Source organism: Leopardus geoffroyi, chromosome D1, assembly GCF_018350155.1.
Source record: "Leopardus geoffroyi isolate Oge1 chromosome D1, O.geoffroyi_Oge1_pat1.0, whole genome shotgun sequence".
Classification (NCBI taxonomy): Eukaryota; Metazoa; Chordata; class Mammalia; order Carnivora; family Felidae; genus Leopardus; species Leopardus geoffroyi.
The window spans coordinates 98,063,013-98,132,833 of record NC_059329.1 but is presented as its reverse complement, the minus strand read 5'-3'; the positions used below and the strand labels follow the sequence as shown (position 1 = coordinate 98,132,833).

Genomic DNA, 69,821 nt, shown 5'->3' with positions numbered 1-69,821 from the left:
AAGGGTGATGATCTCTAAACTATATTAGAACTACGTCCACAACTTACTGCACAAATTCCACCCCACCCCGTTACTATTATGAAGAAAATTCAGTAGTGACCGCCTGAATCCAATCCCAGTGAGCCTCAAGGATTGCTCCTTTGAGACTACCACCAGTCTGAAAGGATTTACCCTGCACACTTGTGTTAAGGGATAAAGGGAAATATCAGGTATGATCCTCTTCTTTCTCTTCTGTCAACACTCAGAGTGTTTTGCTGGGGACACTAAATGCCATTGGGCAGCTGGCAGTCTGTCTCTTGCAAGTCTTATGTGCCAGACTTGAAGCCTCTTAGAAGTTGAATAGAATACAAGTTCAATAACCCTTAGGTTGTGTCGCAGCCTATGTTTAAAGATCTGCTGATCTGCACATGAAACAGAAGGGTTCCCACTATTGTGTTTAGCTTTAACTTTCTTTGTCAGTTGATCTGTGTTCTGCTTTTTTTTTTTTTTTTCCTTTCCATACTCTTCTAATCTCAGCCAGACTCGTGATTTTGGATTATATGCCAACGACTCCCCAAGTTTGTATCTCATGAGGTCCAGATTGAACTTTAAACTGTTTGGGTATCTAGCAGGAGTTTCATACACATCATGTCTGAAACAAAACGCTTGATTTTCTTTTCCAATCCCACCCTCAAATTGTTCTTACTATATCTCCTCTGTAGTAATAATGGGACCTGTGTTTGTTCAGAGGGCTAAGACTGGGTTTATGGTTGATTTGTCTGCTTTCTTTATACCTCCACGTCCAAGTCATTATCAAGTCCTGTTAATGCTTCCTCTAAAATAATGTTCCCAGCTCGCCTGCTTCTTCATTAGCTCCACTGTGACCACCCTCAGGCAAGGCCACCATCATTGCCAACCTAGATGATTGGTCAGGACAGCCTCCTAACTGCTTTTGCTCTGCTCCTAGTTCTACTCTGTGTACAACAGCGGAGTGATCATTTACAAACGTAAATCACTTCTGCCTTACTTAAAAAACCTTTCTCTGGTTGTCCTTTGCGCCTGGAATAAAACCCAACCTCCTTGCCATTGCCTGCAAGATGCAGAGTTCACTCACCCCAGCCTACCTCTTGGGCCTCACCATCTGCCGCTATCTCTGCTCCTTGCATTCTAGCCTCTAAAAACTCCAAATGTATCATTGGTCTGTCAGAATCTTTGCCTAACTGTTGCTTCTGTCTGGAACGTTCTTTCCTCTGATCTTCGGTAGGTCTTAGTTCCAATGTTGCCTCTTCAGAGAGGTTTCCCTGGGTCATGTACCTAATACTGCCTCTGCTGCAGGACTCTCTGTCGTGGCCCTCCACCTTGTTTTCATAGCACACATCACTATCTGAAATTATCTTACTTACTTCCTTGATTACTGTCCATGTTCCCCACTGACAAGCAGGTTACCTGAAAGCAGGAACATGGTCTTTCAAATATTCCATTGTATCCCCAGCATCTGGCACCTGGTAGTTAGTTGCTCAGTCAGTAGCTGGATGAATTCGTTGAATTGTTGAGTGTTGGTTGAGTGAATGTTGAATGCATTGGCGATGCCTCTGCAAACAGTGCCTTTGTAGAGTTCCAATTGTCTTCTTTCACAACCCATGGTCATGTAACATCTACGGATTCTCAGTAACAAAGTCTCAATCAAGGTGACCACCATCTCTCCTTTCCGGGTGGAATTAACTTACCCTCACTAAATAAAAAGGCCAGCTATGAATTGACCCACGCTCATGAGCTGAACCTGCTAAGTGGTTAATAGCCTCCCAGGAGTTTTACTTCTTACTCCAATGCCTTTAATGATTTTTACATGTTAACCATATCATAACAGTCTCAGGAGGCAGAAAAGCCAAAAATTAAGTATCCTTTAGAGTTTGTTTTTGGGTCTGGCTTGGTAGGAGGTGAAAAATGTGCAGAAAGATATGCAAATCAATGTCCTCAGTGTTGCTATAAAGATCATAGGGCTCAAAATGTGCTAATAACATATAAATGAAACTGACTGGGATTGCACGTTTATTAGGCAATTTACCCCACTTGTGGCTCCTGGCTCCATTCAAACCGTTTCACTTCAGGTCAGACTTAACTTGGAGAACCTAAATTTTCCCGTCAGCTATGGCGTTTTCCTCACTCATGCATGTCACTTTACCCAAGTGTGTCCTTACTTGTATCCTTACCTTTCCAGGCGACCCTCTGCCCACAGACATACCTGCACTTGGCACAGATGGGAAAGATCTTAAATCTCCACAGAAAACTTTATTTAAATTGTGTTTTGTGTGTTCTGTAAGAAGAAGAAGAGGAAGGATTTATCAAGTACCCTTTATATCTTAAGCAATGTTTCCACACGATGTTATCTCACGTAAGGGATCTAGAACCGTTAATAAAATAATTCTGAAAAAAAATCTTTCTCTCCCCTATGTCTGATGGCATTGCTGGTAGTAACAGGCCACCAGAGAAGGGGACTGGCACTGCACACAGATAGCATTGCCTCTTTAGTCCTAACTAAAGAAATTGCATAGCAGATAAAAAAGGGGCTGGCTATATTAGTCAATGAAGAAGGCTTATCAGAAATCTGATCCCAATTACAGGGGGATAGGAGATCCTAGAGGAGAAGCACTGACATGGAGGTTGAGGGTGATGAGTCATCTTAGGAAATCCCAATCTGGAGACCTTATTTGTGAAACACAGAGTTACTGGGAGCCCGCTCTGAAGGAGGCTCTCTGCTAGTGGCTGGAGATGTCTGTGAATAAGATGCAAGGGTCCTTGTCCTCATGAGGTTCATTCCCAGTGAATATCCTTCTTTGGGGGATGCTCAATGTTGATTATGGGACACCTGAAAAAGATAAAGGGCTGATACTGTTAACATTGAGCCTGGAGAGCATATCTGAATTTCCTCCAGCGTAGACTTAGGTCTTACCCTTAAGGAACCTATAGTCTGGAAGGAAGGACAGACGATAGCTACTTGTACTGCAAGGCAAAAGTGCTAACAGGCTCTGCTAATGCCACAGTAATTCAGGGAAGAGAGGTTCTTCGGACTTGAGGTGGAGGCAGTGGGAAGATCCAGGAAGACGTTTTGGACAAGGTGGCATTCAGTTAAGCTCAGTCTTGCACTAGGGGTGACATTTCAGGGTGTGGAGATTTGTGGAGTGGGAAGGCCCTGCCTGGAACAGGCCAAGACTAAGTCAGCTGTCTCCAGACAGCTAAATAGAGACAGCCTCACAGAGGAACCTTCATGGCTGGAGGGTCAGGTATAGACTGCTCCACACTCCTGCTGTCTCCTGCTCTGCGAGGGGAAAGAATTCAGGAGTTCTGGAAATCTGAAGGTTTCAGGACACATTAAGACTTTCCCTCTAATTGACTAACTGACAGCCTCAGCATGGGGGACTAAATAGTTGGGGACAGAGAGGGGTCACTGAGAGAGGAGCAGCCTGGAGGAGGAGCAGGGGTGGGTGGGGTGGGTGGCTTTATGAAGGTCAGGATCAAGACAATGGCATCATCACCTTCTGTCTCCAAACAAAAATTCAGGGTGAGCTGATGAAGAGTTTAGGATTCTTGAGAACGGTACTGAATTTTGTAACCTAGGCATTTAAATGCGTAAAACATCTGTTTATATAGTTTTAAAAATAAGGGTTATGTGATGTCTACCCTTGCATTTAAGTATTTTGATAAGAACATGTCTTTTTAACAAGAAGTGGGACATTCCTGGATACATGACAAGGGCTAAAGAAGAGAGGAACCAACATCTGGAACAGAAGGGGAAAAGCCACCACACTGGGTCACATAGCTGTGGAGTTTTTCCTTACAGGTGTCAGAGTATCTAAATGTCAGAGCTGGTATGGTTGCCTTGTTCAAAAGATAACGGAAAAAAGAAAAAAGGTTAATGGAGTAAGTTACGCGGTGGCTCACATCTCCCGAGTCTCATCTGTGAAATGGTGAGATGGTGACAAAAGTTGTCACCCTGACAAGGACAATGTGAAGATTAGATGAGGTAATATCTGTAAAACACCTAGCACCCAGGGGCGCCTGGGTGGCTCAGTTGGTTCAGCACCAAGTTTAACTCAGGTCATGATCTTACAGTTTGTGGGTTCAAGCCCTGCATCAGGCTCTGTGCTGAAATTTCAGAGTCTGGAGCCTGTTTCATGTTCTGTGTCTCTGTTTCTCTCTACCCCTCCCCAATTCGTGCTCTCTCTCTCTCTCTCTCAAAAATAAATGAACTTTAAAAAAAAATTAAAAAGAAACACACCTAGCACCCAGGATACAGCAGGTGCTTAAGAAATGTTGTTGCCCGTCTTTTCCTGTCTGCCTTTATGCATGCAATCAGGAACTCAGCTACCTTTCAGTTCTGATACCCATTGGAATTTTTCCTCTTACGGTCCCTTTTTTCTTCAGGCTTCCCCATCTGCTAAAACTGTTGTCAATCGATGCCAACCTTTCCCCCTTCCCTTCCTTCTTCCTTGTCAAGTTCCTTGAGACCCTCCTTATTACTACTACTCCCTAGCTGTCCCACTGAGATGGACACTCCAGATCATGGTGACCATCTTTTAGGATTACTGGAGGCAACTATTCCCATTCATTGAAACCTAGAATCCGGGATCGTAATGCTTCTGGTTTTGGAAATGGCCAAGCCGGAGTATCTTGAGCATTTCATCCTGGGCTGGAAAGGAGTGCCTGATGGGCTTACAGAATGTGCCTGCAGGGACATGGCCAGGTGCAAGCCATTGGCTTTTGGGGCCTGAGCATTAGCTTGTCTGCTGCCCTTCCTCTCTCCACCTGCTTTTCTGAACTGCCATCCCCACCATCAACATGGGAAGCCCACAGATATCCTTTCTTTCCTAGTTAGAGCCTCATTAACATTCAAGTAGACACATAAATATTCTTGCTCAATTTCATGCTTAGTGAGCTTGTTGAGGGCCCACTGGTTGCCTATTGTAAGGTGGATTGTGGATTTCTCATTAATAGCCATTCAGTGCTTCCTCCTTACCTTTAGGGATGAGGCAGCAGCAAAGGGGGAATTATTATTAACTACCATTTATGCCAAGCACTTTACATAAGTTATTTAACATAATCCTTACAAATTGGCAATAACCCTATGAGTGAGGTATCTTGTCCCCATTTTACATACAAGGAGACAGAGACTCAGAGAAGTCGAAAAGGTAAGGAAGGGCCATAGCTAAGACTTTAAGTCTTTGTCTTCAGAGCTTATGCTCTTTCAAGTCCTACCGCTTATTCTTCCGGTAGTATTGAGGGGTGGGCTGGCCCTGTTTGCATATAACCCCACCAGTGTCAAAGAATGCAGTCTGGAACACCACTTCCCCATGCTGGCCCTCTGCTCTAAGGCACAGCCACTACCCTATCCATTTTCAGAAGGAATACCACCCGGCAGGATTGGAGGGGCACCACGTGGTCTTGCCTGAGCTCAAATATGGCCTCTATTGATTTATATATCCTACTGCTTTCCTCCTTCCCATCTTCCTCTCCCAACGTCCAAAGCATTTTTGTATCTTAAGATCTCACTGGATCCTCAAAATAACTCTGTAAGGTAGGCAGGGCTGAGATTATTATTTTGAGTGTAGGGATGAGGAATTTAAGGCTCAGTCGACCTAAATGAGCTGCCCCATTTTACACACAGCAGCATTTTGGGTATAGTGTCTCTTTCTGGTTGCTAAGCCAAGTCATTCATTCTCCAAGGGGGCTGACTGGCTTGAGGTTTTCAGTTGGGAGCCAGCTTTTTACAGGAAAGGTTCTTTTGTACTTAATTGACTCAACAGGTCCTGGGGAGGGGGTTCCTGACTATTTGGGAGGACTTCTAGACCAGTTAACCCTCTGGCCTTCCCTCTCTTGGTCACACTCCCTCTATTGGCTTCTTTTCTTTGTGTGTGTGTGTGTGTGTGTGTGTGTGTGTGTGTGTTGGGGGTGGAGTTTGTACATATGTGATTTCATTCTGTCTTGTGTCACTGGCTGGGTGACGGTGTTCCTCTCCATTGCCGGGGTAATGAATAGTGTTAATTCTTTTTTTTTTTTTTTTTTTTTTTAATTTTTTTTTCAACGTTTATTTATTTTTGGGACAGAGAGAGACAGAGCATGAACGGGGGAGGGGCAGAGAGAGAGGGAGACACAGAATCGGAAACAGGCTCCAGGCTCTGAGCCATCAGCCCAGAGCCTGACGCGGGGCTCGAACTCACGGACCGCGAGATCGTGACCTGGCTGAAGTCGGACGCTTAACCGACTGCGCCACCCAGGTGCCCCGAATAGTGTTAATTCTTAAGAGAAAATCGTAGACAGGAGAACAAGCCAGGACCCCTTGTGGGAGCACCAGTGTAAGAGGAGGTCGGTATCTTGCTGGGACTCATTGTATAGCTCATCTTGGGCCTGGAATAGAGGCTGCTGTAGGAGCACATGGAGTCATTCTTTTCTTTGTAGCTGAAGGTGCAGCTGGGAGTGGCAGGTGGGGAGGTGGTTCTCAGGGACAGCTCCAGATCGGTCTGGTTGGAGGAACAGAGTGGATCTGAGAAAACAGACTTTCATGAGTCTTGGAGGGGAAGATGGGGGAAGGATGGACTTGGGTCCAAAATGGGCTGGACCCAAAGGCTGAGAGGCATGCAGAATGCAGAGACTTAACACAAAACAAAGCATACTGAAAGGCAATGTTTTGGCATGTGGGAGTAACTCAAGAAAAGCTAATATCCTTTTTGGTGGGGCAAAACCATAGCCGATCCAAAATCGACCATGCACTTTTCATTCACAATAGAGTTTGTGCTGTCGTTGCTCCTTACATCCCGACTAAGGTAGACAGGACCAGACAAAGGCATCCGGTGTCAGAACTTGGGGAGTCAGTCAGATTGGGGTTTGAGCCCTTTGTGCTGCTATGTGACCCCTGGACAGAGTCATTTCACTTCTCTGAGCTTGCTTCTTCATTTGGAAAATGGGGATCATACTTTTCTTTCAGGGTTAGAGCTATGTATCTGTGAAATAAGGTCTTAGATGCTCACTAATGGAATGATACAGTAGTTAAGCTGCACTCAAATGGACTGGCCTAAGTTGCTGTTGAGACTGGAGGCAGACCAGTTTATGAACCGCCCCAACTCTGACTCCAGGGTCTGTGTTGAAGGCTGCATCTCAGGCTGGGTATCCTGGGGTGGCAATCCCATGGCGGCTTAGTGTCAGGAATCCTCATAATCAAGTCTGGCATACGACCTTAAGGGGTTGACATCCGCCACGAGGAAGATTTCTGAGTCCTTTGTCCTGAGTCGCTGGGGATATAATGAGCCTCCAAGCTGGGAGGAAGCTGTTTGGACCCGTAGAGTTTTGGCTGCTAAGACATCAGAATCTTCTGATGTAGCGGCCACGCCGATGTTATGACGTCAGGCTTCTGGGGCATCTGCCCCATCAACCCATAGTCCTTATTAGGCCCTGATGCTACCCTTCAGGTTTGTCACACACTTCCTCATTCTCAGGACACTCCTTCACCCGAGTCCAGGGGCCCGAAGCCAGCTTGCTGGATTATGCTTCTTAACTCGGCCACGACTGGGATTAAGGGAATCGAAAAACTGCATTCTCCCCCGGAAGGCGATTGTGCTGGCCCTTGGGGAAGCAACTCTCCTGTTGGTACTTTTCTGAGACAAAGCAGCAGGGGTGAGGACTCTGGACATTTGGGAGCTTTCTGATTTGTTTTCTGGGGCTTTCTGCTGCTGATTCTTCTTCCAGATTCTTCCCCAAATCCTTTCCTCCCCAGGAAGGACCCAGGCATCCTCTCTGTAATCAAGGTCAGGGGTCTCTGCTTGGGTCTTCCTCCTACCTTTGTCTCATCTGCCTGTGGAAATATTCCTCAGGGGTGCTCCTTCCACCAGTCCGTCTGCTGCGATGCATTCTCCACGTTGCTGCCCGAATTTGTTTATTCCAGCAAATATCCATCATCAAATAACCATCGAGTGCACACTGAGTCCGCCAGCTTTGGTCTCCTGGAGCTTACAGGCTAATTAACGACCTTCTCTTGATTCTGATTCCGTTTTTCTTCTTGCGCTCAGGTGCAATATCCCCAACCGTCGCTCCTGTGGTCAGGAGCCTCGTGGGTGCCCTTGAGCCTCCGGAGGCAGGAGTATTGGAGGCAAAACCACTGCCATGTCTGCGGCCACTTCAGACCCGAGTGTCTTGGCATGTCGCCCCCCCGCCCCCCCCCCCCACTCATGCTCTTGGACTTGTCTTCATCTTTCCTGATCCCCAGACATTTGCCCCTGGGGCTCACCTCCTGGGGCTGCTTGGGAATATGATCATCTCACTGCCTGTTCCCCCTTTCACACCGTTTGCTCTCTGACCACTTTCTCTTGTGTCTTCGAGCTGCTTCTGGAATGCCTTTGCCCCTGCTTGCTCACCTTGCAAACGGCTGCCGCTCCTTCCAGGCCCAGCTCAAATGTTACCTCCTCTGGAAGCCCTCGTTGGCTCTCTCGGGCAGAGCTCCGCGCTCCTTCTCCTGGGCTCACATTTACTCCCATTGCTGCAACTGCCTGAGCTTTGTGGCTTTCACTAGACTGTAGGCTCCCTGAGCACAGGAGCTGTGGTGACGCTCGTCTCCCTGCGACCTAACTCAGAGCTCAGAACGCACTTAGGGAATGAGTTCTCCTGTTTAGCTGAATTCTTCCTCTTCTCCACCTGGGTCTGAGACACCGGGAGGGAGCAGGAGACGTGGGAGGTGGGCTGGGGGAGCAGAGCGTACAATGAAAATAAATAGCTAATTCCTCCTAATAATGCCTGATTTCCTGATTTGATATTCTGCATTAATTATAATTACTTGCTAGGAGATAGGGTATTAATCACCGTGTGTGGCACTTCTGCAGAGTTGCAATACGGCGCCCGGCTGCCCTGGCGGCTGGTATGTCCAAAACACACCGATGAAGGCGGAGCAGGGGTCAGTCAAAATTCCCCAGAGGTCCCCTTACGCCTGGGCTAGGCGCCATGAGAGTACCAAGACCGGTAGGAAGTGGACTTCTGCCCCAGAGAGCCTCCCCGGGGTAGCTGGCTTGTACATATTCTGAACAATAAGGTCAAGTGTGGTGATAAAGCCCTTGACCAGGAGTCAAGAGGACAGGTTCTTGTTCTGACTTCACTACTAACCGGTGGTGTCACTTCTGCAAGCCCGTCTGTGGGCTTCGGTTTCCTTTCCTGTGAACACCAGGGCAGGGGATGGAGCTAGACTCCCAAAACATGAAAGGTGGAAGTTCTCTGCTTGGAAATCTCTCCTTCTCCCATCTGTGGCTGTCAAAATACCAGCCATGCTTGAAGGTCAATCTCCATGCCTTGGTCTCCGGGAACCTGTCATTGTTTTGCCCGGTAGATAGAGGTGCTCCTTCTTCCGAACTAATTCCATTAGGAGTTGGTGTGTGCTTCCCTTAACCTGGATATGCTACTGCCCCAGGGCCTTTGTACTCACTGTTCCCCCTGCCCCCACCACCCCATGGAGTGCTTCTCTCCCAGGTAGCCACACAACTGGCCATTTCACTTCTTCAGATGCCTATAGATGTCTCAGTGGAGTGTGATGCCTTCCCTAACCATTCTACGTAAACCAGCCATTCTCTCTCTCCACGCTGTGCTTTATTTTATTTTATTTTATTTTATTTTTTTAATGTTTATTTATTTCTGAGAGAGAGAGAGGCAGAGCACAAGTTGGGGAGGGGCAGAGAGAGAGGGAGGCACAGAATCCGAAACAGGCTCCAGGCTCTGAGCTATCAGCCCAGAGCCCGACCCGTGAGCTTGAACTCACGAACCGTTGAGATCATGACTTGAGCTGAAATAGGATGCTTAACCAACTGAGGCACCCAGGAGCCTCTATTATTATTATTATTATTATTATTTATTTTAATAGCACTTATCCCTGCTTAGTGTTTCCACCTGTTTGTTGTCTCTTCTCTGCTCCCCTCTGCAGTGAGAATGAAAGCAGTTACCTCCTTTTGTTCACCGTTATTCCATGTCATGACACGTAGGGGGCACTCAGGAATAATTGTTGAATAAACGGACTGACTGAGTGAGTGAACTGTCCTCATAACCCCTTTGTCTGTAAGAATGATTATTTGAAATAAAGGGAACCAAGATCTGTGGTCCGAGAAGATCCTGTATTTTTATGCAATTTAAGGAGACCTAACTACTTTTTTTTTGAAATAAAGATTTAAAAAAAAATTTTTTTTCAACGTTTATTTATTTTTGGGACAGAGAGAGACAGAGCATGAACGGGGAAGGGGCAGAGAGAGAGGGAGACACAGAATCGGAAACAGGCTCCAGGCTCTGAGCCATCAGCCCAGAGCCCGACGCGGGGCTCGAACTCCCGGACCGCGAGATCGTGACCTGGCTGAAGTCGGACGCTTAACCGACTGCGCCACCCAGGCGCCCCGCAATAAAGATATTTTTTAATGTTGATATATTTTTGAGAGACAGAGATTGACAGAACGTGAGTAGGGGAGGGTCAGAGAGAGAGGGAGACACAGAATCCGAAGCAGGCTCCAGGCTCTGAGCTATCAGCACAGAGCCCGATGCGGGGCTTGAACCCACGGACTGTGAGATCATGACCTGAGCTGAAGTCGGATGCTTAACTGACTGAGCCACCCAGGCGCCCCAGAACTAACTACTTTGTACTAGACATCCGCTACAAGCCAGAAAGCGTTTCAGGGTTCGACTTACATCTTCTCTCTTTTAGCTTTCACTTAATGCTTTCAGGTGTCAATCCCTCCCGTTTACAGATGGCAAAATGGAGGCTTAGAGAATGTCAGTAATTTGCTCAAGATCACACAGCTAGGAAGCAATGGAATCGGGACCGGAGTCCAGGATGTCCAGACCTAAAGCTCTTTCCGTTTTCCACGCCGCTGCATCCCTGAGGGTGGGGAGAGAGGAAGCTGCCCTCTGAGCCCCGGGACGCACACTGCCAGCAGATGTGACATTACGGACGGCGACCTTGCTCTGGGAACCCACGGCCCTATTTTCCATCTTGCCCATCTTCCTTCTCTTTATCCTCTCCTCCTAATTTTTACCAGGCCTGGGGGGACTTGAGAGTAGGTTAGGCATTTCAAATTCCAGGCAATCCACTGGAGTTTGGTAAGCCTGTTCTTCTCAGTCATTAATCTTAAACTGCTGGGTCGTCAGTGAGGGATGGCGGGGCCTGGGTTTAACTATAGTGACAGCTTGTCTCAGTGATGCCAGGGCTGTCACTCCTGCAGCCACACCCAGGCCGGAGAGCCCAGGAAACAGAGCTTCGTCTTCTCATTGGGTTCACTGCGCCACTTGGACTAAGGTCCCATCAGTGATGTGGCTCCTCTGGGGCCAACTGAAGACAAAGCAGAGGAAAGGTGGGGAGGAACCAGTGTCCGCATGGGGGTGGAGGGGTGGAAGGATGGAATGGGTGCTGATAGGAAGACCCTTGAGCCCCTCTCCTCTCTGGGACATCTCTCCTTCCTTGGGACTCCTACTCCTATTGAGGGATGCTAGGTGGTCTCCTGAGCAAGAGGATGCAAAGGCCAGGCAGCAGCAACCCTGCCTTAAAGTAGGTGCACTTATGCCATTTGTGATTGTTTGGAGTTTGGGGGATTTTCTAGGACACTCAAACATTTGTAGTGCGACTATCCTTTAGTGCCAGCCAAGAGAGTTAAGTTAGAATTGGAGTTAAGCTTTCTTATTCCTTTGGGAAGGGGGATGGACTTCAAAGGGAAGTAATGGGAGAGGATGAGAGCTTCAGGTGGCCCTGGTTGACTTGGGGATGGAGGCATGTCCAGAGGGGGCTGGCTTATGGGTCAGGTTGGCAACTTGAGTCTCATCCTGGGCTCTAGGACTATTTAACCCTCTGTGGCCATCCTTGTGACTTACCTGCGCAGAGTGGACGGTCCTGTGTGCCCTCCCGGAGCACTCTGGACCTTGGATCTTGTGTAGAAAGAGCAGGCTGGATCCTGTGGGGGCAGGAGGAGGGCTGTGGTTGCTATCTCTGCCCCAGGATCTTGGTGGGGGGGGGGGGGGAGCAGGGCTGGAGGTGGGGGGCAGGCAAAGGGGGCTGGCCTAGATGTCTACTGGGGTTTCTTCTGACTGTAACTGTTTTGGGGTTTTTAGAAAAAGGCTAGAGAGAAGGGCAAAGTCTATACACTGTCTCTTCAGTTCCTCCTTTCCAAAGACAGGCACTGGATGCACACAGCATGATAAGGAGTCAGGCCCTGGAGACTCTAGAAATTGAAAGGGGACACTGGTGGAGGCCAGAATGGGCAGCAGGTGGTGCTGAGAGATAGCAGATCCACTAGACCAGGAACGGTCCGCTGGGAACTGGACCCAGGGCAGGAAAAAAAAAAAGAAACCAGACCCAAGGACCTGTGGGTGGAGACTCGGGCGGAGGAAGAGAGAGGGAGAGACGAGGTTGCGAGCTTTCTGGACCAGAAGCTGCTTACTTCCCAGACAGCAAGCTGCCTTAACTGCCCAGCCAATTCCCCCTTTTGCAGCCTGAGGAGGAGGGGCTAGAGATGAGACCACCGGGCTGTAAAACGGCTGCGTGTGCACGTGTGTGTGTGTATGAGTGTGTGAAGAGCTTCTCCTCAGGGATGTGCTCTGCGCAGCTGGGCACTGGGTCTTGGTGACGGATGGCATTCTTGTCCTAGCATGTCACAAAGGGGAATAGATGCTGGGGCACAAATGCTGCAGAAGTGGGGTCCGAATCTTCTCCTGTTGCCCTCTCCTTTCAGCTTCCCTCTAGACTTGGGAATAGGCCCTGGCTACCGTCTTCCCGCCCTCACCTGTGATTCAGCACATCCTTGCGCTCAGCTTGGTAGTCTAGTCCCGCCCCCACCTCCACCTCCACCTCCACCAGCTGAGTGGGGTCATGAAGGCACCCTGGTTATTTTTCTCATCACGGCACTCCGTTCGGCCTCCCTCTGCCCATTCTTCCCTCTAACCAGGACCCTCCCTTCCCTACTTCTCTCCTTTGCTTCCTTTTTATATGATTTCTATGTTATAAAAGGAATGTAAAGTGGTTACAGGAAACTTGGGAAAGCTCTCACACAAAAAAATGCCTAAGAGAACAAATGCAGAAGCTCCCTGTGCAGAGACAACACCGCACTTTGATCTGGTTTCCTTTCCCTGATCTGGTGTTTTACACCGTGAAGCTTGTCTATACTGCGTATATGGTAGTGCATCAAGCCTTTTCTCTTAATAGCGTGTGCATTTCCCTCTGCCATTAAAGGTTCCTCAAATAGATTATCAATAATAACCTATCCTAAGGAGTTGCCACGGTTTATTCGATCATCCAACTTTTAGCAGGCAGTTAGTACATTTTGACAGTTTTTCATCACGGTAAATTACACTGTGATGAGCCTCATAGTACATGACTCTCTGTATTTTGGATAATTATTCCCTCCATTCATTTTTGCCTGGGAAGTGTTTCTACCTAACTGAGGGTAAATGCTAATCTGGACAGCCACCTACAAGTCTAGCTCTGGACAAAACTGCCAAGAGTATCTAGTGCTTTCCTGTGACCTGTCCTTCCTTCGGCAAGGAGCCAAGGAGACCCTTTGGAGAGGGGGTTCTTAAAGCACCAACTATGGCCCCCCCCACCCCTCACCCCCACCCCCAAAAAAACCCAACCCAACAAAATCAAAAGCTTTTTGACTTTTGGTTGAGGTCGGTTCTCTTGGCTCTCATTCTGTTTAAGGTGGGTTGGTTATATTAACTATGACCCATCTGCCTCGGGCCCTGACCAGGCCCAAAAGTCTTCTGTGTAGCTGAACTGATGGACCACAGTGAGGCAAAGGCCACAGTCTTCACTCGCATCCCATGCTGCAGGGGGAGGCTCTTTCCCGGTCCTCCTGAGGAGCTGCCGATGGAGCAAAGCCCCATAGTTGCCTCTAGCGGACCCTGGGTTACAGGTCAACCGGGAGGGGCTTATTGTCTACTGGGGAGAGAGATATATACATTGTTAGCAAGAGGCTTGGGGTCCAGATCTAAAGGGCAGGACGGACACCGCCCTGTCCCAGGGCACCATCTGGGAGTCTGGAGTCCTCGGTGCAGAGAAACGCTCGGTCCGGGTTCATCAGGGAAATAAGACGTTGCTGTTTTCCTATCTCTGTGCCTATTCTTTTGCTCTTTCCCATTCATTCATCAAACATATATGGAGTGACTACTCTGCATCCAGGCCCCGGGCTAGATTATGAGCAGGTTTAGGAAAAGCGTATGACCTGGTTTCTCTTGAAGAAGCAGACAGTTGGATGGGGGAGTGGGAGGCACACAGATTCCTCAGGTAGAACCACGAGATAACCATGGGGGTTCGTGGGAGCGGGCGGTTCTTTCCAGCTTGATGGGGGATGGGGGGAGTTTCTTCTGTTGAGAAAGCATCTGGATTACAGTAGGGCCTGAAACAGGAGCAGGGGTTTGAGTTGAAGAGGTATGAGAACAGGCATTCCAGGTGGTATGGGCCAAGGCACGAGCCAAGGGGCTCTGGCGGGGGTGGGGGGGCCCCGGGGGCTTTCTGGGTGTCATCTTGAGTCCTTCCGGCGACCCACCCGAGCCCCGCTTCACACGTGGGGAAGCCAGGGCTTGAGGGACACGGTCTCACAGGTGAACCCAGCTGGCTTCTCAGGCCCACACGCAGGTCATTCCACAGTAGTGCCTCTCGATCCGGTTGGGAAAAACACGCTCGGAGAAGCCAGGAGAATTAAGGTCACCGCAGGTGACTTTCTGAACGCAGTGCTCTTTACACCCAGGGCAGGTGGGTGGGAGAGAGGAGGTGAGAGCAGGGGTCCACGAAGAGAGAGGAAGGGAGGAAAGGGGAGGACACCAAAAAAGCTTTTTCCGCACGTGACGATGTTGCCAAGGGCTGAGGCCCTACGGTATCTGTCCTGGAAACATGCGCCAGTCCACGTTCAGTCTCATCGAACAAAGGCCACACCACTTGATTCTGGACCTCGGAGAAATGACAGTCTCGATGTGCCTTCCATAGAAGTAGTATTGCTTGCCCGGTGAGAGGGCAGGGTGGGGTGAACCGCACGGTCTGGGAGGGTGTCTTCTCCGAGAGGACGGGGTTGAGACCACTGCGGCCGAGAGCGTGGTTTTGTGCACTTGGCTAGAGTTTGAATCCTGGCTCCGCCACCCTGCCAGCTCTGTGGGCAAATTATTTCGCCTCCCTGCATCTGTTTCCTTATCTGTAAAATGGGGATAATAGTACCTACCTATTGGATGCGTGCAAAGATTAAACGAGCTAATGTGTGCAGGGCGCTCAGAACGGTGTTGCCTGCCCCGGAGTAAATGTGTGAGCGTTTGCTGTGACTTCCCTACTCTGGCTGAGTGCTTGCTTCTTGTGGAAATACCCTCAGGTTTTTCCAGATCTATGTGAAACTGAGACCCAATAGCCACCGTCAAGGTGATTGATTCCCCCGGGGCCTTGCCCTTGCCCTTGTGGCTGGAGCTCCTTTCACCCTGCAGCCCTCTGTCCTGAACTGCTGCATCAGAGCGTGAAGTTCTCCTAATTCCAGACTCTTAGACCCTAAGGTTATCTGTCCAAATTCTGTGGTCTTCAGAGAAGAAGATGGGAACATGACTTCCCCAGAGATGCCCAGTCAGCCCTGGGGCTTTTGCTGCTCTAGGCCTTTGGGTTCTTAGTCCCTTGATGGTGCCCTCCTCCCACAACCGCAGACCCTTGGCATCAGAGGTGCCATGGGGCACTGCGGGTCGGAGGCCTCGGGTTGGAAGGAGGCTGCCTGGGTAACAAGCAGAGGTTTAATTAGGTAAAGTGGGCCACTGAAAATGCTCCTCACGTCGGTTTTATAAGGCACCTTAGCATGAGAATAGGCAGGAGGAGACGCCAAAAGGGAAGTGCCAGGTTGTGGGGGTGGGGCCAGGATGGACCATGGCTCCTCTGGCATCGTGATGTACTCACAGGAAGTTGGAGATGAGTGCCAAGGACTGGCAGGGAAGGTTAGCACGTATTGTTATGGCTCCCCACGCCCCCACCCGTCTTTACCCCAGGCTGCTCAGGGGAGCCGCCGCAATATTCTTTGTTGCAAAAGGGCCCCTGCTCCAGAGTCTGTGGAGTTCGAGGCCAGAACATGGGAGCCCCCTGGAATTAGAGCTGCCCAGGGGTTCTGATTCCACAGGTCTGGGGTGGAGTCTGGAAACCTGCATCTTTAACGAGCTTGCTGGGTATTTCTGCGGCCAGTGGTCCATGGGCCACATTTGAGAAGCCTGCTTCTGGAATCTGTAGTGTCGGACAGACTCTTTGGGGGAGGGCAGCAGGCAGCTGATTGGAAGGAATGATGGGTGTTTATTCAACATCTCATGGACGATCTAACGTTTGTTGACCCTGGGTTTCCTGCTCTGCCCCCAAGGAGTTTGGAGATACACTGTGAGGGCAGACCAGGACCAAGTGACTTGAGTGTGACTTAGAATGGGGTAAGTGCTGTCAGAGATGGGCTGACAATGACGGGGCTTAGGGCAGAGTGTTGGGGAGGGGGGGCAGTGTGGAGGCACCAGAGGGACCTGCTCGGGGAAGCCCGGGCTGCGGGGGTGAGGAGTTGAGGTTTTGTTCTGTGGGAGGCTCAGAGAGGTCAGACTAAGTCCCATGGAGGTCAAGTGACTTGCCCAAGGTCACACAGCTAGTTACTAGACTCCAAACCCACTCCTGAGAAATCTCTCAAGGAATTTCGGTAGGGAAAAGATAGGATTAAAAGGGCTTCGAGACCTTCGTCTTGCGTGTAAGATGGATCAAGTGTGAGCGTTTTTTAAATTATCATGGAGGACAGGCCAGGGGGGTGATGGCTACTTTAGGGACCGATTGTAGACGCCCACACGCTGGGGCATTGGGCTATAGCGGAGGGATTCCAGCGATGTTAGACTTCTTTGAACCGCCTGGTAGTACCTGGTATAGGACGAGTGCCACCCAGCCTTTGCTGAATGACTTTTTAATAGAATCTGAAGAGAGATCTTGGTCTCTCTTGTTTATTGGTGGTGACGAGAACAGATGGCCTGGAACAGGTGTTGCCCCCACCCCCACCCCCACCCCGCGCTGCTTGTGACTCTGAGATTGAAAGCAGCTTTCTTCTCTGCCTGAGACATCCACCCCTCCCCCACTGCTTCTCGCCCCAATTCATCCTCAGTGGTTCACTGGGAACTCTAGAAAATTCATGCCTCATGCTTCACACCCTGGGAATCCACAGTCTCTAGGTGGAATATGCATGAGCGAGGGAGAGTGGGCCTCAGTGGTAAAGAGCTGGGCTGCTCACTTCCTCCCTCCTGTCCGCGGTCCCAGGCAGCTGTGCAGATGTCTGTGGAGAAGGGGGCAGTGACATTTTCCTCTTGGCTATCTGGAGCCTCTTGCTCACCTTCCAGAAGAGCCTTGGTCACTCAGTCAGTACCTTATTAGGGCAACAAGGAGGTAACAAACGCCCTGCTCCTACTATCCCTAGGGGCAGGAGAACTTGTTAGGGGTGGCTGGGGCCAGGCAGGGGGCGGGGGGAGCCTGGGCCTGGAGTGGACCCCACAGCAACCAGAGAAGTCAGCTCATCCTCCCGTTCTGAGTTGAGTTCCGACAAAGAGCCCTAACAGGTGATTTGGGTTTGAAGACTGCTCTTGGCTACTAACTAGCCGTGTGACCTTGGGCAGGTCGTTTGACCTCTATGGGGCTTCGTTTCTTCCACTGAAAACATTTGAACAAAACAAGTAGTACTAAGAGGGAAGCTCGGGCCCCCTTTCTCCTTCCCGAAGAAGACGGGCCCCACACGCAAGCTTGGAGGTAGGCTTTGGGAGCTCGGGTGTGAGGGGCTCCGGCGACTGGCTCGGGAGGGTTGGAAAGGTGAGATGCTTTCTCCCAGGAGTCTCACCTCCTGATCAGGGGCCTAAAGAGGAAAAAGAAAAGGAAAAAAAAAAGGACTTGGAGATTTTCCTTCTGACATGCCAGTCTTGAGCCAAGGCCTCCAGCTTTAGCCTTGTGCCACACTCTCCCTACCTCTGTTAAGGCTCGTGCCTTGGGGCTCTGGTGGGGAGGCATGCGGAGGGGATAAGGGGAAGATGGGAAGGAGGTCAAGGTGTGGCGTGAGGGTGGGGTCAGGAGCCCAGTGCCCGCGAGACCCTCAAAAGCTTTTTCTCACCCGGGACGTGTGTTGGTGCAATAAGGGACCTTCCGACTGCTTCTGAGTTTACTCTGCAAATCTATCCTGTGCACCAGGTTCGTCTCAAAGCCCTGCTTTTATGATGAACCTCCCCCCACTCCCCCACGTACACCAAGACGTTTTCGATTCCTTGCGAAAGCAAAACAAAAAAATAACCTGTTCTGGTTCACGGTGCCTGACACTGAACTTCTGAAACACTTACTGTCTGTTTCACTGGTTTGGCACCTTTCTACTCTGTAATCTATAATTGTCTCTTCGAGGTTGCGGAGGAAGTTGGGAACCTATTGATTCATTTTCTTATTCGTTGCCTTGACAAACACGTATCGAGTCTTTCCTGGGTGCCAGGCAGGGTGCTCTGCGAAAAATGCCTCCTCGTGCTCGAGGAGTAGGTCTCATCTCGAAACGATGACAGGCACGCAGCGAATTAGAAAGTAGCGTGTTGACCGGTGCCCTGCAAGGGGGCGCGCGGGACGGGAAGGGTGGCGGAGGCTGAGGCGTGTGGTGGTGTTGACGGAAGTCTCGAAGGGGAGATGTTGGAGCAGGGCTCACCTGGAAAAATGCATGGGGACTGCCCAGGTGGGGCAGCAGGCAAGGGGCGGGGGCTTGGTAGCCCAATGGAATATTCAGAGGCATGGGGGGAGGGTGTGAGAGAGAGAGGGAGGGCGTCAAAAAGGAATGGCAGATGTCTGGAGCATGGCTTCTAAATGACCGTGGCAAACAATGAACCCAAAGAGGCGAGGAGGGACCACATTCTTAAGGGCGCATCTTCCTTCCCCAGAGCTCAGGTTCTGAAGGCAGTGGGAGCTCGTGAAGGGGCGTCTTCAGTTGGGTGTCGGGTGGGGGTTCTGGAAGTTCATCCAGTCCAGGCTTCTTAGTGGCCCACTCTAGCCATCGAGGCCAGACATGATGAGGGCTTGAACCACCTTCAGCTGGGGGCAGGGAGGGGCCAGGAGGGACCCGATGGCAGGAGTCAGTCTGACAGAAAGGCTCTGCAGAGCTGCCTCCTCTTTGGAGCCTCTCGTCCTACCTCCTAATCCAAGTCGTAGTATCATAGAGACAGAAGGGAAGCTGGGGGCCCTGTGGACCAATTCCTCTCCCATTACACAGATGGGGAAAATGGAGGTTCGGTCAAAGGACATGCTTCAGCCAAGGTTAAGAAGAGAAATGGCTGCTGGCATCGCACGGGGCCCACAACTGTCCTCTGGCTGGATCTGGAGGTTGAATCTACCCACTGGTGACTTTGCATCTGAGGGCCACCTCCTCTCTGGTTCTTGAAAAAGAGAGAGGCCTCATCCTCTTAAGTGGGTAGGAGTCCGTGTTAGGCAGGGTCACAGGAAGCAGGGGGTTGGATAACACTGACGTTGCTCACCTGGTGATGCCATGAAGGTACCATCCTATCTTCCTTCTTCGAAGAGTGAGGCCCAAACTCAACTTTAAAAGGTGACTTTAACAGAAAGTCCCCACAGCCCTTTAGCTCTGTCTGGCCCTAGGCACAGCAATAAAAAGGCCAAGTTTGAGCTTTTGAAACAACCATGTAGAAATGCAACCTGAGGTCGGTCAGATACCCCCCGAAAGACAATCTGGGGACGAAAAACACAATGGTTCCCCGACCATCCACCGCCACAAGAGTCGGGAATTTCAAAGGGATGCCTCAGCACCCTGCGGTAGTCTGAGCACGTTGGAAAAGACATTCTAGAACCTAGGTGGTCACTGGCTATCAAAGGTACCTGAAATAGTGCTGCGGTGTGAGAAAAATCCGGGCTGGCGTGTGGCTTTAATGAAGGCTTTAAATGCCTGTAAGGCGCGAATGAACAGAACTCTCAGAATCCCTGGAGAAGGGTTCTGGCCCACCCAATGATTTAGTTTCTTGATTACCGTAATTACGTATCCATAATGCATGTTATAGGAAGGGAAAGAGGCGGCCGGGGTCCTGGACTGTAATAGTCTAGGTCGGTGTACGCTGGGCGCCGCCTCTGACATGTTTCTTAATAGCAAAGGCGTTGGACACACTGTAGACTGCTTACCTAGGCTTTAACCCGCGTTTTTTTTTTTTTTTTTTTTTTAAAGCCAGTGGTTTCCAACCGTGTTATAACCTGGCAGAGAGAAGGGGAGCATGTCCCCATCTAGGCCCTGCAGGTTTTAGAACCTGTAGCGCAGCTGACGGTATAGGAACAGACACACAAACGGGGGATCTGGAGTTAGAGAGCCCGGACTGGACGTTCCAGATGTCGCCCGTGGGCTCGCGTCGCTAGGCCTCAGTTTCCCCACTTGTGAGACAACCGCTTGTAAAAGACGAGAGCGCCTTCTGCCTCAAGGTCATTCGACGATCAAGTGCAAGAGTGCTGTAGGATTTGCAGCATTTGTAGTGTTTGTCGAGGTGAAGATGAAAACCAGATGACACATGAGGTGGGCGGGTCAGCAAGGGCGTCTCGCTGGGTCAAGTGCCTCGTGGCACGTGGGTGGCCGGTGAGTTGTGCGGTGTCTTGGCTCTTTCTGCAGAGGAGAACTTTTTGTTTGGTTGATTTTGACTTGTTCTCTTGACACCGCGGGAGGCATTATTCCCGCCCCCCCCCCCGGCCGCACCCCCCAAATGTGTTCAACGTGCTGTCATCGTGATAACGGTTTTTTCCGTTCTTTTCAAACGTGCTCTCTCCTCTGTGCCCCTGCATGCTTCTGGTAACCTTGTTACCTCCTGCTTCTCAAGCGCGGAGCCCTGCAGCCTCACTCCCTGTCAGTCCCTGTGCCGGTGGAGTGTCCCCTCTCTGGCAGCAGCCAGGGGCAGAGGGGCAGCCGAAGAGGCCGATGGGCTGCTACGCTCATCTACCAGACGAGCTAGCGGATCCGAGGGGACTGGTCAGACCAGGAGGAGAGCAGAAGGCAGTCCTGTTTGGCCCTGAACTCCCTGAGCCCTCGGGCTCCATGTACGCGTCTTCCGTATGACCCCAGCCCTTCCCCGAGGCATCCCAGGCATTGCCCTCTGTCCAGATTCCTTCCAAGCACTGCCCTAGGCTCCCTCTCACTCCCTCTCACTCACTGCCAAGAATGTCAACGCTGACAATGTCTTCCTCTTCCTCATTTCTAGTTCCCTAATTATCTTGCTGATCAAGACATGTTTTCTTGGCTGTCTGGATTGTGCTCAGGTAGCTCAGTCTCGTCTCCTACTTCTAAACAAAACAAAACAAAACAAAACAAAACAAAACAAAACAAGACAAAACGCAACTTCCTCCTGCCCCAGCACGAGTGATCATATCCAGAAATGCTTACGAGATACCTTTTTCATACACAGTACTTAAGGACTCCTCTCTATATCAATAACATTTCCCCTTGGGCGAAGCTGTGTCTTATAGCTTGTACCGGCTTCTGTCTCTTGTCAGTTGCTTATTTATACACTGACAGTGTCCCTGTCCTCCAGCCAAAGGTCACCAGAAGCACACCTCTGGTGGAAGCAACTTGGTTTATTGACTCACTCTGCCGCAAAGGAGAGATGCGCCTTATGGGGAATCAGGGCAGTTTCAGTAAGAAGATGTTAGAAAGGACTTATTATAGGATTTGGGCTTGTTTAAGAGATGTGGGGAAGAGGGTTCACGGAGCGGGGTCGGGGGGGGGGCGCTTTGCTTTGCATTTGATGCTGTCAGAAGAGACGTTAATTCTATGATTGGTGTCTTATTAAACCTGATCTAGAAGGCAGGGGGAATGAAGTGAGATTCGGACCATAATTGGGGTAGACTCAGCACTCACTCGTATCAGCCACAGGAGGATGTCTGGTCACTGCTGTGGCTTGGAGAATACAAAGGGCTAAGTGATGTTGCCAAGACAGGAGCCGTCAGGGGCTGCTCTGCCCTTCCTTAGTCCTCTCTTTTGACCAAGGGCAAAGGAAGTTTGTGAGACACTCATCTATGATCTTCAAGTCTTCACCATTGCCAAGATTTTGCTGATTAGGAGGCTGTTTAGAGAATGTACTCTGTGGTTGGACAAGAGTTAGTCTCTCCTACTCCTTGGTGGCAGGGAGAGTTTCTTAATCTTCTGATGTGACAAAGACTGCATAGGAGCTTTGAAGACTGCACAGAATACACCGGGCGGCTGTGCGACAGGCAGCGACTGGAAACAAAACTTGCTGTTGGTTCTTGTAATTGGCCCCGAGGACAGGGGGCCTGGATTATCAAATCCAGGCAATGCAAATGTGTCCCAAACCCAACTGTTTTTTTTTTTTTTTCTAGGTATCTGGGTGACTTTTTCTTTTAACCTACTTCTGGAGTGTTCTACTTGAGCCTGTAGTGTTTATATAGGTGCAGCCAGAGGGTTTGCTGTAGTGTAGATTCCCCTGGGCTATCAAAGGAGAAATTGAGGGCTGTGTGATGACCATGGCAACTGTGGCTAATACCTTTAAGTTTAAAATGGTTGCTTTGGTTTCCAGAGCAGAGGGTGTATAACTGATGACACCCAGTGGGGTCAGGGTAGGTTTCAGACCATCTTTTCCAGCTGAACCATCCCTACTGTGGGGATCGCGGTGTGCACAGTACGCGAGGAGAGCGAGTCTGTTGTCTCTTCTGGCAGTTCTCCCAGGTAGTTTGTGTTCGTCTGTCTTTGGAAGTTTCTGGACATTTCTTTTCGGGGAACATGATCCACTGGAAGGCTGGTGATTTTAAACATCTGAAAGCCTCTAAAATTTGTCTGGAAACAAGAAAACTTAGTGTGTGGCAGGTGGTGTAAGCCTGATGTCCACATAAAAAGTAATGTCCCAGTGGGGCACCGACCATATTGGCAATGCCTTTTATCCCAACGGGAGACAGCCACGTATTTTTTTTGCCCTCGGGGTGGGAAGCTTTCCTGAGTGGAGTTAAACAGCTTTTGCAAAGCAGGATGGAGTGTCTCTGGAGAGAACAAACTGTTGCAGCAAAAACATGCCCAATACTAGTTTCCATTTCTGATGGTGCTGTAACGACCTAAACAGAAGGGTATTCTTGGTTGGGGTCAAGGTCTGATTAAAAAACAAACAAAAAAAATCTAAGTTTGGGATTAATTATATGAGTATTGGAAGGACTTGTAGAAGAAAATCTACCTTCTGGAGTATTTAAAGGAACGGTTATTAATTGTTATCTATCATCAGCAGGAATTACGGGCTGAGGACCACATGAGAGAGTTTTATTTTTTTCTTCAGGGGCAGAAGACCTCAGGGGGTCAAAAGTAAGAGGATTTAGATAGGGAGGCCTTGTTGAGATGTCTTTTAGTTAGTTAGTTAGTTAGTTAGTAGAGAGTGTCAAAGTATAGTCCCAGACGAGGCTAGGGGTAGAGGGAAAGAAAAATGGCGCTGAAGAATCAGAATTAATCTCGCTTGGTGTCTCAGGTGGAAATTCACCACTTCTCTGCTCCGCAGCCCATCTGTCGTCTAGGCAGAAGCTCTCCCTTTTCTGCAGGCAGCTTTTTCTTGAGGTTTCATAAGAACCCTCAATGGGACGTCTTCCGATGGAATAGATTAGTTGCCCAGTGGTTTGGTGACGTCTGTCTTTGTAGTTGGGAAACGCAAAGCCGGTGACCAACAGCTTGGCATTTTCCTGCTGTGTTAGTTGTTAACAGTACTTGATAAGGTCTTTTAAGGCTCCAAGGCTGTTTTTGTCCAGCTATTTCAGAATCCCAGCACCCCGGGCCTCCTGGTGTGCAGGTCACACAGAGGTTGCTTAAGTGGGACCTCACCTGGGGTGAGACCAGGAGTCCTAGCGGTATGCCCTATTATGGAGTCCGGGATCCTGGGCCAAGGCAGTGAGTGCTTCAGCTGAATCTCATCGGAACCTCTATTTGAGTTAATGCCCTGTCCCCAGCATACAAAGTTGGGTTTCCTGACTCGTTGCGGGGAAAGAGAACACGCATCACGGACAACCGTGGGACTTGTCGGTGGGCTTTTCTTCTTTCCCAGAAGTTCTCCTTGATTGATCTGGAAGCTTCGAGAACAGAAGCTGCGTGTGGTGTTCCTCATGGTGTCTATTGTTGCAGCTGGCACAGCAGATGCCCTTTAAATTAGCAGCTGGGTATGGACTGAAGGGATCTTAACCTGTTAATCTGGCAGAGCTGAGCAATTGCCGTCCCTCCTCCTCCTCTGGAGGCCACAGGGGCTGAAAGGAAGACAGACTCCTCGGTAAGGAGGATGAAGATAACACTCCAGAGAGAGCAAATCCCGAACTGGAACCCTCTGGCTGTTTTCCAAGAATGAGAAGTTGGATTTCTACTCCTGGACTGAATTGGGACCATGGAGACTGTGTGGGGGGTGGGGCTCTTCTGGGAGAAGGGGGGCGGTGCCTGAGACGGAAGAGAATTCCCAGAGCTGCCTTTCTGGAAGAATTGATGTGATCACAACAGCAAGGGTCATTAGAATGTTTCTCACTTGTTTGTCTCGGTTTCAGTTGCTCTTTCTTCTCTCCCCTCCTCTGCTCTTGAGAAACAACAATGCCGTCAAACATTTGTGGCACTTACATGCCAGGCATTGGGACTTGGGTCATAGAGATGAGCAAGGCGTGATGCCCAAGGCTCACTCTTCCGTGATTTATGGGGTTGGGGGCGATGGCAGAGAGGCGGCACCCAAAGTACAGCTCCCTGTTCCAGACCCTCTGAGCTCCGGATGACTTTCGGCTCCTCCTTTGGCTCTACGCAAATAACAGAGAAAGAGGCATCACTTTGCTCCTTGAAAGCCAAGGGGAGAGGCCCCGGATAGTTACCTGTGGCCATGTGGAAGGAAAGGGAGGACTCACATACCGGCGATGTGGCCTCTGCCAGCCATTTCCAGGGGCCCAGCACCCAGGGGTCTGCCTGAAGGGATAGGATGGAGACAGGGTTGGAACAAGGAGTAGAGTGGCTCAGCGGTGGTTCAGGTTGAGCCAAGGCCAAGGTCATTAGGCTGGGAGTGAAAAATGGGGCAGCAAGAGTGGTCTGGCAGCTAGTGGAAGAGGGCCCGCCCGGTCCCAGCAGCCCACAGGACCCCTGAACCTGTCCTGATCCTCCCCCGCCCCCCTGAAATCTGGAGAAGCTGAGCCTGGGGGTGGGGCACATTCCCTTGGGCTGAGCTGGCTCCTCTCCCCATGCCCTGAAAGACCCTCGCGGGGCCCCTGGGCTTCGCTTTCTCCCAGGGCAGTCGTGTCCCTCCTCCCCACCTTCTCTCCCTCCAAATACATCTTCATTAGTAACCATAAACGTCAGAGTCAGAGCCGTTAGAAGGCTGTTCCTAGATAAATAATGCTTTTCATATTTAATTTATGAGTAGTTCTGCAGCCTCTTTGGGGTGTGCTGGGTTAATTAAGAGCTGAATTAGATGGAGCTGCATCTCCCTATGGAGACTCAATTAAAGTCTTTGTGACTGAGAGACAGAGAGAGAGAGAGAGAGAGAGAGAGAGAGAGAAGGAAGTGTAGTTGAAGAGAAGTGTCCATTGGAGGACACCTTCTCCGTCACAGCCTCAACTGAGGGCTGGTTGGAGGGGAGCTCAGGATGCTTGTAGTTGAGCCTTCTTTTACAGCTTGGAAACTTCTGCAGCTCCCGAGGCAGGTGGTCCAGTGTGTGGGAGGTGCAGGTACTCACCTCCAGGAGCCATGTCTGCTCTCCTGGCTGGCGTGGGGTTAACGCCCTATAGCCAGGAAACCGGCCTGGAACTGGGCCACTTGCCCATCAGACACCGCCAGGAGCTGGATGTGGTGCTGGGGGAGCCGATCCCAGGTCTTGGGCCAGGACTGTGGCTCCAAAATGTCAACCCCCCCGCCCCCCATTCCCAGTCCCCTTTGCTGGGACTGAGCAGATGAGGGCCGTGTTTGCGCCGAGCATTTCATGGGCAGTTGACAAAATCTCCCAGAGCTCTGCTCCTCCCTGGGACGGCTGGGGTTCTCGCTGCTAGGGGAGGCTGTTATGACAGGGGCTGAGCATTCCCCAGCCTCCACCCACACTTCATGGGATCAGGCTGCAGGGCTCCAGCAGTCTGGTCCACCCCTCCCATTCAGGGGTGAGTCGGTATAGAGGTGGACGCAGAATCCTAGGCTGCTGCCTGTCACCCACGCGCTCAAATATGCATGTGTGTGCGCGCGCGCATATGCACCTTCGCACACCCCCTTCACGGCTCATGGATTCACAGAAGGCTCTTACACACCATGAATCTGGCACCCTTCGAGGAGCTGCGGGGACAGATATACACACCCCTGGATCACAAGCACACTCTCCCAGTCTCCCGTTCATACTCGCCGTACAGGGAAGCGTGTCCCCTGGAGACCCTGTCACATCCTGTGTGGCCGGATAGAGTCTGCACCCTTTCAGAGTAATAAACCCTGGCAGCACCCCCTACGTCCCCAGACACGGTCACCAAGCGCCAGACAATCGCAGCCCGTCTCCTGACCTCTTTACACGCTCACCCTCCTGCTATAAACCTCGGGCTGCGAAATCGGTCCGTCTACCACACGCGCTTGTGCATGCGTGTGCACAGGTGTGCATGCACGTGCACGTGCCCACACACAAACGCGCTTCAGCACGGGGCTCGAGTCCAGACCGCTGCTTCGCTGTGTAAAGACAGATGGAGCGCTCTTCGTGACTGTCCCTCCGCCTCCTGAGCGGTTCATTGTAGGACCTGCAGCAAATGGGAAATGAACCTTCTCGTGAAGAATAGGAAAAAGCAGCACGAGCGCGGCCGAGCCCTCCGCACGAGCACGCGTGCGACATCCCTCTGCTCCGTGGACTCTGAGAGCCCGCCGTTTGCTCCCTCATCCGTCAAGCCCGCCACTGCCATATCTCGTACTCCGGGGACCTGTTTCCCTCGAAGGGCTCCTCCCAGCAAACCGGGCCGAGACGTGGCCCCTCCGTGGCCCTTTACCTTCGCCAGACCTTCGTCCTGTAGCCAGACGCGAAAGCTTGAACAGGTGGGGCTGGAAATCGCAGACGGGGGCGGAGGGGCTTCTCTGGCGCTCTCCGCATTTGCCTGGTTGCTGATTTGTAGCTTCCCTTCCAGTTTCACGGCCAGGTTCATACGTGGGCACAGATTTGGCTTCTCTGGCTAGTCCCGTGGGGCTTCTGCGCTGGGCCCGGTTTTGTCCTTCCCCTCGACGCCTTACAGGGGCTCACCTGGGGCTGGGCTCCCCCAAAGCAGTGTTGGGGACTTCAGTTCTGACCCGAGGGCTGGGAGGGCCTCAGAGATTGTCTCTCTCCCCACCCTCGTGTACAGAAGAAGAGGAGGGACTTGACTGTGACCCCACGGCAGGTGAGGGGCAGACGGGCTCCAGACCCAGGGCTCCTGGCCCCTGCCAGCCTTCTTTCCTGCCCTTGGCTGTGCCCGCCACCTTTGCTTTTCTTACCTCGCCTCGTCTTTATCTCATGTAGGTGTATCTTGCTTTCTACAACACACAGGTTCTTCTAAACGTTGTCTGTGAAGCGAGATTTCCACATCAAATCACGCTATAAAGTGTGCCTTCCCTCCCCCTAGGGGAGTTTGCTCTTTAGGCCCCGAAGTTTGTAGCGCTGTAGTTTGAAAGGGGCTTTACATATTTCCTTTGATCCTCGGAAGAGTCTCGGTGATGGCAGGGAGGGCTGAGAAGTGACCCCAGAGAGCTACACCTTCTGCCTCTCGTCTGCTTTTTGGTGGGAAGTCTCTGTCTCTCTCACCTGATCACTGAATTCCTCGTGAGATGAAACGCTCAGCTGGGAGACTGGATCGCTTAGTTCTATTTGGTGTTTTCCAAAGCATGTTCCGCAGACCATTGGTGCTGAGAAATCTCTGCGATGAAAGGTTCCTTGATCAAACCAGTTTGAGAAATGCTGCGTACGGTCCCTTCCCCTTGGAGACTTGCCACGCACATGAGCGCACGGAAAGCTCTGGGAAGTCCTGCTATAGAAACCTGCTTAATTCTGCCTTTTCTGAAACTTCTTTGGCTATAGAATCCTTTATTTCTGGTAACACCTGTCGCGTGGAACAGTGGGAATGTTGGTCTGGTTTATTGTCTGTGTTATTGTGGATTTTTCACCTCTCGAGTTTAAGCGACGCCCACTCCCCTTGCTGGGCTTCTCTCCCTTGCTCCCTTGGGCACCCTCGTACGACCTCAGGGCAGAGGCTGTAGCCGTTTTCTCTGGCTCCTTTAGAAGGGGCAAGAGCAGGGAGGGCTCACCGTGGAGCTGGACAGAGTGACCTGGAAGAGGTCAGGAGACTTAAGATGGACGGCAGGCCAGTGGAGGTGAGACCAAGCCATCCTGGGGCAATGGAGGAGAGGCCAGCTTGCTTGCCCCGAGTGTCTCGCTGTGGCCCCTGATCTCATGCACTGCTCCCACCCCCTGCTCCCACCCCATCTGCCCCCCCCCCCCGCCCCCCGCCACTGCCCCGTGTGCTGAGCATGCTTGGTCATCGTCCGTCATTCTCTTGGGAGCTGTTAGACACGTCTTAGGGGTCATCCTCTCCTCTGCTCCTGTCTTTATCACTCCAGTCATAGCTAGAATTTCTTTCTTTCACCTCCTGCCTGGACCTGTGGCTGGGGTGCTATGAGAAGTCAGCCTTTCCTGCCACCTCCTTGCCCTTGATCCCACTGTTCAATCCCTCCCCTACAAGGTCCCGCCCACCCTGTCCTGTCCTTTGAGTGCCTGACCGAGGCACCTGTTGGATGATAGGGGTCGTGCTCACTTTGTGGCTCCAGAAGTGAACCCAGGACCGGCCGTGCGATCTGCCCCTAGAGAGAAGGAGTGGATGGTCTCACATCTTTCCTGATATGTCTCTTTGAGTGCATAAAGGCCAAGCAGACCTCTGCTAGAGCCCCTTATTGACCGATCAGCACTTAAAGCCACCCTGGGCTCCAGGCTTCTTTAGGGTAATGTCTGCCCGGCCCTTCCCAGGGTGCCCGCTGTTGGCATTTTGAATGCAAGGGCAGGAGCCCACTTTACCCTGGTGACTTACGATGGTCAGCCCACTGTTCCCTCCCTGTCTGGTTCCTCCACTGCCTCAGCCTGGCCGTCCATCGCGACGTATGAGAGGGCAGCAAAGAATCCTGGATGTGACACCAGACAGTTTGGTCTTGGAGAAGCTACTTTATGCCTCACAGAGCCTTAGTTTATTAATCTTGAAAATAAGGGAGACTGGGGCCTTCCTCGCAGAGATCTAGTGAGAGTGAATGCAGTGATAGGTGCAAACAGCACTTTCTAAGCTTCAATAAAATAAAGGCAGCTTGTCAATTCCCCTGGCCGGGGAATGGAGGAAGCCACCTTAGAGGGTTCCCGTGCAGATGAAATGTTGACGCTTGGCCATTACAGGTGTTTGGTAAAAATGAACTTCTTTGTTTTGTTCTTTCAGAGTCTTCCTCCTACTTGACATCAGTCCCTGGAAAACCCTGGTCTCTGCCTCTGACCAGAGGCAGCCTCAAGTGTCTGTGCATGCTTTGCTGAAAAGCATAGCGAGATTCAGGTCCCAGCTGCTGCCCTCCGGAAGCACAAGCTGCTCACCTCTAAGACTGTGCCTGTCCCCTTGGACAATGACCCAGGGCCGGGATTGTGACCCCTCTTTGGGCACTTCCTCTGTGTCGAATGTGTGAATGATTCATCCTGAAAACACAATGCCCACTTCTTGCCCAAACACAGGGTCTTTCTCAATTTGTCAGCCCTGGGAATCCCAGAGCCACCAGCCGGGGCTCTTCTTAGGGAAGCAGTCTGTGAACTTAGGGGCCACGCTTGTGTTTTCTCTTGGGTTTCACCCCAGCCTTATTCCCCCATCTTGCCTTCGGAAACCCCTGCCTTGTAGGAGCCTTGTCCCCTCTCCCTCCCTGCCTCCTCCTGCTGGTTTCTGTTTCTGGGCAAAGGGTATGACCCAAGGTCAGCACAGGGCGGCTAATCACCCAGCCCCTAGCCCACCTCCCGCTCCGCAGGTGGGTCAGAGGCCAGCCTGGCAGGCTCAGCCCCTGCAGGGAGGGTGGCAGTGTGGGTGAGTGAGTGCCGTTTGGAGAACTGGAGCCTGCGAGGGGGTCGCTGGGGCCTCAGAAGGACAGCAACACAGACTCTGGCATTTGGGTCTGTACCTTTTCTGTCTCCCTAAAATGAAGGAGGCAGTGGTCGGCGTGGTGAATAACAGACGTGCTTGTTTGCAGTCCTGGGTGCAGGGTTCTGTCCCTGGGACAGGAGGGTTTCTCCCCCAGCAAGTGTCAGGCTGGGACTCTCAGTGCCCCGAGGGATGGACAGACGGCAGGGTGTGCTGGTTCGGACCAGGGCTTGAGTTCCCAGTGTTCTGCTTTGGGGTCAGTTGGAAGGTCTCACTTACCAGGTCACGTGGACCTCTCATTCTGAGGTCATGTTCCAGGTCACTTGGCAGGTTAGTGCCTGCCTACCATGAGCCCGGTCCTGAACTGGGCCTGGGGTTTCCAGAGATGAGAAATAAGCCAGGGCCCTGACCTCCAGATGCTCCTAGTCTAGTGGGAGAGGCAGGCGCCCAGACATCGAAAGGGGCAAAATGGTAACAGAGGGGGGTGTGCGAGGTACAATGAATGCTACTCAGGCGGGAGCTGGGGCAAAAGCCTGGAAGGGGAGGTGACCCGAAGTGAGATATCAAAGCTGAGTAGCTGCTCTCCAGACGGATGGGGGAGAGGTAGACACAGCGGGGAAGTTACCAGGCCAGGCTGCGGCGCCTGGGTTGACACAAGGCGGGGGTGGCCCGGAGCAGGAGGCAGTGTTAGAAGAGCAGTGGGCCAGCCCAGACTCAGCCCTGAGCCAAGGACAGCCCTGGGGGCTGTGTCAGGGTTAGCCCGGGGTCAGAACAGGTGCCAGGGTCACTACTGAAAGCCAGAGTGCTCCAGCTCGTATTTTAAAAAGGCAGATGGAGCATGAGGGCTTGCCTGTCGTTTATTCTGGTCCCTGAGCTGCTTAGCAGGTGCAATGGGACTTAGGATTTGGCCTTCTGGGGGACGGTAGCCTAGCAACGGGCCCCTGGGGTCCCTGTGCTGTCCCAGAGCACCAGAATGAGAGCAAACCAGACGGGAGGCAGCTCATCCTGCCTTAAGGAGTGTGCCCTGAGGGGTTTCCTCCCCTGCCTCCTCCAGACGTTGTTGAGGAAGCGATGAGAGCTGGGCTTGGCTGGGAGGCTCCAGGAAGGTCCCCGTCACCAGGCCCCTCGTTCTCTGGCCGGCCGCAGCAGGTGCTCACAATTCTCTCTGCATGACCATAACACGCTTCTCCCTTGCCGAGGCTCACTTCTTTTCTTTCCCCTCCCCGCGGGACAGACTTGAAGCCAAGGCCTCCACTGGCCGCGCTGGAGCGCGCCTGTGTGTGCGCCTCCTCGGACCTGGCTTTGACTGGTCTTCTAATTTTGTGGCCATCTCTCTCCCATACACCTGTCTGAGCCCCGCGCTGCTCACCCAGCTCCTGCCATGCTGGACGCTGGCCCTTATCTGCTGCCTGCAGCGATCCCTGGGGACCCAGCCTCCCTCTTTCCCAACCCCCTCTCCTCCACTCTCCGCATTTGGCTCCAAAGGCCTTGCTCATCTCCACGCAAGGCCTGAAATCCCCATCCCAGGGGCCCAGATTTCTTGTTTGTTCGTTTGTTTGTTTGCAAGGTTGAGCAGACATGTCACTGGTGAGGGGGGTGGGGGGGTGGGTGTTAATAATTGGGAGGAAGTGGGGAAGGAGGTGGCTGAGAGATGCTTCTCAGGCAGTCCGGAAGCTAAATAATAAAGCTCATAATAATAACTGGCGTTTCTTGAGTATCTGCCCTGTGTTTGCTACTTTGTTGAATGCTTTATTTAATACACTTACTTCCTTTACTCCTCTCAACAACCCAAGGAGGTATATACTATTACCACCCCATTTAAAATGGGGGCCCAGACGGGGTGAGAAGAGCGAGCTGTCTACCTGCTTCCTCGCGCAGGGGAGCGCTCTCTGAAGGCCGGCGAGGGCCTCCCTCTGCCTGCAGCCAAGACTGCCTCGGGAAAACCTGCTGGGGAGCGCTCTGGACCAGGCCGAGGGGTCTTGTGTAAAAGCTGTTTCTTCACTCCTTTTTGGTGTCTTGTTCTCGGTCCCTGTCGGAAGGTTGTTCTTGTGGCCTGACACCCTTCTCCCGCCTCCCAGTATGTTCCCGGAGTGCCAGCAGGGCCTGAGTTGGCCACTGGAAGGAGGGACAGCACTTTTTTCCGTTAACAGGTTCTTGACTTCGGTCCCCACCTGCTCAGTGGGTGGAAGCAGGGGTCTGTACCTCAGAAACCTTTCCCGGGGACCCTATCTCAACGCTCTTCCTTGGGGTCGCCCCTTGGCCCCGATGTCCTCCCTCTGCGGCGGCAGCTGGATCCCAGGCCTGGGGCGCCCCGTGCCCTCCACACTCACGGGCCGGCCAGGAGGCCAGCAGTGCCTGCTCTCTGGCCCGAGGACTGGGGCGGGGAGCTGCTGGGGCACTCTGTACCCCAGAGTGGGTGCCTCTCTGCTGTTTCTACAGCCTGGCTCAGGGCCCCGCGGGCTGCGGTTGGAAGGGTTTGCCCTTTAAAAAGATGTCTGTCTTTGAGAGGGTGAGGAGGCAATCATGAATGTGAAGAGACCCTTCTAGGGACAGATGGGTTCTGGGCTTGCTCAGAGACTGGTTGAGCAAAGTTGAACCACTTCGGAGAGGGGCAGAGATAACTCACCTCCAGGGGAGATTTTTTTCTGGAATATTCAGAAAACCAGGTGGGCTGGCTGCAATAACCCTGGGTGTTCACCACTCCCCCTGCCTCTCGAACTCTAGGGGGCTGCTTAGACCTAGTGAGAGAGAGCCTCCCAGGGGCTAGGCACTCAGTGAAGCTTGATGATAATCATAACAGGGATCTTTTGGAGACAGCATTTCTTTTTTTTTTTTTTTAAAGTTTATTTATTTTTGGGACAGAGAGAGACAGAGCATGAACGGGGGTAGGGCAGAGACAGAAGGAGACACAGAATCGGAAACAGGCTCCAGGCTCTGAGCCATCAGCCCAGAGCCTGACACGGGGCTCGAACTCACGGACCGCGAGATCGTGACCTGGCTGAAGTCGGACGCTTAACCGACTGCGCCACCCAGGCGCCCCTGGAGACAGCATTTCTAGTGTGGAGTTGAGCAGAGGGTGGGTAAAGATGAGAAGTGGGGCTGTTTTACAGCCTGGGGAGACTCACCCCTGCGAAGGGACCCCCTATAGCTCTCACCTGCCAAGGAATGACCTCAGGTGGTGGGAAGTTCTTACCCATACAAAGGAGGCAGGGCCTGGCCAGTGACAGTTGGGGGGATGCGGGGGGGGGGGCATCCTGGGGTGGGGATGTACCAAGTGCTGGGGAGCAGCCTGTCCTGGGAGTGGGGGCTCTGGGCACCCATCTCTGTGATGAGCTCCCTCTTGGAGTCGTGGGGTGCTTACCTATAAAACAGAGGTGTTACTATTTGGCCTTCCATCCTGCCTCCTCTTGTGGCTCCCGGAGATGACAGAAGCCATTGATTTGACACTCAGAGCAGACCTGCGCCAGGGAACTTGGGGACCCCTTTTCTTAGCAGAATGAACCTCGTTCCTCCGTGTTCCACTTTTGATCACCGTGTGGCCTGGTCTGTCACTTTCTGGCTTGTCCCTGTTGTTTAGGGGAGCTCGTTCAGGGCAGGGCTGCCCCCTGCCTGTGGCTGCCTCCCCTGCGCCTGGCATACACCCTGGACAAGGGACGTGGAGGTGACTGCTCCTTAATGTTGCCCAGTGAAGGCTGCAGTGGGCAACGAACTCCACCTCTTACAGGGATTAGATCCAGGAGCGAGGGAGGCGGGACACCTGCGTGATCCTTTACAGATAGGAAAGATGGGGTTCAGAGATCCAGTGACTTTCCCAAAGCCACTGAGCTTTCGGTCTAGACCTGCCCAGGTCCATCCCAGCCTCAGGGGTCTAATGCGGTGGGGGGGTGGGGAGGGTGAGCAGCGCCCGAAAAACCCGGAGCGCAAAGGATCAGGTAAGACAGGGAACATCAGGTGGATGACACTGCTGGGACACCACACTGACACCTGTCCTGCCTTTTCTTCCTTGTGGTGACCCTTGGAGACCTGAAGGTGGCCCCAGCGCCCCACGAGCCTTCCTGCCTCTTGGCACTGAGATCTGGAAACCAGTTTTCCAAGCCCCTCGACATCCTCCCTCTGGGTCACCCCCTTCTAGGAGGCACTTGATAGCTTTTTATATGGCTCTGCCTGGATGATGCCACTCAGTGGAGGTGAGGAGTTCTCCTGTTGCCCCAGGCTCAGGGCGTCAGCGCCTCCGCACCTCATTCCCCCCACAATCATCCTGACGGCCAGGATGCCTCATCGTGTTCCATTTCGAAGATGAGGAAACTGAAACACAGAGCGATGAAATGACTTGCCTGAGGTCCCACGTCCAGGAAATGGCAGAGCTGGGATTTGAACCCAGGCACTTTTGGAGCCGGCACTGATCAGCGGCAGTGAGCCACAGCCTTGCACTTGTCCACAGAGGGCTGCCTGTCGCTGCCCTCCTGCGGCCAAGTTGGGCAGATGACCTGGGTGCACCTGTTGACCAACTTGGGCAGGGGCCTTCCTGGGTTTCCCTGGAGAACATACGAGGCAGCGACAGCAGAGGGAGGAGACAGGGCCGGGCGGGGGTCTGGACAGGAGCCCTCAGCTGGAGGGCAGGCCTACAGCACCCGACCTCGTTCAGGGGCCAGCGGGGAGCTGGCCTCTGTGATGTCAGCTGCCACTCTGCAGCCCAGTGGGGCCAGCCTCCTGACTCTCAGGCCACAGCGGGTTTTGCACAGTCCGTGGTGGAGCCCAGCCATGAACTTTCCCCAGCTGGGCAGCCACAGCCGGCTGCAGTCTGGCAGAGTTGGAGGAGTGGAGACAGGCCGGAGACAGGGCCGTTTGACTTTGGAATTAAATGCACCGAAGCAATGGACGTAATCAGCAACTCTGGCGCTCTTATGCTACTTAATTTCTCTCGCTTTTTGAGTAAGTAATACACTCCCGAGGGGTAAGAAAAGGGTTTATTGCGAAAGGTCTTCCTCCAGCCTATGTGTCCAGCAGTGTGACTCCTCTTCCCAGGGGCAGCCGTGGTTTCTGTGTGTCTCCAGAGATGATCTAAACACACACAAATGGATATGTATAGAGAGCATTTTAAAACATGCTTGCGTACTATCTGGAAAACATTGTTTTGCCCTTTGCAATTTTTCATTCAACGGCGTATCTTGGCAGTCTATATTGGTATACAAAGAGCTTCCTTAGTCTTTACTTACAGTGGGTAATATTCCATTCTATGGATGTACTTCCATTAAAAAAAAATGAAATATAATTTACATACAGCAAACTGCACAAATCTTCAGCGGACACAGCGCAACGAATGTTTGCCTACGTCTACACCCGTGTGATCACCACCCAGAGTACTTTCCGTTGTCCTGACAGTTCCCTTGGGCCCCTTCTCAGTCAGTACCTCCCCCCAAGAAGTCCCCATTATTCTGACTTCTAACTTCTCAACTCACCCCAGTTTCCTTATCTTTAAAATGGGCTCGATGTTGGAACTTGCCTGGCACATGGTAATTGTCCAACAAAGGAAGGATGTCAGGTAGGGATTCTTTCTCTCATCTCTGCATGGGCTCTTCAGCTACCTTCAGATTCTCTCTCTCTCTCTCTCACACACACACATACTCACTCACTCACTCACTCACTCACACACTCACACATCGTCTAGCCACAGAAACAGACCAAGAGGGTCATTGTGCAAAGTCCAGGCTATGTGAATGGCTCCATTGTTCCAGGTCTGAGTTCCCAGAGCCAGCCGGTACGGCACTGACCAGGGCTGGGCTGTCCAGTGGGAGGTGCCCATGGGCCCCTGACCAAGGGCTGACCACACCTGGCAGGACACCCACTTCCCCTCCTTCGCCAGAGGGAGGAGGGAAAGAACCTCAGTCTGACCTACCGCTGGTCAGGGGGAGCCTAGAGGATGCCTCCCATTCTCTGTTTGGCCTCCTGGCTCTGGAATGCCAGCGCCTGGGGCACCTGCCGATGTACATTCTGAGCTGGCACCTTGGCTCCATGAGGTGGGGGCAGCAGATGAGGGATGGGGACAAGGTGAGAAAAGGGAAGCGGACATTGAATGCTCACTTGCCCCTTTTCCCTTCTTGGTGAGCGTGAATGTGGGCACCCTGAGGGTCTGGAGGATGAACTGGTCCATAGGGAACCACCTAGAGGCAGGCCTCCCCTGCCAGGTGGCTCACACCCCAAGAACTGGTCCAGGAGGCAGGACTTGTGGCTGCTTTTGAACCAGACTTCCCGGTGTAGGCCTTCTGTGTGCTGGTGTGAAAGATGAATCTGTACACCTACCTGCTGGGCTTCTCCTAGATTCCACAGAGGTGGCAGTCTTGGCTTAGGGACAGTCTTGGCAACTATCTTTTGACCTTATGCCGGTTAATGCCCACCTGTGAGATCCAGCGTAGGGCCCACTCTCTCTCTGCTTATCACCATCTGCCCGCAAGGAATGTGCCAGAAGGGCTTCCTACTTTCTCAGCACCAGCTAGGGTTGGGGAAGGGGTTGCCTTGGGGGCCAACATGAAGGGAACCCCCATAAGGAAGAGGTAATGGGGGCTGCAGGAAGAGGGCAGGTGAGGGTTATGAGGATAGAAGGCAGAACAGGGAGGGGCTGGCCTGGAGGCAAGTGAGGGAGCGGGGTGGGGGGGGGGACCTGGAGGGTGGGGCAAGGGTTCACCAGACAAGGATCCAGGCTTCCTGGGGGCTTGATTTCTTCCTGTCTCAGTTAAGAGTCCACACTGGAGTTCCTGGGTATGTTCTAGGCAGCCCTCGTCCCTAGAGTCTGGGCCAGGTTCCTGGCGGTCTCCCAAAGTCCCAGCACACACCATCAGTTGCTTCCTGGGCCCAGACACCTGCCTCACAGGGCTTGGGCCTCTACCTGTGCCTTGCCAGGTCTCAGCTGGACCATGCACCCTCGTCTGAACCGTCTGATCCAGGGGCTGAGGCTTCTGCGGGCAGGAGCAGAGGAGGGAGCCCAACCCTGCCAAGATCCTGTCTTCTCTGGGCCAGCCTCCCTTGCCATGGAAACAGCCCAAGAGAGGCCTGGGAATTACCCGGGATGGGAGTTTTAATTGCAGCCCGTGATCCTGTTCAACCCGCCCCCGACTCGCACCACCTTCCTAGCCCCAGGGCCTGTGAGATATTCCCTGTGCCCTATTTTTAGATCAAACACAGGGTCCGCAGCCCTCCTTAGGCCTTGTTTGCCTTTGGTCAGTCTGTCCGTCTCCTCGTAGTTCTGTGGCCGAGTGTCTTGGGTGGGGTGCCCTTGGGCGGGGAGCCTGAGGCGGAAGTTTGCAGATGGACACGGGCCCTGTGGCCATGTCTCTGCTCCCCCAGCAGGCAGGCTCTGGGAAGCACCAGGGCAGGCACGGGATCGCGAAAGCACCACCTGAGTCTCCCCCAGCCTGGGCCTCCAGGGTTGAGCGTGGCAATGGCCAGCAGAGTGGCTTAGGGAAAGGTCAACATCTATGCTGGACCTCTTCTTCCTCAGAGGGCAGCTGGGGCAGGCTCCTCCCTCAGCAGGAAATGGACATCTGGCCTTCTCTGACCTCTCCTTCCTCCAGGAAACTTTGGGAGACTTGGATGAGACTGGCCTTGGCAAGACCTGGGCTGGACCACATGAAGCCAGAGGAAGGACGACGAAGCCTGGGGGAACTGGCCGAGGACCAACACAGACCACTCCTGCCTCCCACCCGCCAGGCCCAGAAGGCCCGGAGCCCTGGGCAGGCGAGGGTGGTCTGGGCAGCAGGTGTTTTGTGGCTTTTGGCTACTTACCAGAAGTAAATCACTTCGTTTCCCTGTTTCCTCCCCTCCACCAAGATTTGTTGACATCCTCTAATTTACTTGGGGCATTTTGTTCTGTAACTGGAGAAGGAAAGGGACCGTCTGCTGGGAGCGTTTCCAACAAGAGAAGGAGTAAGGAGGGAACGGTGCCCTCTTCCCCGGCCCCTCGGCCTGCATTCAAGGCCAGTGGTGAGTGGGACACCAGCAGGACAGCGTCTCTGTTGGGAGGTCCTGAGGCCCAAGCAGATATGCGTCAGGGCCCTGGGGACCGAGGGCCCCTGTGTTGGGAAGACGCTGCTTTCCCAGCCTCTGACAGCCCAACGACTGGGGCTGGGGGTGCATCAGGAGTCACCTGCTGGCCTGGACATTAGCTTCCCCACCAGGGTTATCGTCAGGGAGGTATGGCAGGGGGTGGGGCGTTCTTTCGAGCAGCCTCATGGCCTCTGGCAAGTTCTAGAGTGAGAGCAGGCAAACAGGCCAGTGGTGACTGCAGCAGGTAGGCTGGTCTGGGAGCAACACGACATCCTTTTGAGGGATTTACAGAAACCCTGGAAGGGGAGGCCAGCGGGGGGTGGTGGCTTTTCCTAGGGGCTTCGGCTAAGGACTTGATTGGGCAGGAAAAGGCAAGAGCAGGAATTTTGAGGTTTTGCCACAATAAGGTGGTCTTTTGCATCCAGGAGCTGGTAAGGCCTGGCAACATCTGGGCTCAGAGACCCACGGGGATCTTATGAGGAAGAAATGGGTCATATGTAGCTGAGGGACCAGTCCAGCATCTGGCCTGAGGTAAGGTCCTCAAATATTTGTTTCAACCACAAAGAAGTCCAGGTCCCTTGATTTATCCAGAAGAGGGATTCATCCAGAACAGGGCAACAGTGGGGGATAAGAGGCCTTTTTCTTGAAAAGTGGGGAGACCCAACCGAAGGCGCAGCTCATTTCCTGTGTGGCCTTGGGGGAGTCTCTCCACTTCTCTGAGTCTCAGTTTGCTCATCTATGAAATGAGGGGGTTGGGTACGCTTGCCCTGGAGGGCTCCTCCCCCTCTCTCTTGAATGGACCTCCTCCAAGCAGGAGGGTTTCCACGTGATCTGTAGGGGAAACCAAGGCTGCAGAGGACGGGTCCACTGGGCCCGTCTACCTCTGCCCAAATCTTCTCGTCAGAACTTTCTCTACAGGTGCTGTGGGCTCCCAGGCCTGCTGTCTGGGGAAGAACCAGGAGCCATCCTCTCTGAGCTCGCTGCCTTGTCAGAGTCACTGGTGAGACGGGGGAAATTGAGGACCACAGCGGTACGTCTTAAATCAAAGCCCGGGCCATCAATCTCCCAGAACAGACTGAAATCACAAGGTGGGTGGCCCAGACTGCCACTGGATGGACAGGCAAGCGATATTAAAAAACTGGAATCTTGAGCCCCCAAATCCCTTAACCAATTTCCAAACACCCCAGGGGCCCGCACGCTGGGGAGAGGAAAGGGCATGCTTCTTATTAGAGTCCTCCAGGAGGGTCTGGGGGCTCTATTTCAGGAACCATCCTCCCCCCCCCCCCCCATCTGGGGGCTTCTGAAGGGCCTCCTCCCTGGCCCACTAGACCTCCTGCTCTTCCCTGCAGGCACCCCCACCAGCCAGACTCACGGAATGTGGCACAGCAGAGCGGTTAGTGTGCCTAGCCAGAACTTCTCGCTCAAGTGCTGGCTGCATTGCTGTTCAGCTCTGCGGCCCCGGGGGCGAGCTGCTTAGACTCTTTGGCCCTCAGTTTCCTTATCTGTAAAACGGGACTGGGAACACCCCTTTCACAGGGTTGTTTGGCAGGTGAGACAAAACAATCCACCCAAAGCCTGGCACGAAGGTAAGACCTCAAACATTAGCCGTTAATATTAACCTTCCTATTATCACACAAATCAGCTCAATTTGGTGGCGGCCTCTTCTCACAGGCTCCCCTGGTCTTTGCCTTTTTACACCCTATCCATCCCTCAAGCCTCGGTTTGACTGCCACCTCCTCCAGGAAGCCCTCCCTGAACAACTCTCCAAGGCTTCATCCTCCTCCGGCTTTCCAGGCTACCTATTTTGTACTTGATCTCATTTGCGGCAATGGCTTTCTCCCCACTTCACTGTGTGGGATCCAAATTCCCTGAGCAAAGGCCTCTGCTTTAGTTTTCGCCCTCTTCTTTTCCCCCTACGGCACTCGCCACAGTACAGTGCATACAGTAGGTGCTCATGAAACAGTCATGCTTGTTATCAGCTGGGACATTTCGGGAAACTGGAAACAGAATCCTGGTGGTCCTGAGACCAAGACCTATGTCTATTTTTAGAGCTTAAATATTCTTCAAAAAAAAAACCAAATTCAAATTCCACTCCATTTTTACATTACAACCACACCGATCTTTTCACGTCAGCCAGATGTACATTTCCCTCCTTTCTACCCAAAATACAGCAGAATTTGAAAAATAAGGCACTGGATCTGGAAGTGTGAGATAGAGAAGGTGTTCTCTAAACCCTGACTATTCTTGTCAGGCCGAAGTCTTGGGGAGGGATTAGCTCTGGGCGAAAGGGAAGGTTCTGATGGCTCAGCTCTGGGGTGTTAGAGGTTGGTTTTCTACGGAGGGACAAATGGGATTCTGAAACACGAAGTCCTTGCTTCTAGAAGGTCAGCACTCTTGTCAGGCATCCCCCAGCACTGCCACTCCGTGGGGGGCAGGCTGGGAAACGGATCTGGTCACCTTGAAATCACCACGGAGGATTGGTGCTGCCCTGGCTGCCGGGGGGTGGAGGGCAGGCAGGGCAGAGGCAGGGCGGGAAAACCCACTTAGAGGTGATCTCGGACCACACCGGGTCCCACCCTGGCTTGATGGGGATCCGCTGCCAAGTTCGAGGCGGGGCAGGGGAGTTTACAATGAAGAATTTGCAGTTGTGACCAAGATAAGTGACCATTTGGTCTGGTGGGGCCCCGGGGTGATGGGGGGGGGGGGAGGGGCCTTCCTACCGTCTGGTTCTGGGTGGAGAGAGTTTCTTGATGGTCTGAGTCCTGAGTCCCCCGGAGAAGTACAGGACCCACATTATCCTCTGGATGAGGGAGTGATGGCTGCCCTGAACACCAACCTGCCAATACCAGTAACAACACGGTGCAATTATTAAGCACTTACCAAGTGCCAGCAGCCCCTGTGCTGAGTGCATTTACATGCATTTTACTATCTGGTGTTCCACAGCGGCCCGGAGAAGTGAGGACCAGTATCTCTGACTTCGGGATGAAGACAGGCCCAAAGCCTTTCTCAGGGTACCTGAAGCTTCCAAGTCCTCCATGGGCTCTCGGGCCAGGAGTGATGGGGAGGCTAGGGCCGGAAACCGGAGGTTCAGATATGGGTGCAGGTGGAAGCTGACTGCTTTTCCCGGCCTGAGAAGATAAGTGTTTGGTCAGAGCTGAGGAGCAGCAGGAGTTCGGGCACCGCAACCACCTATCCTCTGCAGATAAGGAAACAGGCCTCGGTGGTGACCTGCCCTGGCATCGTCAGACCCGGTGGCCGTGGCGGCCGAGCAGGGAGTCTCTGCGGTCCTCTTCCGCCCAGGGGCCGCTGATCACGTGGTACTCTGCCTGCTTACCGTGCTGCTCCATTCCACTCGGAGAGGCCAGGGGTCCGTTTGTCTTGTCACCAGTGAGTCCCTGGTGCCCATGTAGGCCTGGCTTGCGGGAGATGCTCCGTCAATATTTGTGCAAAGAACGACTGAGGTGTTTGGCCTGCGGCCCTGGCCGTGAGGGCAGATCTCCCCTCCCGATGGGCGGCAGTGGCTGCACGTTGCCACCTAGGAGTGCCAGTGGTAGGCTGGTGGGAAGGGGGTGGGACTGGCCTGGAGACGGTCCCCAGCAAATCCACCTAGGGGTGCCCTCCCCCCGCCCAAGAGACACAACTGGAACAGGGCAAATGATTCGTTTCCACATCTGAGAAGTAAAGATGGGGGGCAACGGGCTAGGGGTGTGTTGGGGGTACTGGCCCCTAAAGGTGGTTGGCTCCCGTTCTGGGTTCTGGAGTCCCTCTGCGCTGGCCGGGGAAGGGGTAGAGGACATGTGGGCTCGGGGCCAGGCGGCTCCGGCGGACTTCTTGGGGGGGCGGGCGGCACTCCGGCTGAAGGCCCTCGATGAGCGCGCCCTCGGTGGGAGGGCCGGGAGGGTATGGGAAGAGGTGCCAGTGGGCAGTCTGCGCCCTCGCTGACCCCCTCAACCCCGGGGTGTGGGTGTGGCTCCCTCCAGGGGAGTGGGTGGGGGCGGGCACGCTAGCCGGCCGGCGGAGGGGGCGTCCGGGGCGCCGGAGGCTGGGGCAGCGCGGGGCGGCGCGGGGAGCGGGAGGGCGCGCGCTGGCGGGGTGGGGAGGAGAAGGGGGCGGGCGGCCGCCGAGGGGCGGGCGGCTTCGGGGGGGTGGAGCCCGGACCGCAGCGCCCGCCGCTCGCTCGGCGCTATAGCCGCCGCCGCCGCCGCTGCTCCCGGCTCGGCTCGAGAGGCGGGCGGGCGGGCGGGCGCTCCGCGAGGCTCCGGCGCCTGCGGCTGCTGCTCTCCTCCGGCGCCCGGGGCTGCGGCGCGCTGGGTCCCGGCCCCTGGCCCGGCGCCCCTCGGGCCCTCGCGACCCCGTCCCCGGTCCCGCGCCCCTGCCCGGGAGAACGCTCTGCGCTGGCCGGGCCGCCCCGGGCTCGCGCCCCCAGGCCATGCAGAGGGGCCCGTGAGGGGCGCGCGGAGGCGGTGGAAGAGGAGGGAGGAGGGAGGCCGAGGAGGAGGGCGCGGAAGGCGGAGGATGCCGCCGCCGATGCCGCCGCCGCCGCCCGCCGGCCCCCGGCGAGCCTGACTCCAGACCCGAGGATGGAGCCGGCGCTGGGCGCTGCAGCGGCTCCCGGTGCGCCCCCCCACCAGGTATCGGCCGGGCGGGCGGGAGCGGACCCTCGCCGCAGCAGCGGGAGGGGCGCGGGCGCGGTGGGAGACGCCCCTCCGCTCGAGGACAGTCGCTACCGGCGGTGCGGGCCGGGGGCGGGGAGCGGCGGGAAGGACGGCAGCGCGTTGGGCGCAGGAAGGGCTCCCCGGGCCGGCGGCGGGCGAGCGCCGCGACCACCCCAGCCCTCCCCGCCCCCATTCGGGGAGGGCAGCAAACTTGAGACGCGCGGCGGCCCCGAGGCGCCCAGCTCCCCGCGGCTGCGGAGCGCACTCGGGGGCTGCCCCGGGTTTACCGTCCCACAACCTGCCGGGCTCCGGGCTGCTGAGACGCCTCGAGACCCCGAGGTCCCACGCCTGCACCAACTTTCCAAACCAGAGCTGCATCCAGAGGCAGGGGGGTGCACCCTGCTTCCTGCGCCCCCCCCCCAACCCCCACTCCCCGGCTTGGCTCCGAACCCGCACCGATCACCCTGTGATGAGCCGGGTCCCCGTAGGGCCCCGGCCGCCGGATGGTGCAGAGCCCTCCCCGCCCCCCCCCCGCCCGCCCCCATGGGAAGGCAGAACCACCCTCTGGCTCTTCTCTGGGTAGGACCCCGGGCACAGCCTCTCCCAGGCTCCAGGAACCCAATGCTTGTTTTCACAGTTAACAGCCGAGAGTGGCCCTGGCTGGGAAGCTAGGGGTTAAAATGTAAGACCTGAGGATCATCCTAGGGTGGCACCTTGGCCTGATTTGCCATGCCACAGGGTGCCCCCTCCCCCCATCCCAAGCCTGCCGTTTCCCAGGATTAGGTACCTCACCTCTGGTGCACGTTTCCCACCGATGGACTTAAATACTGCTCCTAAGCAGGACAGACTTGAGCCTGGCATCTTTTGGATGGCTCGTAGGGCAGAGAGCAGAGAAGGGACCTAGGATTAGGGGCAGGGGAGTAGGCACTCTGGCTGGGAAAGTAGTTGCTTTGGCAAGCCAAAGGAAAGTGTAGGTATTGAGAGGCAAGCAGGTGGGGACTAAGGTCCCAGGTTTCCGCCTTCAGGGCTTTCTCAACCCCTTTCGATTGACGGGGCCAGCTGCCTTAGGCAGAGACCTTACCTGGGCAGGCGGTTCCCAGGCTCCAGTCCTCAGCAAGCGGGGACGCTCAAAGGCATCACCATGACCCTGTTTCTTTTTCCAAGTGTTCTCACCGTCATGACTCACACATTGGATTCACCAGGGAGGTATCAAGCCTCCAACCTGTTCTCTTCCCCCTCCCTCCTGGGTCTTCAGGGAGCTGCTGGAGAAAGGAGGGGGCGGATTTGCCTTTGGGTCTCAGCCCCCTGTGGGAGGCCAGGAGCCTGCTCTGTAAACTTTGATTTCCCGGATACTGTCTCCATTAGGGCAGGTGAGCTGCCCTAAGCCAGGCCAGGGTGGGGGGCTTTTGAGAGGAAGTTTCTGCTAATGATCACCCCAGCCCTGCTGGGGCCTTTGAAAAATAATAGTCATGCGCCCCCCCCTCCCTGCCCCCCCCGCCCGCCGCCGCCCCGGGCACATATACTTAACACGGCCTCCTCATCTTAAAGCAGAAACACATTTCCCCCCCTAAAATCCAAATTTCCCTCTTTGCTAAACATTACAATGCTTTTGGCCAGAGGTTTCCTCCTCGGCGTTGGAAGTCGAGCTCCTCTTGCAGACAGCTTCCCTCCTTCCTGGCCTCTCAGCCCCCTCTGCCACATTCAGGGCCCGAGTAGGGACGATGCAGATCCCCCTTACCTCCCTGCCCCCACCCACAGGATCCTAGTTCCGGAGAAAGGGTGGTGCTCATGCTGCTGATGTAGGGGCTGCATGTGTGCTGGCTGCAGACGCACAGAGGTATACATCTGTGCTCCACTGAGTCTGCAGAGGGGCCCAGGAGCCAGGCTCTCATGGGTGGGGGTGGGGGGGGTGGGGGAACAGACTTGTACCCCCCCCCCCCCCGAGTTCCCCTTGCCCACGCCTCTGTCTCCTTCCCTTGCCCACCGTGGCTCTCTCTTTACTTTTCTAACTCACTCTGCATTGGTGCGGGGAGGGAGCATTTGATATTCATAATCTGGTTCAGAGAAGGTCCCGAAGCCCTGAGTCACTGTATGGTTTCCATGGAAACAGACTTGTTCTGAGGACTCGGTGTAGCGCGGCGGTGGTGGGGGAGAAGGGAAACATATAGTAAAATCGGGCTCCACAAGTGTGGCAGGAGTTGGGCCAACTCCCTTTGATGGGGGTGGGGAGAGGCTGGGCGAGGCTCTAGGGTCCCTACAGGAGGGGCTGCCTCTCCCCACCCCCTGCGGTCCTCCCATCAGGAGCTGCTCGGCTTTCCTTGAGGCTCTTGGCCGACTGCTCCTTCTCCCTTGGGCCTCCTGACTCAGTGCCAAGGCTCATCGCTGTGCCTCTGTTTCGTCCTCTGTGAAATGGGGAGAAAAGGACACCTATCAGCAGGGTTGCCGTGAAGGTCAAATATGTTAATACGGGGAATGCACTTGCAATGGAACCACCGGAATTGTTCAGGAAGTGTCCTTATTATTAATTCTGGGGGTCGGAAGGAGCACCCCCTGTGTGGCCACCTGGGTCTATCCTCTGTGCAGGTGATCTTGACATCTGGTAGGGCTGGCCTCTTGCTTTGGAAGAGCCTCCCCCAGCCGCCCCAGCTGGGAACCAGCCATCCATTTCTTCCTCCCACAAAGCATTTACTTAGATTGCTGAGGGCCCGTCCCCGTGCTAGGGAGCCCTGGCTCCTGTTCAAACCCCACCTGTCTAGGAGCCTTGTGGGAACAAATTCTCCAAGTCCAGATGGATGGGCAGCTTTCTGCCTCAGCCTCCTTGGGATTGGGCCAGAGGGAGAGGGACAGGACAGGTCCAGGCTCCGAGGACTGTGGGAAGAGATTGGGGTGGGGCAACTTTTCCAGATCCTGGAGGGGCCTCTCCCTCCTGACGAAAGAGGGATCGGGAACTCTCCAGAAAGATAACGGACCCTGCCCTCCTCCTCCTGCCCCCAGGTTAAATCTTCTATTGGTGAAGTGCTCCCAGCACACCCTCCAAGTCTGGACAGCTAGGGGCTCCAGCCTGAGCCACCAGCTGATGTGTTACTGCCCAGCTGGCTGGGAGAGGGGCCTGTCCTTACCCTGCAGCACCGGCCTCGGCCTCGGCAGTGTCAGAGCGGCGCCTCGGGGACATTTTGGGCACCGGTGATGGCTCAGCCAGAGTCTCCCTCACCAGCCAGCCCTTCTCTCCGTTGCCACCCTCTTCTCCCTGGCCTGCAGACAGCCCCTCCTTCCCTCCTGTAAGGTGGGCTTCAGCTCCAAGCTCCCTAAAGGCACTCCCTCTCTCATATCTCATCACTGCCAGCTCCACACCAGCCCCGGGGATGCCTTCCCCTCTTCCCTGGCTCTCCAGGTAGCCCCAGATGCTGCCCAGCCCACAGGTCCAGCACCCTGCCCCCCAGCCCCCGCCAAAATCGCAGTTTCCTGCCAAGGTTCTTCCCCCACCCAGGTCTCTCTGGACCACTTTGCTGTCCTCATTGGTGTTCACAACACCTTCCAATTTAATATCCTCTGCAAATTTCATTAACGGACTGTTTACTCCCTCTCTCAGGATCATTAATGAAGATGTCAGATAAGATCTGACCCAGTGCTGGGTCTGGGCAGCCCTGCCCCCACTCCCAGACCCCATCCCTCCGCCCCTTCCCCCTGGGGTCGCCTCCTCCACTCAGGACCCTTGGGACCTGCCCCCTCCTGCTTTCGGCCCCATGACAAGTGCTTAGGGCCAAGTCTGTTTGAATTAATTTTGTAAGATTACTCGCGGCGCTGTATCAAATGCTTTGCTAAAAATCAAGATATATTACCCTGCCTGCATTTCCTTCATCTACCAGTCTTGTAATTCCATCAAGTTTGTCAGGCATGATTTGTTCTTTATAAATCCCCATGGTGCCACGTGGGGCACAGAGTTCCCGCGTTTTCTAAATGTTTAGAGATTCCCTCTTTGTGTTTGCTCCTTGATTAGAGCTGGAAGGCTGTGAGCTGGGAATTGGAGGGAGAGCTCATCTCCTCCTCTGGGATGGGGAACGGGGCACAGCTCTCTCCTTCTCTGGGTCTCTGTGGGGGGGGCCAGCGGCTTGTTTAGTGCCCGATCAAGTCCTTGCCACGTGCTGCGGGCCCCCGGCTGGGCACCGAGGGTGGGGATTGACAGAGGGCCTGGGGCTCTCCCTCGGGGATTCTGCAGGCAGACGAGGGAGGCAGACAAGTCTGAAGCCAACGTTCTGAAGGTATCGTTAATCGAGTGATTGCCTGGAACCAGGCACAATACTAGGATCTCATTTAAGCCCCTCACCTGCCCTGGGAGGTGGGTGTGGGCTCCCCTCCCCGGGTACCTGGGGCTCAGGGAGCGTAAGCCTGTCCATGGCCCAAGGTCTGGGTTTCGCCTTCTGCCGTGTTGGCGTGAATCTAGGGTCAGGAGAGCTAAGTGGGTTGGTTCAGACAGGGTTTTAGGAGGTCAGAGAGGGCAGGAGGGGAAGCCTTCAGGGAGAACCTGGGAGAGGTGAGGACCTCACACACAAGGCGCCCTGAAGGCTTAATCCAGTTCCCCATCCTGCCACTTTTGAGCTGTAGGAGCAAGTCACTCAACCTCTGTGAGCCTCTGTCTGTCACGGTGATATGGATCCAGCTGTAGTCCTGACTCCCAAGCTTGGGGAGAGGGTCAAATAAAGTGGTGCATGAAAGGCTCATAACATAACGGTAGACCCTCAGCGAGCAGCCATGGTGTCTTGTCGAGGCCCCTGTCGATGTGGGGGCAGAGACACTCATCCGATTTCACGTTCCCAGTGGGTGGCTCTCCCTAACACTTCTCATCCAGGAGACGTGGATGAGAAGGGGGCGGGGCCCTTCTTCAGGAGGCGGGGGGGGGGGGGGCGTCCATGTAACCAACTGTGGGCTGGTAGTGAGTTCTGGGATTAGGGAGCACGGAGACCTTATCCTGGTCTGGAGCCCAAACCCTAAGTTCCATTCCAGACCAGGCCAGGTAGTAATAAAGACAGCCTTTGGTGTCCTCTTGGCTGCACAGGATTTGGACAGTCCTGAGCTTTTGGGCCCAGGACACACTCACACCTCCCTCTCCTTGCCTAGCCAGAGTGTCTGTGGCACCTGCTGTCTCTCAGGTGCCACACTGCACCAGGCATGTCCACACCCATCATCTCTTCCAGTCTTCCTGATAATCGTCCTTTCGTTATTCGGCTGGGGAGGGAGAGCCGCCCCCCCTCACCCCCCCCCCTCCCGCCAGGAAGTGGCGAGATGGCACAGACCTGTTTGCTGTGCTTGGGAATCAGGCAGGCAGGGCCATAGGCAACCCCATCCCTCCAGCTGACACCCCAGGGACCCGATCCTTAGAGATGGTCAGTAGGTGTTGGATGGGCCCCTGTCTGGGTCAGGGTGAATGCCTGGGTCCCTGGGGGCCACCTTGGCCCCAGCACTCCCTGCCCCTGCCCTCTAGTCTCCAGGTACTGGGTGATGATCTTACTCTCGGGCGAGGCCTGGGGCCTTCTGTTTTGTGGTAAGGGTCCTCAGAGCTGAGCTCGAACCCTGACCCCAGCACAGACCAGCTTCGCACACCTAGATGAACGCCCTCACTTGCCTGTGCCTCGCTGCTCCTCACCTGGGAAGGGTGGCTTGTAGCACCCACTTGATGTGAGCCAGGGCTGGGGTCACCTCTGGGTGTCTGCTCCTGCGGCCCCTCCATCCTGTGTCAGAGGCTCAGGGGAGCCTGTCCCATGCCCAGCCCTCATCCTCAGGGGCCACTCCCCGATCTGGGGACGGGTGGCGCCCCCTGCCAGCCCCTCCAGCAGCAGCTGCTGGTGCTTTAGCCTCTGCTTGCTGGACGTTTCCCGTCCTTGAAGCTGGGGGGATGGGCCAGAGCCCGGTGTCCAGGGGGTGGGGCCTCGGTACTGTTCCTTCTCTGCCTGTGGCTGTTGGGGAGGGGTGGGTGGGGGGGACAGGAAACCGGGGCCTTTCCGCCCAATGTCGGGGCAGAAGGGTCCGCCTACCACAGGCGGGCTGTGGTAGGACCGGCCTGAGGGAACCGGGCCCTTCTGACTCATCCTTCCCCCGTGAGGCGCTGGGCACACTGGAGCCTTGTGCCAGGAGGTCAGTCACTCTCCCCACCGCTGGAGAAAACTTTCCTCAGGACGGGCCAGGACCCCGCCAACCCGCCGGGCCCACAGAAGGACCGGGAAGCAGTCTCTGCAGCCCCCACAGCAAGTGTCTTCAACCACACAGGCCGTGGGAGCTTCAGGGGAGGAGGCTGTGGCATCTGTTCGGACTTCTTTCCACATTTGTCAGGCCATTACAGCCGGCCTGTAGGTTTGAGTCGTCCCCGCACATCACACTCACGGTTCTTTTTTTTTTTTTTTTTTTTTATAAATTTTTTTTTTTCAACGTTTATTTATTTTTGGGACAGAGAGAGACAGAGCATGAACGGGGGAGGGGCAGAGAGAGAGGGAGACACAGAATTGGAAACAGGCTCCAGGCTCTGAGCCGTCAGCCCAGAGCCTGACGCGGGGCTCGAACTCACGGACCGCGAGATCGTGACCTGGCTGAAGTCGGACGCCTAACCGACTGCGCCACCCAGGCGCCCCAACACACTCACGGTTCTTAAGTTGCTCTGTGCCCGGGCTGTGCTAGGCTCTGGGTATTTATCGACGTGCTGTCTCACAACCCGACTATTTGGAAGGTTCTGCGACCGTCTTTCCCATTTCGTAGTTGAGGACAACTGAGGTCTAGAGAGGTTAAGTGTCTTGCTCAGGTTCTCAGCTATTTTTTCTTTTTAAGTTTATTTATTATGAGAGACAGAGAGAGCATGAGCGGGGGGGGGGGGGCGGGGAGAGAGAGAGAGAGAGAGAAAGGGAGAGAGAGAGAGAGAGAGAGAGAATCCCAAGCAGGTTGTGCTATCGGCACAGAGCCCGACACGGGCCTCGATCTTGAACCGTGAGCTCATGACCTGAGCCGAAATCAGGAGGCGGGCGCTTAACCGACTGAGCCACCCAGGCGCCCCTGTGGGTAACTTTTCGAGGAGGCTTGAGACACTGATGGGTGTCCCCCCGTGTCATTATGTACGGACATTGGAGTGACCTGCTCCGGAGATACGAGAGCTCATAAAAGGCAGCTGAGTGTCTCTGCTGAGGGTGAACAGTTGGTGGGCACTCACTCTCTGGAACCTTGGCTGCAAGAACTTGACATTGTCAAGGTGCCTGACAATGCACTGGTTCTGCCTGTGGGGTCTGTGGATAGCTATGGGGCCCAGGGACTCTAAGGACTGTGTACAAACACCCTGTCTGTGTTGGTGCAGATTCTGGGGAGAAGGTCCATTGCCTCCCGGTGTTTCAACTTGAGGAGGCCTGACCGCAAAGAGAAGAGCTGTTGCCTCCGATCTCCCTTGGGCTGACCCAGACCACAGGGGCTGATTCTGGACCCCAAGAAATCTCCTCCCCCTGGGAGGCTGCCCTGGCTGAATTATGGGTTGGCGTGCTGCTCGCCTTGAAGGATGTTCTAGAACACAGCCCCAAGAAACTTGTCCTCAGGCTTAGCAGGTACGAGGTCTTGAGAATGGCAGGCTATGCTCAGGGTTCTCTAGGAGAGTCAATGTCAGGAGTCGTCAGGCATCTCTTGAGCAGATGTTTTCATTTTCATCTCATGGCTCCTATGAAACATGAAATGAAATATTTCCCTTTTCCCATTGGCTGCCGGGTAGCCCTGATCCCCATGCCGGCCCAGAAGTGTCTTGGCTCTTGTATGCTAATCTGGCTTCTAGTTCTTTCAGACGTTCGTTTGTACCCTTGTTTTTCCACTTGCTCATTTCATCACCTCACTCTTTTAAGGAAGAAAAAAAAAAAAAAACCAACCTTGCTCTTATATGTTTTCGTCTTAACTAAACAAACATCGATGGTGGGTCAGCGCTGGCTACCGCAGACCCAGGGATTAAGCACTTCCTTTCTGCAGGCTCTCCCAGAGGTCTGTGTGCCAACTCCTCCCTCCCTGTCCAGTTCCCCCCGGCCCCTTGCTCCAGTTCCTGGGGCCTCAGAGCCTTGAGCCCCTCCATCCTGGCTCCCGGGGCTGGTCAGAAATACGATGTTCAGGATCTTTATTCTTTGCTCTCCCGATCTCCTCGGAGCTTTGCAAACTGTTTTTGGGAAGAAAAAGCTGGGAGGGGAGTCTTTTCCCCAACTCAGGCTTCGGTTGCTCCCCGCAGCCCCGGGTCCCCCTGGAGGTCTCCCTCTTTTTCAGTGCCTGCCCTGTCTCAGCAGCACCAGCTGACTGCTCCCCTTAGCGGCCTGTCTGAACAGACAGAGCCAAAAGGTAGTGACTTTGACCCCGCTGCCTTGGAAGTGGGGGAGGGGGGGGAGCTGGCAGGCAGTGCCCTGGGGGCAGAACAGAAGGTGCAGGGAGTTACCAGTGCTGACTTCAGTGTCCCACCCCTCCAGGTCTTGCCTGGCGTGGCTTTGCCCTAGCCCAGAAAGTTAATAAACTCAGATGGAACTGAGAGGCTCAGCGTGAACTGCCTTCCTCCCGCTCCGGTCTCCTAGTCCCTCCGGCAGGGGCGTCTACAGTTTACCAGTTCAGTGAGAGTTCTTTCGGTGGTTGTATATGCATGTGTATAAATACCCTCCCCCCCCCACCTCATCCCCTTTTTACAAACAAGCTGTAGTATATACTATAGCACATGTGTTTTCTGGCTCTAGCTTCTTTATCTTGGGTGATAGCCCCACATCAGTATATACATATCTGTGGAGGCTTCTCTGGTATGGTCAGCTGGGAAGAAGATCCTGGGGCAGGGGAGAATGCTGCTCATAGAGGGGGTGAAGCCTCTAAGGGGCCCATGGGTGGGCTTTAGGGGGTCCTGGAGCCGTCTGCTTGTGTGTGTAAAATTGTGGATACGAAGGAATCTTTCTGGAAAGAGGGACTGTGTCTCTCCAAGGGGCCTGTGGCCCAGAAGAGGCAAATGCCACAGCTCTGGGTTGCATGGGATTTCACAGAGCAGGAGGCCGGGGGCGAACTCACCAGAGGGCAGAGCCCCTTGGCTCTTAGCCCCCGCTGGGGCTGCCGTGGACCAAGCTGAGGGGGATGGGGCCCAGCTGCCAGCCCTGATATCCTCTTGGAAGATGACTGGGGCTTTCCGGCTCCCAAAGGAGCATCCCTCTGCCTGCAGCCAGGGTGGCCCTGACTCTGAAAATGGAGCGCCAGGCCTTCCTAGGATCAGAGCTGGGAGGCCCTTAGAGTCGCTGGATCTATGGAAGAATCGAGGCACAGAGAGGCCAGGGGATAAGTCCAAGGTCTCCCAACCAGGGAAAGCAGAGGCCGTTCCCGCCTGTGATATTAAGTTCAGCGTTCCTTCCCCTGCCAGAGAGGCATGAGAGGCCCTCTGGATGAGGTGAGGCTGCTTGTTGCTGCTTGTCTCTTGGGGTGAGGGTGAGGAAGAGAGGATGCACAGAGCAGAGGCCACAGCTCAGGTGGGGGTGTCATCATCGCACCTCACTGCACCCTGCAACATCACCTCCCGCGGCCTGAATCCTCCCATAAAGCTGCATCAGCCGGCCAGGAGTTCTGAACACACACAGCAAGGACGCGGTGCTAAGAGGCTGCACTACAGGATGTGGCCACTAGAGGGCAGCAGGCAAGCCACTGCGGCGGCTCCGCGGCAGAAAGTTCTCAGGCTGGGCGAGGAGAGGAGGGAAGAAGGGGCCACGTGGGCAGAGGCCTGCCTGGCAGAGGTCCGGACACCGCAGTCAGGGAGAGTGTCTACCTCCCTCTCAGAGTCAGTGAGATCTGTTCTGAGGTGCTCGGCTGAGACAAAAAGCAAACAAGACATTTCATGATACGAGTATCGTTATTTATTGAGGGCTTACTTTATGCCAGGCACTGTGTTAACCAATTAGTCCTGACAACAGCCTTGTTACAATTGTCCCCATTCTTTGGGTGAGAAAACAGAGGCCCAGAGAGATTAAGAAAGCTGGCCGCCAATGGGGCTCATGCCAGAGCCCGTGTCCCAAACATGAGGTCGTTATTCTACGCCTGGCATTGACTCAATGCTTGGATTCTTACACTCACTACTATGGCTATGCCCACTTTATGGGTAGGGACACTGAGGCCCAGAAAAAGCTAGTGAATCCCTGTCCACACACCTGCTACGTGATAATCCAGACGGGTGTGATTCCGTGGCTTGAGCTCTGAGCTCTGGATTACAGTTCTCTGATGTAGACGCATTTTTCACTTCCACCAGTGCCCTTATCTGTGCCCTACTCTGACGGTGGCTGACATTGAAATCTGAGCTTCCTGCTGGGAGTTCATCAACTCCCCTGCCTTCCAACAGAGGTTACAGATTCTGGGCTCCTGTGTCTAGGGTTTGTCTGGATTGTGACTAACCAGGGGTGGAGGAAGGCCCTGCTCCAAGCCCAGGGAGGGGCCGTGGGGCTCACAGTCTGGCTTGGAGGACAAGGGCGTTGGAGAGTTCCTTGCAGTGGCCAGGGCTCCCCTGGGAACAGTGGGACCTGGCCCTGGGGCCTCTGGTTTCCAGGGCAGATGCCTCCAGCATACCAAGGAAGCTTGGCCAGCCCTGAGCCCAGTTCTGCCAGGCTGGCAGGAGAGCAGGGGCCTTTCTAGGAGGGTCTGACTTTCTTCATCTTCCTGTTCCCATGCCCTAGCTTTGCCCTCCTGGGAGACAGGGGAATGGCCTGGGGCTGGGACTTTGAACGCATTCCCCTTGTTGGTGCTATACCTGTGACACTGAGTCCCCCTTTCTTAGGGATTTGTAGCGTCGGGATGCTTCAGTTACTTCTGATTTATTCGCCAAGGTAGCAGTTGCTAATCCTGGCCTTACGTTTCTCTGGGGTGGAGTGGGGGGGGGGGGGAAGTTGTGAGGGGAGAAACTTAAATGGTCCCCTCTATGGGTGACCTCTCCTTCTGGTGCCAGAATCTTAGAGTTAAGTGAAATCTCTTCAAGACGTCTGTTTCCGGTCTCGGTGGGGACCCCAGGGGTTTAATGTCATGGGTCAGGGAGGAGGATTCGAGCGTGGGCTCCAGGGAGTAGTGCCTGGGCTAGAATCCTGGCTTTGCTCCTTACTCGGAGTGTAAGCTTGGGAAAGTTACTTAACCTTGCAGAGCCCCCGCTTCCTGATCTGTAAAATGGGGATATGGCAACATCGACCACACAGGGTTGGCGTGAAGGCGTGAGGAGCATTTGCCTGGAATAAACATCGTGAATGCCCAGGAAGTGCTTGCCTTCATGCTTTCTCCCCTCCGTGATTCCTAGAACAGAGCCCGGATCATGCTGGATATCTGGCAGATCGTCACGGGTTAAGAGCAAAGGGAGTGCCACCTAATGCAACGGCATTGCAACTGCAGACCCTTAAATAACTTAAAACTCGTACCGAGCAGGGACGCCTGGGCGGCTCAGTTGGTTAAGCCTCTGACTTTGGCTCAGGTCACGATCTCACCATGGGTGAGTTCGGGGCCCGCATCGGGCTCGCTGCTGTCAGCACGGAGCCTGCTTCAGATCCTCTGTCCCCCTCCCTCCCTGTCCCCCCTCTCTCTGCCCCTCCCCTGCTTGCACACACTCTCTTTCTCAAAAATAAGTTTAAAAAAGACATTAAGAAAATATTACGAGCACTGTTATTAATGGTATTCCCTACCTGTTCTTTAAAGGCATTTGTCTTGGGGCACTCAGGCAGATTGGGCCTGCATTTTGTAGGAGGATCTAATTTAACGCAGAGAGGCAGTTCTGCTGGGCACCTCACCCAACCCTGTTGATGGAGTCAGCATTCTCTACCGCCGGGAGTGAGGCGGGGTGGGGGGGGGGGAGGGGGTGTGGACAGGGGTGTGGTTTTTCTCTGATCACACTGGGGGTTCACAAGAATCTAGACTGTGTTCTTCTCCTATTTACTGCCACTTGGTGACGCGGTACTATTCCCTGTACGTGCTAAGTACCCCCAGAGCCTCAGATGGCCCACCGTCCCCTCAGCCCAGCTTCTGTGCCCTTCCCTGAGGCACCCAGACTCTTTAGGTCTGTTTCTACTCCGCTAAGTTGATGGTAAAGGGTTCAAAGCACTGGCTTAAGAGTCTGACACAGGGGGATTCGAGTCTCTGCTACTCCTCGTTTGCCCATGCCCATTTGCTTAGTCTTTGAGCCTGAGTTTCTCCATCTAAACAATGGGAGTGAAGACCCTGCCCTCCCAAAGGGGGCTGTAAGGAACCGCATGGTGTTCAGAGTTGGCCGAGCCAGGCAGCACGGCAGGTTTGGGACGGGAGGATCCGCGAACCCCTCCCCCAAAGGAGTCATGCCAAATAGCGGGATGTGGGCAGAATATTCACAAGGCACAAGTTCACCCCCTCAGCCACGAGCCAGTAGATCAACAAGACCAGACGGCGAAGGGAAGGAACATGCCGTCAGTCTTACGGATCGTCTGTACCCTTCTTATGCCCCGTCTGTCTCTTGCCGATTCACAAGTGGGCTGGGGACATTAATCGAATGCATGTTTGAAGGCCAAGTGCGCGTAAGCTGGAGGACCAAGGTCAAATCTCCTCAGAGGGAAAGAGCGAGGGCTTTGGGAACCTGCTAGATGTGCGTTAAGCCAGGCACGCGAGCTCAGGGGGGTGACTCCGCCTCTCTGTGCCTCAGCCTTCTCCAGCGTGAAACGGAGCTGAGAACTGGCTTCCACGTGAAGTTCCTGTGAGGAATAAACGCGCGGATGCAGGTCAAAGGCTTAGCACTTAGGAAGTACTCCGAAGATGCTAACCGAAACAACACTCGCCACGGTGTTGACGTTTTAACTTAGAATCCGCGAGCAGCGTCAAGGTCAGGGATGCTCCCTGGTCCACTTCTGCTTTGAGTTGTAGGTAGCCGCTCTCCTCTCCGCTGTGGCTGGAAGAAGAACCTCCTTCCCCGGCTGTCCCTTCTGTGTGGGCCTTGGCGTCTGGGCTGTCTAGACAGAGCTGTCTGAGGTGAGCCCCCCCGGCGGCCCTGTTGACTTCTCTAAACCTCTCTGGGGGAGTCACTGAACGAGTCAGACTTTGAAGGGGTCAGGTGGTTCTGTCGATTTAAAATGCAGAATCAGGGGCGCCTGGGCGGCTCCGTCGGTGAAGCGTCCGACTTCGGCTCAGGTCGTGATCTCCCGGTCTGGGAGTTCGAGCCCCACATCAGGCTCTGTGCTGACAGCTCAGAGCCTGGAGCCTGCTTCGGATTCTGTGTCTCCCTCTCTCTCTCTGCTCCTCCCCCGCTCATGCTCTGTGTCTCTCTCTCTCTCTCTCTCCTTCAGAAAATAAATAAATAAATAAATAAAATGCAGAACCAGCCGGGGCTGTGCTCCGGCCTAATTCTCTGGGACAGCTTTGACTCTGTCGCCGTTCCATTCTCGGGTGCCGGGCATCTGTCTGGTGGGTCAGTCTGGCCACCAGAGCTGAACAGAGCTAGCTAGGCCTCGGGGTATTTGTGGCCAGTGGATTTCTTTGCAGCTGCCCTGGGTGATGAGTTTGGGGGGTCCTCCCTGGGGCGGTTCCCCATGTGGGGCACCTGCTCTTGGTCAGCTTGTGATGGAGGCCCGCCCATCGGGTCGTGGTGTGAGGGACAGTGACTCACTAGGAGAGGATGGCTAGGGGGTGGGGAGGTGGGTGGAGGGCCCAGGACTCAGGGCCAGATCTAGGAGATAAAAGATGGCTCTAGGATATTTGGAGGCCTGAGTCAGTGATCTGGGAGAGCAGCCAGGGCCCTTGTCCCATGGCCTTGGAAGGTAGTCTGTGGGGGCACAGGACACAGGACAGAAGGGGTGGGAAGGGCGGTGCTGACAGATCAACCCCCCCCCCCCCCCACTCAGAACCCCTCCCCTACCTCTCTCTCTCTGCAGTCTGCTGGCCACAGGGCATCTGCACAGGCTGGGACCGCCGGCTAGGCCAGGAGCCCCGGCAGCTGTGGACTCCCTAGCTCGGAGCAGCCCCTCTTTGGTGAGTGGTGGAGCCCTCCCTGCATTCGCTCTTGGAGCAGCCCCAGCCCTCCCCCAGGGCCTGGGAGCTGAGCCAGCCTCTCTTGGGGGGGGGGGGGACTTCCAGATGCTCAGGCTGGCACCTCGCTCCAGACCTGTGACACACCCTTCATTTTCCCTGCTCTCCTGTCCCCACCCCACCCCCTTTCTCATTCCTTCAGGTGTCCTTTCTGTTCCACCCCTTCCTCTCCTCTCTGTCCTGCCTGGTTCTCTGGGGCCATTGCTGGGTCACAGCGGGGCCTCTGAGCTCCCCCTGTGGACAGAAGGGCTGAGAGCCTAATGGCGGAGGCCCTTGAGGATTGGCTGGGATGGGGGGCCCGGAAGAGCCGGTTCACCCTGCTGTCAGTGGGGGTCATCTGCCCTCTGCCCGGACCCCTCCCTTGCCCCTGTGGCCAGACACAAACCTGGAGTGTGCTGGGGCCTGGGTAAGGGATGCTATTCAGCAGCCCTGGAACTGTCCTGTTCTGGGCCAGTTGGCTCTCCCGACCCGGGGGATCCCAGGAGTCCTCAGCTAGAGTAAACCGGTCACCTACATCCCTAAGTTGGGGAGGTGGGCTTGACACATTTGTCCCCCTTTCCTGGGCCCAGGGGGCACAGGTGAGTGGATACGTAGGGCGTGCAGGGGTCCCTTAGACACGGGAGGAAGCCTCTGACATGAGCTCTTTTTCCTCCTAGGGGTGGGCAGGGGCTGGAGGAAAGATGCCCACGTGGGGGGACCAGGGGCCTGCTCACGGGGGGGTGGAAGATGCAGGCGGGCCCAGGAGGTGCTGGCAGGGGTGACAGGCAGTGGCAGGAGAATGGCTGGAGGCAGGGAGTGGGGGGCTCCTGAGTGTGTGAGCCGGGGAAGTCAGCTTCTTGCTCCGCGGAGCCCCACTAAGGAACTCAAGGGTCCCGGCGGGAGTCCCCTGCAGCATTCTGTAGGTTAAACCCCGGGGGTGTGGGGAGTCCGTTTGTTCAGTCCCTAGAAACTCCCAGGAGTCCCCAGAGCTTGGAAAGTCTAGCCTGGAAGCTGCTCAGCCCTTAGGTGTGTGTGTGAGCATGGGGCAGAGGCAATCAGGTAGGTGCCAGGGTCCCCCCCCCCCCCCCCCCCCCCGGAGGCCAGCCCTTCTAAGGGTGCCGAGCGAGGCACCCACGCTTGGCTGCTTCCTGAGGGCTGGCCCACCTTTGCCCGCAGACCCCGCATGGTGGAGAAGCAGCCCCATGAAGGTGCCCAGCCATGCAATGTTCCTGGAAGGCTGTCCTCCTCCTTGCCCTGGCCTCAATCGCCATCCAGTACACGGCCATCCGCACCTTCACCGCCAAGTCCTTCCACACCTGCCCGGGGCTGGCAGAGGCAGGGCTGGCCGAGCGGCTGTGCGAGGAGGGCCCCACCTTCGCCTACAACCTCTCCCGCAAGACCCACATCCTCATTCTGGCCACCACGCGCAGCGGCTCCTCCTTCGTGGGCCAGCTCTTCAACCAGCACCTGGACGTCTTCTACCTGTTCGAGCCCCTCTACCACGTGCAGAACACGCTCATCCCCCGCTTCACCCAGGGCAAGAGCCCCGCGGACCGGCGGGTCATGCTGGGCGCCAGCCGCGACCTCCTGAGGAGCCTCTATGACTGTGACCTCTACTTCCTGGAGAACTACATCAAGCCGCCGCCCGTCAACCACACCACCGACAGGATCTTCCGCCGCGGGGCCAGCAGGGTGCTGTGCTCACGCCCCGTGTGCGACCCCCCGGGCTCCGCCGACCTGGTGCTGGAGGAGGGGGACTGCGTGCGCAAGTGCGGCGTGCTGAACTTGACGGTGGCCGCCGAGGCCTGTCGGGAGCGCAGCCACGTGGCCATCAAGACCGTGCGGGTGCCCGAGGTCAACGACCTTCGGGCCCTGGTTGAGGACCCCCGGTTGAACCTCAAGGTCATCCAGCTGGTCCGGGACCCGCGTGGCATTCTGGCCTCCCGCAGCGAGACCTTCCGCGACACGTACCGGCTCTGGCGCCTCTGGTACGGCACCGGGAGGAAGCCCTACAACCTGGACGTGACGCAGCTGACCACGGTGTGCGAGGACTTCTCCAACTCCGTGTCCACCGGCCTCACGCGGCCCGCGTGGCTCAAGGGCAAGTACATGTTGGTGCGCTACGAGGACCTGGCCAGGAACCCCATGAAGAAGACCGAGGAGATCTACGGCTTCCTGGGGATCCCCTTGGACAGCCACGTGGCCCGCTGGATCCAGAACAACACGCGGGGCGACCCCACCTTGGGCAAGCACAAATACGGCACCGTGCGAAACTCGGCGGCCACGGCCGAGAAGTGGCGCTTCCGCCTCTCCTACGACATCGTGGCCTTTGCCCAGAACGCCTGCCAGCGGGTGCTGGCGCAGCTGGGCTACAAGATGGCCACGTCGGAGGAGGAGCTCAAGAACCCCTCCATCAGTCTGGTGGAGGAGCGGGACTTCCGCCCTTTCTCGTGACGAGGGCGCCGTGGGTGGGGGTGAGGGGCACGTGGCGTCGGTTTTGATAAAATGGACCGTTTCTAACTGTTGCCTTATTTCCCCCTCCCGCCCCCACCCTGCCTTTGTGTCCTTCCTGTCCCCTGCCCACCCTCCACTTCCTTCTGCCCCCCTTTTCGTCTCTGAAATTTGCACTATGTCTTGGACAGGAATCACTGGGGCAGAGGGGACGTGAAGTGGGGTGAGCCCCCACCCCACCCCATTCAGACACACGGATGCTGGGTCTCTGCGTGGATGGTGACAATGTTTACAAGCACGACACACACACATTCACATGAGCGCATGCGCGCGCGCGCGCGCACGCACGCACACACACACACACACACACGGGCGCCCACGAGGAGAGATACGTGCCCCAAACCACAGAACTTCGGAAGCTTCTCCAACGGACGAGTGGTCAGGGTATGGTAGTTTTTGCACTGTCTTACTTCCACAAGGTAAGAGGTTAAAAACAAAAAAGGCCACCTCTCTCTAATTTATGAATGGTGTCTAATCCCTCCCCACCCTGCTGCCTGCCCCCAGTGCCCGCTGCCCCCCTGGGAGCAGAGAAACTGCCCCCTCCTGCCCGCCCTTGCCTGTCGGTGAGCAGGTTTTTACTGTGAGGTGAATGTGGACCTTGTTTATTATTTTCCAGTCTGTGGCGATGCTGTCTGTCTGTCTGTCTGAGTCTCGTGGCTGCCCCTGGACCAGTGACGGCTGATAAATCTTAGGGGTTTCTGATTGATCTTGGGGTCCATCAGTGATATTTCTTTGTGCCAAAAAGGAAAAAAAAAAAAAAAAAAGAGTGGATCAGTTTGCTAAATGAACATTGAAATGCTTTATCTGTGTTTTCTGTAAATAAAAGTGTGCAATAATATCTGGGCGTGATTGTGGCACATTCTGAATCGGCAAGGGCAGGCCTCGGTGGGCCAAGTGTTTCTGGTTTGGGGGAGGAGAGGCAGGGAGGGACGCAGGGAGGTGGAGGAGGGGACTCAGCGGCCAGTGTCCCGGCTTTCAGATCTCCTGCCACCCTCGTCACCCTCAGTGCTGACTTCGGTGGTTCATTTCCATGCAGTCAGTTCAGACCAGGCACCTGGTGGCCAGGGGTCAGGTTCAAACCATTTAACAAGCAGTAGGGCTTGCCGAATCGGTGTCCAGGGGTCAGGATGAGGTCCTGGCGACCCCTTTTCCGGGCCGGGCGTTGCCCCTTTAGCTTCTGGGTCTGGGGCCTGGATAGCCGGGGAAGGGGACCCTTCCAGGGGTGGGGTGGCTCAGGGCCGGGGCTGCTTATCAGCTGGCCTGGAAGAATTTCAGCGTTTTAACAAGTCGTGCAGGTGCGCTGGTGTCTATGCTGGTGGAATATCAGCTGTGTTTATTTTTCTTCCTATCCTTGGCAATCTAGCAGCTTCCTCCGAGCAACTTCCCCAGCTCTTACTTCAAGAAAACAGCTGGGCCCTGGGGTGGAGGTCACAGCTCTGTTGTCCTGGGACAATGAGAGCCCCTGGGGTTGGGCAGTCCCAGTGGTCCTGGGCTTCCTGAGGAAACTCACTCCTGGGCTATGTGGTGAGTCAGGAGGATACGGATACAGTGGCTGCAGCAAATAGCTTAGGTAATAGTAGCCTCAGCGAGACGGGCTGTTTTATCAACAGTGCGTGCAGCGTAAGCCGGTCAGGGCTGATAGGGTGGCCCCAGGCCGTGCGCCCAGATATGAGGGGCCCAGGCTCTTTCCATGTTGTGGCTTCTCCATTTTTCCGAGGTGTTGCCCTCGGCTGTGTTGTCCAAGATGGCTCGCTAGGCCTCGGAAGGAGAAGAACAAGAAAGGAGGCCGCAGCTCTGCCACTGGGGAGCAAACCCCCAAAGTCATAGACCTCACTTCGCCTCACGTCTCATTGGCTAGAGCTTGGTCAGCATGGCCGCTGTAGCCACAAGGGAGGCTGGGAAGGGTAGTCAGCTCTCTGGGCGGCTGTGACTTCTGAAAGGGGCCGATGAGTCAAAGGCTTATCTCCCTGGGCTTCAAGTTTCCTCCCTGCAAAAGGGAGACAGTGTGATTTACACTCTCAGGCTCCACGAACAGTAGGCTAGTTTGGAAAAGTCTGTCAGCACTGGTGGGCGGGGCCTGGAGCTTTTGAGGCCCGCTTTTCAGCCCCTGGTTCACAGGCTCTGCTTCTCCAATCTGCGGTGAGTGCGCCAACCTATGAATTGGTCTCCGGGCATCAGTGCTCTGGTGATCAGTACCTCCCTCAGGGCCCCCGGCCAGCTGTTCTAGCACCCGGGGAAGGCCTGCTCCAATGGAGGCCATGGCCGGCTGGTTCTTTCTCAGTTACAGTGAATGGTGCTGTGGCACTTTTCTCCCAAGGAGGTCCCTTCCCTTTGCTTTCCCACCACCCTGCCTTGGATCGTCCTAGAGCTGGGAGGTTTCTCTCTTCTGGAAGGGTGGTTTCCTGGAGGAACTAGAAGACACCAGAGCTGCTGGCCTCGTTGGAGAACCTTTCCCCTCCACTGCCGTGACAAGACTTTCATAACGCTGACCGGGGCTTTAGAGGAAAGTCCTGTTTGGTGACAGAATCACTCATTCCTTCGAGTATTTCTGACTCTTCTGTGTACGGGCCCCGGGGTTGTGGGTATTCCTTCAAGAAAGACAGCCTAGTGGGGGGGCAAGCACATAAAAAGATGGCTCCGGCATTGGTAAAGCATTGTGCCCCCAGGCGTGTGCCCCACAGGCAGGCCTGGGCCCCATACACACTTGGTCCTAGAAACCACCAGGCCACTGTACTAAGTGACAGGCTTATTCCCTAGGCCTTATGGTGTCATTTGATGTGTATTGGGTCTTGGGGACTTAGAGAGGTCAAGGAGGGCTTCTTTGAGGTGGTGTTACCTGAAGCGAGTCTTGGAGAGGCAGGCACCGGCCCGACTCGGGGTGTGAGAAGATCATTTCCAGCTGAGGGAGGAGCAGGTGCAAAGGCCCAGACGTGAGATGGGACGAGGCATTTACCGCAGTGTGGGCTGCAGGCGGAGATGTGGGGGCGGGGGTAGACGGCGCTCCACATCCTGTCCTCAGCTCCTCAGGCTTGGAAAATCCATTTTACTAGTTCACCCAGGGCAGTTCAGGCTTCGGGGGATTTATTTATGATGACCAAATACACACGACAGAGAATCAGGAAACAGAGGGCTCGCCTGCTTTTAGGGAAAAGACCAAACTCCTCCAGGGCTCCGGGAGGTTCTGCGGGTCCTGGCTCCCCCACCCCAGCTTCACCTCCGCACACCCCCCCCCCCATGCCCTCCTTCACTCTCCGCTCTTTTTCTTTCAATTCCTTGAACCCACTGAGGTAGATGGTTGCGGTTATAGCCCCTAATTTGTTCACACCCGACTCTGGGCTTAGCCGCGTGCCTCGCTGTGGCCAATGAGACAGTGATAGCAAGCGTGATGGGAACAGAGACATGGCACGTATCTGTCCGTTTTGGCTGCCCGGTGGGAGCCTTTCGCTGCACGCGAAGGAAGGCCCAGCATAGCTTGCTGGGGAGCGCAGACCACGGAGGGAAGAACCACAGCTTCCCGGGCAAGGCCTGTCAGTTCCTCAGTGGCTTGGCCGCTGACTCAGCTGCACGAGGCAGTCCTCGCCAAGATCAGCCACTCGATGACCTGGATTGTCGGAACCGTCTGGCTGAACTCAGCCCGGATTTCTGACCCACAAGATGGTGGGTTTAAAAAAAGAAAAAAAAAAGTGGTTGTTGTTAAGCCACTAAGTTTTGGAGGGACTCTCTATGCAATAAGAGTGAACGCCAGTCTCTGTCTCACTGTGACGTTTGCACAGACCTCTCCTTACGCCTGGGTCACTCCTGGTCCCCTGTTTTCCTAATTAATGCCCACCCATCCTTTGCATCTCAGCTTAGTTACCGGCCCTTGCTTGGTTTGACCGGATCAGTTCTGCTGTCTGGAGTAGAGGCCGGTATGTAACTGACTATATATCTCATGTTTGTCTATCCTGATTCTAGCCCTCACGGCGCTCTGTGCTTCTCCTGTGTGGTGTTTACCACAGTTGTAATCACGCCTTTTACAACGCGACCTGGCACATAACAGGTGTCGAATAAACACTGGTTGAGTGAATAAAAGAATGAACGAGACAGATGCTCCCCACTTGCTTGCCTGGGGTCCTTCATGAAGCAGTGAGCAAGGCTTCTGAGGGATCTGCGTGGCAGGTGGAGAAAAGTTATGGCAGGGGAGGGGGGGGTTGGGGGGGTGGGGGGGAGTGTGTGGGCGGGGAGGTTGAGCCGAGTTTTGTTCCAGGAGTCCACGTCCAACCTTTCTCCCTCCCCCCGCCCCCCCGGGCCCCAACCCTGGTCAGCAATTCTTTCTAGCTGGACATTGACTTTCCTGTTTCTTTGTTGGGGTGCCTCGCCTGCCTGGCCACCTGTTACAATTTCCAAGGTAAACGGCTCCTAAGGAGAAGAACAGTGAACAAACACATGCACAGAAGTTGACGCTTTACAAAGCGTGCTTCCCTTCCTACTAGACACATCTCTACAGCGCTGTTTCCTGCTGACGCAGAGGCACGCTTTCCTACCCGGGAAAGGGTGCTCAGAGCGCCACGTAGGCAGGACTGGCCCTGCCCCACCTCTTCTGTGCGTAGCGCTTTGATGGCTTTGGTCCTAAGGAGTTACTTCCTGGTCTCGTCCCCATGCTCGGGGCCCCCACTTCCCTGTGGCTCTAGGGGACTTGTCTCGTCGCTTCTTTTCATCACGGCTCGCCTCTGTTTGGGTGTTCCCACCTGCTCGCTCGTTTCTCTTCTCGCCAACAGCAGGTGCTCTTGGGAGCACCCTGGGCTCCACTTATCATCCCAGAGGGAACTGTCTAGGAGAAACCTGCCCTTCCTGGCTTGTCCCCTCCCTGGGGAGGAATTTCTCCCTGCTGAATGACTTCCCTTGTCGGGAAGGGAAAGATGTGGAGGAAGCACGTTCACAGACATATTGGGAACGCACACACGTTTCTGTTTCCTGTGGGCTGGAAAAGAGGTTGGAATCAGAGCCTCATGGGCAGGTGGCCAAGGTTGGGACCCATCAGGGAGTCTGGCTGAAGCTGTGGGCTGAGCGGCCACTGGGGCAGACTGGGCTTCATGTGTACGTGTAGGTAAGACTGGGGAACTAATGCCCAAGTTGAGGACCCGGCTGGTGTGGGGGCCTGCAGTCTGCCTGCTCGGGGCACACGCAGACAACTAGCAAGGCTTCACAGAGCCCCAAAGCGCTCCATCGAAACTTCAGTTCTGCCAACCTGCCTGTCTCCCCCTCTACCGTCACTGTTTGCATCTGGGAATTGACACCTGCTGGTGACTTGTATTTGCTGTTGGGTGGTACTCACCTTGGGGACCATTGTGATAAAAAGCGTGGTTCTAGGTTCCAGTCCCATCTTTGCCCCTGCTTGCTGTGTGACCTTACGCACATCGCTTAACCTTCTGAGCCTCCGTGTCCTTATCGATACAGAGATAATCATTGCAATACCTGCCTCACAGGACTATCGGGGAGATTGCATAAGGTAATGCATTCAAGTGCAGACTGCAGCCTGGTGCTTTGATATACAGGGAGTGCCCAAGAAATGCTGGCCGTTAAGGCATCTAGTCTTCACAATCGATCGTCACCATCATCATCATCACGATCATTACCATTTTGCCCACAGTTCCCAGCAAGATGCCTGGAATACAATAGCTGCTCAGTGAACACTTGTTGGGGATTTTTTTTTTTGGTAAGGTCTTCTAATTTGAACTGCTACCAACCAATGCACAAAGTTACACTTTAATAACATGTCTTGGGAGCCAAAGCTGTCCTCTTACCAGCCAAGGCCTGGAACTGAGGGCTGATTCCAGGGAGAGAAGTGAGGGATAACCAGAAATGCCCACAGAATGGCCGCTAAGCACAGGGACAACTGGCCTACCCACAGGACAGTACCAGAAGACTCTGGGCACCCTTGTAGGAGTGACCCTCAGGAGTAGAAGTTGGGTGAGTTGCCCCACCATCTTGGGCTGTATTCCCAAGATCATCTAAATTCCTGTGAAAATGGCTTCCTGGGGATGACCCCAAGCCAGCTGCTCAGCCACCACCTCTAGGTCAGATGGACTTGGCCTTTCTGCCCCCTTTAAGGTCTCTGCATCCATGCTCTTTTTCCATTCACAAAGGGCCATTATTAGCATGGGGACCCAGAATATTTTCTTTCTCTGGAAGGCCCAGGGAAGCCCACTGTCGCCAGTGATAAAGGGTATAGAGTTTTCTTAAACCTGAATATTCAAGCTTCCTGGAGGGGGTCTGGGAACAGCCTGACAACCACACCCAGCTGTTGGAGGCTTCCTCCTCTGGCAAACGATAGTATCACAGCCGCAGGCAACAATACCTTCTTAAGGCATTGCTTCCTGCTTTCTTCCTTCCTTGGTAACACCTCAGCCTTCAGCAATGTCACCCTGGCCTTGAGCTGGCTTTGGGAAGCCGGATATGGCTTTGGGACAAAGCCCTTGCATGGGGGGCGGGGTGGGGGGGGGGAGAGCAGGAGGCATTTAGAACCATCCAGGAAAAGCAGAAAATTAAGGATTCAGGGACAGGAGACTCAACTTGAGACCTTGTTGCACTGCATCTTGCTGGACAAATCAGAAATTTACCCTGAGCCTCAGCGTCCCAGCTATAGCCTGAGCACAATGATCAAAAAGAACGTGGCTTCTGCAGTAATTGACAATGTGGATGACATATGTCCATCCAGTCAAGTTAAACATATTGGCCAAATATCTTTCTTGACTAAAAAAAAAAAAAAAAAAAAAAAAAAAAAAATCTGTTTATTCTAGTGATTACTGAGAAAGGTTAATGATTTTACCCTATGATTGTGGATTTATCTATTTCCACATAAATTCTGTCATTTTTCTTTCTTTATGATTTTTAGTTTGCATCTTTAGATGTTTACAATTCTCAAATTGTTATGCATTTCTGGTGATCTGAACCTTTTATCATTATGAAGTGTTCCTGTTTACCAGGCAATGCTTTTGCTTTGAAGTCCATTTTGTCTGATGTCAATAGAGCAACACATGACTTCTTTGGTTAGAATTTGTTTAATCTGCGATTCCAACTTTTGGCTCATATACATGTCTTGCAGTTGCTGATATGTTTGAATTTATAGCTACCAACTTATTTCATGCTTCCTGTTTGTCTCACCCATTATGTGTGGGGGTTTTTTACCCCTACTTTTGATTCAGTATATATATATTTTTTATCTATTTTATCTCTTCCCCTCCTCTGAGTAGAAAAATACATATCTGTTTCTATTCTTTCAGTGGTAACTTTAGAAATAACAAATTCTTTTCTCAGTTTATCCAAATCTGAAGTTAATCAATATCTTTACCCTTTTCTTGAAAAACACACTTAATCCCTTAATACCCTTTAATTCCATTGGCCCTCTTTTTAACTTCTCTGTGGTTGTTGTGATGCATGTTTAAAAAAAAAATTTTTTTTTAACGTTTATTTATTTTTGAGACAGAGAGAGACAGAGCGTGAACGGGGGAGGGTCAGAGAGAGAGGGAGACACAGAATCCGAAGCAGGCTCCAGGCTCTGAGCCGTCAGCACAGAGCCCGACGCGGGGCTCGAACTCATGGACCGCGAGATCATGACCTGAGCCAAAGTCGGATGCTCAACCGACTGAGCCACCCAGGCGCCCCTGTGATGCGTTTTTTAAAACGAAAGCATTACATACGGTTTTCTGTACTGATGTAAATAATCCACTTTATTAGGTTATCATTTACAACAATAAACTTCACTCATTTTAAGTATACTGCTTGAGAAGTTTTGACAAATGTGTAGTTAGGCAACCACAATCACAATATCCCAAACTTCTCCATCGACCCAAAAGTTCCCTTGTGCCCTCTTGTAGCCAATTTACTTCCTCTGTTCCCAGCCCTTGGTAACCATTGAACTGATTGCTGTCATTATAGTTTTTTTTACCTTTTCTAGGATTTTACGTAAATGGAATCATACAGTATGCAGCCTTTTGCGACTGGCTTCTTTCACTTAGGTGACACTTGAGAGTCATTCATGTTGAATGTACCAGTGGTCTGCTTCTCTTCATTGTTGAACATTCTTCATCCCCTTGTACAAATCCAAATTTCCACCTGGTATCATTTTCTTTCAGCCTGAAGACCTTTTTATTTAACACTCTTTTTTTATTTAACACTTTTTTCTTTGCACTGGAGGCTAATGGGAAATTCTCCCAGATTTTGTCTGAAAGTATTTTTGCCTTCATTTTTGAAAGATGATTTGCATCGGCTTTAGAATTCCAAGTGGGTAGTTTTCATTTCACCAATTCCAAGATCTTGAAAAAATGTTTAGTTATTTATTTTGATAGAGAGCGTCCGTGCGCGTGGGGGAGGGGCAGAGAGTGCAGGGGGAGAGAATCTTAAGTGGGCTCCACGCTCAGCTCCATGATGCAGGGCTCAATCACAGACTATGACATCATGACCTGAGCCAAAATCAAGAGTCTAATGCTTAACTGACTGAGCCACCCAGGCGTCCCTCAAAGAGTTTGACTCATTGTCTCCTGCTTTGTATTGTTTCTGTGAGAAGTCTTCCATAATTCTTAATTTTTTTCTCCTTTGCATATAATATCTCTTTTCTCTGGCTGCTTCCTTTAAGACTTTCTCTTTATCACTGGTTTTCAGCAACTTTGATCATGATGTGCTTTGGTATGTTTTTCTTTATTCTGCTTGGGGTTCATGGAGCTTCTTGATTTGTGGGTATATAATCTTCATCAAACCTGGAAAGGTTTCAGCCTTTTATTTCTTCAAAAAATTTTTTTTCTTTCCTCTCCTTTCTGAGACTCTGATAATACATATGCAAGCCACCCTGACATTGCCCCATGGATGACTGATATTTGTTCATTTTTTTCCCCTAGGCTTTTTCCTCTCTGTGCCTCTCTTTGGATAGTTTCTAATGCTATATTCTCAAACTATCTAATCTTGTTTCCTGCAGTATCTAATCTATTGGTAATCCCATCCAGCATATTTTTTGCATTTCACATTTGTATTTTTCATCTTTATATGTGGCCCTTGGGTCCTTTTATTTTATAAATTCTATTTTATATCCTCATCGTATTCATGTTTTCCTTTACGTCTTTGAACATTTGTATAAGATTTAAAATGTTTTAAAACCCTTGATGTCTAATTCTATCCTCTCAGCCACTGCTGGGTCTCTTTTTATTAACTAATTTCTTTTTCTCCTGGTTATGAGTCCTATTTACTCAATGCTAGCTTTTTTTTTTTGTATGCTGAGTAACTTTTGATTGGATGCTGGATATATCAGCCAAGGGCCAGGCAAAGACAGAAATCTCATCAGTAATTTGAACAGGGTCAATTTAATATAAGTAATTATTAATAAGTCAGATGTGGTTAATTACTATAAGGGTTACAGGAGACCTCTAAGGAATACAGGAATAACGAATACAGGAAGCCGTTCTTCCTCTAGGGCTGAGGGAAATTAGACAGGAAGGAATTAAGAGCTTGAAAGAGACAACTCCACCCCTGCCCCCTTCAATACAGACCTTATTGGAGAGGGCGTGGCTGCCATATGAACACACAGCCTTGCCAGGGGAGAAGAAACTTGCCAGAGGGTTGGGCCACAGACTTCCATTGCAACAACTCACCTGATGGCTGAGACATCCATTAGAGGATGCAGATAGGTCCTAGGTGGTCTGCAGGGTCTACCTGTCAGGTAGCCAATATGCCAGGGTGCCAGTGGGCCGGTGCTGGTTCAGGAAGCGGTCTATTAGGTGTTTGGACAACTTGGAGAATGAGTGCCACTAGGCCTCCTAAACAACACTGACATGTGTGGAGATAAAATACACCAGGGCCAGGAAGAGAAACTTCTTCTGCAGCAATGATCTTGCAGTGAAACCTCCCCACTTGCCTCAGCACCTTTAAAGACCAAGTTTCACATAGCACCAAGTATTCAATCCCCAGCTCCAGTGTCACAAAGCAGGGCAAAGAAGGGTGCATTTAGAGCCAAGAAGCAATAAACTGGCATATGGACGTTATGTGTTTTCTGTTGTTGAATGCTGGATTTGGGTGGATTCTTTTATAGAGTATTGGATTTTGTTCTGGCACCCAGTTAAGTTACTGGGGATCCTTCTGATCCTTTCAGGGCTTAATTTTAAGCTTTGTTATGGTGGGCCCAAGGCACAGCTATTTTAGTGCCACTACAAAAATGTGACCCTTCCAAGGACCCTATCCAATATCTCATGTATTGTGAGGCGACACCACTCTGGATAATGAGAACATGAACTCTTCTCCTCTCTGTGTGGGCTCCTTTGGTCTGCTACTTTCCAGTGGTTCTTTCTTGACCTTACAGAGTTTCATTCTGTGCATGTGCAGATCAGTACTCATTCAAAAATTCAAAGAGACCTCTCTGCATTTCCCTGAATCTCTCTCTCTCTCTCTCTCTCTCTCTGTGCAAGTCCCTTTTCTCTGGCAGTCTGCTTCATAAATTTTAGCCTCACTTATCTTCTTAAACCCTGATATCCCTCTATTCAACTCAGTGAGACCAC

At 53.9% G+C, this 69,821-nt stretch overlaps 1 protein-coding gene and 1 long non-coding RNA gene across 5 annotated transcripts; one reads left to right on the top strand and one right to left on the bottom strand.

Moving 5' to 3' along the window:
- Positions 1-35,038: 35,038 nt before the first annotated feature.
- LOC123601643 lies at positions 35,039-43,977 on the bottom strand. Its single transcript, XR_006714222.1, has 3 exons — positions 43,865-43,977; positions 43,576-43,683; positions 35,039-35,149 (listed from the first exon to the last, which is right to left on the bottom strand). It is a non-coding gene; the product is annotated as an uncharacterized LOC123601643 (long non-coding RNA).
- Positions 42,303-60,139, top strand: CHST1 (carbohydrate sulfotransferase 1). Of its 4 annotated transcripts, none has more exons than XM_045485070.1 (4): positions 42,303-42,759; positions 55,654-55,758; positions 56,658-56,754; positions 57,967-60,139. In XM_045485070.1, the coding sequence occupies exon 4, from the start codon at positions 58,009-58,011 to the stop codon at positions 59,242-59,244; it is 1,236 nt and encodes a 411-aa protein (XP_045341026.1). In that variant the 5' UTR covers positions 42,303-42,759; positions 55,654-55,758; positions 56,658-56,754; positions 57,967-58,008; the 3' UTR covers positions 59,245-60,139. The 4 variants fall into 4 exon arrangements, with proteins under 4 accessions (XP_045341026.1, XP_045341028.1, XP_045341027.1 ...); XM_045485072.1 differs by having other exon boundaries at positions 55,648-55,758; XM_045485071.1 differs by having other exon boundaries at positions 55,436-55,758.
- The last annotated feature ends 9,682 nt before the right edge of the window (positions 60,140-69,821 follow it).

Excerpts from the sequence above, each read along its gene's own strand:
- CHST1 (XM_045485074.1), top strand. The coding sequence starts at position 58,009 with ATGCAATGTTCCTGGAAGGCTGTCCTCCTCCTTGCCCTGGCCTCAATC.